At 48.2% G+C, this 72,089-nt stretch overlaps 3 gene segments (V, D, J or C); all 3 read left to right on the plus strand.

Moving 5' to 3' along the window:
* The first annotated feature begins 5,451 nt into the window (after positions 1–5,451).
* LOC124974727 (immunoglobulin heavy variable 3-23-like) lies at positions 5,452–33,369 on the plus strand. The segment is given in 4 exon segments: positions 5,452–5,557; positions 30,811–31,121; positions 32,990–33,079; positions 33,340–33,369. Coding segments are annotated over 4 exon segments (477 nt in total).
* Positions 33,370–45,450: 12,081 nt separating this feature from the next.
* Positions 45,451–45,895, plus strand: LOC124974748 (immunoglobulin heavy variable 4-39-like). The segment is given in 2 exon segments: positions 45,451–45,542; positions 45,627–45,895. Coding segments are annotated over 2 exon segments (315 nt in total).
* Positions 45,896–52,984: 7,089 nt separating this feature from the next.
* On the plus strand, positions 52,985–53,383 carry LOC124974728 (immunoglobulin heavy variable 4-39-like). The segment is given in 2 exon segments: positions 52,985–53,030; positions 53,115–53,383. Coding segments are annotated over 2 exon segments (315 nt in total).
* Positions 53,384–72,089: the final 18,706 nt, after the last annotated feature.

Here is a 72,089-nt window from a genome sequence, read left to right on the forward strand (position 1 = left end):
AGAAATGCTGAGAGAGCTTTTAACTTTCCTTTTGTGTGGCGAAGTGGCAAAATGTTTTTGTTTAACCTTTAAACAAATCAGGCTCTCAATAACCTTCAGAAATACATTTAACAAATTTTACATATACCCTATTGATGACAGTTCCTATAATACAACATTAAATGATAGGAATAAATCCCCAATAAAATTTACTCTTTATAAGTTTAAAATTACCATTACAGACAAGTTTAGTTTGGAGAATAGCACCTTGATAAATTCCCTGCTTTAAAAACTTATATACCTGTAAAATATGAACACATTCAACATACAAAGAGTGACCATTTCACAATTGCCTTGACACTTTTATATTACCAAATTAAGTTTTTAACGAAAAACTTAGACTGTAATGTAGTACAATACTCTAACAGTTGCTTAACCATAATTGTATACCCCAATTTTTAAGACTAAATGTTCTAAAGAATGAAACTTAATAGACGCAAAGTTAAGAGTAAATTAGTGTTTCTAAGAAATCCTTGTTATTTTACCATGTCATTTTACCATATAGATTAAACTTTGGTTTATATTAGAACTTTAGTATTTCACCTTAGGAAAAACCTTAAATAGCTTTAACTGTTTCACATACATACAACCAACTTAGTTACATGCAAACTTGTTGAAATTTGCCCTTTACTTACATAGACGTTCTTAGCACTTACTTAGACCCTCATTTATTTCATCACACAAGCACTTTCTTACCCAGAAACATTTCCTTTTCCCTTTTACTAAATATATTTCCATACCCAGAACCTTTTATTTTCTCTTTCCTGTTGACCCCTTTTTGTTCACATTCTGAAACAACTCTCATGAAATTTCTGAATTTAGATAAATTACTCTATTTTAACAAGATTAAATATTTTTGTTATTTATAGTACTCTAATTGAAACACAGTTGAAACTTTTAGAAACCTTTGTGTATAGAATTGTACCTGTTAGGACATAACTCTTAGTAACCTTGTTTTTAGTTTAGTGATGACACAAAACAATTTTCTGTACAAACACATTTGAGTAATCCCATGCATGTCAACTCTAATTCACTTATTTTGTAAAAACCAAGATATCAGAAAAGTGTCCTGAACAGTATTTGCGAGCTTTTTCTTGTTGGAGGAAAGTCCTAGAAAAATTGATGTTAAACATTTTATTAACATCAACATTTTATTAGTTTGACCACCTAGAGACTTGCGAGTTACTTTCAAGACATTTTACTTCTATTAGTTTACCCAATTTAAATTGCACCTTTTAAAATCACGTGAATTAAAAGTATTTGGATCCATTTTTAAATTTTAATTTAGGAGCGCTCAGTTTTGATACGGACAAAACAGGTCATTAGACAGCACGACATACACATAACACAAAATCAAAGGCATTGTAACTTTATAGGTGAATCTCTATTGCAATGTAAAAGATGTTCAAAAACTCTAATTGAATAAAAAAAAATAGAACTGATCAAAAAAGTCATGAGCTCAAAAAAAATGCAGAATTCAAGAAAAAACAAGAGTCCTGGAAAAATGATATGGCCATTAAGTACTTTAGTAAAGCACCAAAAAATTTACTTTTGCTGGAATTCAGGTAAGACTTTTTGCTCTTTTTTTTCTTTTTTTTTTTTCTTGTGTTTCAGACAGGTCTCCTACTGAGCCTTCAGGTTTTCTTTATTTACATTTCAATGTAAGCCTTGACTGAGATCTGGATCTGAAAGGGGCTAAAATGTTCCAGCAGAAACTTCATGCCTAGGGCATTTTAACACTTATTCCTGGTTAGTAATCAATTCAGGTTTGGATGCATAAAATTGTGAAACAATTATCTCCCACTACTTGTGGGGACTGGGGCTGCTATATCATACTCCTTACTAGGACATGCCACTGATGGTTGGGCTGGTTACTCCCTCCATACCGGCATATGTGGGACCTCATGGCAGGAGGACTAGGTGGGCTGGGTGGGGGAATGGAAGTAGAAACAGCTGAGTCAAAGTTGGAGGAGGAGGAGGGATTAAGAGGGGGAGAAGAAGGAGGCGTTCGAGTTTGCAGGAAGAGCAGGGAAGCGCAAGAAAAAGAGACTTGAAGATAAGGAATCCCTTTCCATCTGCCCACTCGCTTGCAGAAGCAGTGTGCCAAGATCTTTGGTAACCACAATCCACCTTCCCATGGAGTGATCTTTCATCCCTGCATGGGCCAATTTGTGATTGGTAGTCATTCCTTCCCAAACTAACATTTTAACATTTACCGGGAAGGCCCTACAGGGAGGGGAGAGGTTAGAGTCTGTGAATTCTTGCCCAGTATCATAAAATGGCCACCGGGAAGATTTCCCGTCATCCGGAAGGAGGAGGGTGAGGGCTTTCATTGGAGTCTGATGTGGCCCCAGAATACAAGATGGCAGCAATGAGCCTCCCCGGGGCAGTAGTGGGCCGTCCCTACGTGTAGAGGCTGGCGGCCCTCGTGGTTCCTCAACCTTGGGAGGAGCGGATGGAGATGGATTGGGCTCCTCATTAAAGGTCTCCCAACATTGTTTGCTATGTGGCAAGTTTCTGGAAGGAGATGCAACGGGAGGAGCCGGCGGTTCTTTAGGCGGCGGCTCTTTGGGGGAAACTTGGAGCCCCCTTTTGGAGGTCCTGGAGAGAAGCAGGCCTTAAGGGTGGATAATGTAGGGCAGACTCCCAATGGGGACCCTCCCCTAAATTGATTTCCCTCTTCCTAACAAGTTGTTCTACACGATCCCATGTGGACCACTCAAAAAGATTAGCGGTGGGAAGCCAAGGGGCCACCCAAGTAAAGGTGTCCCAGGCTTTTTCCGCCTGTGTATCAGACCACTCAAGGCCCCTACTCTTCAGCATGAGTCTAAGAGCTGAGAGTGCAGGGTCACCTGTGTGGTGTGTGTTTGCCCCATCTTTTCAGGGATGCCTTCCCTCGGAACTCGCTTGGCCCTATCTGCCGGTACTTTCAGTTTGTTTCGAAACTGCCTCTTCACTTTGACTGCGGTTCAGCCTTGAGGGGCCCCACGTTGGGCACCAGATGTCGGGGTCTTAAGCCCCCTTGCTCTTCTCGACCAGCGGCAAGGGAAGGGGACACTCCCCAACAAGGTCAGATCAGGATAGGTAGGGCCGACTGACCGCCCACTCCCAGCCCTCCCGGCAGAGGACAATCAGATGCGTCAGGGAGACCCGTCACAGCAGGAACTCGTTTATTGAGGAAGTCACACAGCTTTTATGTAGGGTGGTGGCTAGGCGGGAACCAATCAGCTTAAAGGTCGGCAAGGCAGGGGGGTTCACACAGGCGAGAGTCCCATTGGACTATATGGCAGGCACGAGCTGATCACATTCGCAGAACTGTTGTTAACCAATCCCTGACAGTGGTCCGGTTTATCATCATGAACCTGTGAAACCGCCTTTGAGGCCTTGATCTTGCTCACCCGCCAGGGAGTAAGGAGTCAGCCTGAGTTAGTTAACCTGTCATTAGTCCCAACAATCCTGCAGCAGGTTCTGGAGACCAGGATGCAGACCTCAAGGTGCTGCTCCTGCCCAGGGCTTCCTGAGGTTGCTCCACCACATGGCAGGAAGGCAGGAGGCAGAGAGGGGCAGCTGGGCTGGATGCCCAGAGTGGGGCTGGGGTCACACTAGGGGCTTAGGAAGCAAGAAGTCCCTCTTCCAGCACTAGAGGAATCCAGGTGGCCAGGCCCAGGTTGTCAGTTGTTGTCTCCATTCTGGAAAAATGTGGACATGCTGAGAGACACAGGGCAGCAGCGTTGAGGGCAGGTGGCTCTGCTCCCTGGAGGATCTGAGGACAGTTGCTCCAGATAGGAGCCCACCTTCCCCCAGGTCTACAGAGCTCATGAGCATCAGAAAGGCCTAGATCACAGATGTTAGATCAGATGGATGGATGGATGGATGGATGGATGGATGGATGGATAGAGACAGACAGACAGATATTAGATTTATGATAGTTGAGAGACACAGAGAAACATAGAATCCATTAGTGTCACTAGGCCTAAAGCTAGGGGGACACTGGCACCATTTTCTAAGATATTTCTGACCTTGACCACCTCTCCCCTTCCATCAGTCTCCTTCACACACTCCCTAGGCTGGAGGAGGAGGATGCTGGGCGTGGAGAATGGGAACCATGGAGAGGGCTGGATCCTCCAGGGCTGCACCTCCTTCACTCAGCAGTGGCCCCATGACCAGAAGCTGTCCTGCCCCTGACTCACCCTCAGGCACACATGTCCAAACATGGCCAAATCACCATTGGAACACAGCTGGAGCCTGGCACTGTCTGCACTAACAGGGATGTGTCTCTGTCACAGCGTCCAACATGGAAAAGACCATCATGGCCACCAACCTGTGACAATGGCCAGGTGACCCAGGGCTAGGTCTACAGTGCTGGGGCTGAGAGTCACCCCACTGGACATAAGAGCTTCCACCATCTGACCTTGCTGTGAGAGGGTCCAAAGAGCAGGAGGGACGTGGTGACCATGTGGAGAGCAATGAGGGCCAGGTGCTGTGGTGGGAATTAAGCCTGACCTGGGCACAGCACCAGGTCCATGGGGATGCGGGCGGGTCCTGCCCCCAACCCCTCATAAGAGGGAAGTACACATGGCCCCGTGTGCACTCAGATCATGGCAATTAAAAGTGAGGACAGAGGCTGGATTTCTCCCTGCCCACACCTGGACCCTGTGCCCATCACATATGGTGGCAGCATCTGGACCTGATGGTTGTGTGCAAGCTGGATTCTGCTGAGCTGAAGGAGGCCTCACAGGGAGGCACAGCCTCCCCACTGCAGGTGCCTCTGAGGCCCACAGCTGGATGCATCCCTGGGGAGCAGGTAGCAGCAGAGTGCAGAAGATGCACAACCCATTTCCAATGCAGGATGTGTTCTGCAGAGCTTACCTGGTGTGTGCACTTGGGAGTTATAGTAGAGTCAGGTGTGCAGTTCAGTCCCAGGTGAGAGTAAAAGTCAAACACTAGGCCAGTCTTGCCAGATATGAGCTGTTGGATCAGTGAACCAGCTCTCTTGCTTCTATGTGTGACTTTTGTAATTGCTCCTTGGTGTTAACACTGATACCTCCATCATATGATTTTGTTTTCATATTAAATAAATTAAGATATTGGACAATCAGATAGAATTTGAAAAAATTCTACTTTCCTGAATGCTGTTGTGCCCACCATTATGCCCCATGACACACACATCTGATCTCAGTGGTGCTCAACCTAGACCTCCACCAACAGTTCCTAAAGTCCCTTCTACATTGAGGGAACCTGTTGAAGGGAATATGATAGCTGCACCACTTAACCAGAAAGCTCACATCTGCTGGGACTCTACTCTACCTGGGCCTCCACCCAGAGCTGCTATATAGCAGGAGGACATGCAAACAGGGCCTCCCTCTGCTCATGAAAACCAGCCACCCTGACCCTGCAGCTCTGCACAGGAGCCCAGCACTGGACTCCAGCTCATCCCACTCAGTGGTCAGGACTCAACACAGGCTGCTCACCATGGACTGTGTGCTCAGCTGGGTTTTCCTTGTGGCTGTTTTCAAAGGTGATTAATGGAGAACAGAGATCCTGAGTGTGTGAGTGGACAGGAGTGAGAGAAAGAGTGGATGAGAGAGTGTCCTGACCAAGCTGCCTCTGTGTTTGCAGGTGTGCAGTGTGATGTGCAGCTGGTGGAGTCTGGGGGAGGCCTGGTGCAGCCTGGGGGGTCCCTGCGACTCTCCAGTGCAGCCTCTGGATTCACCTTCAGTGACTACTGGATGAGCTGGGTCCGCCAGGCTCCAGGGAAGGGGCTGGAGTGGATCTCAGACATTGAGTATGATAGTGATAGTAAAAACTACGCCGACTCCGTGATGGGCCGATTCACCATCTCCAGAGACAACTCCAAGAACACACTGTACCTGGAAATGAGCAGCCTGAGAGCCGAGGACACGGCCACCTATTACTGTGCCAGAGACACAGTGAGGGGACCTCAGTGTGAGCCCAGACACAAACCTCCCTGCAGGGTGCCCAGGGCCAGCAGGGGGCGCTCAGCACACAGGGAGCTCAGGGTCAGCCAGGAGCAGGTGCAGAGGGGGTTGGGGCTGGTTATCTCTGTCTGGGGTCATCTCCATGTACCAACTTCCCAGGGAATCACTCTGCACTTATTTTCTGTAATAATTTTTGACATCTGCAAAGAGAACAATTTGGTTTTCAATTTAAAATTCCTTTATCATTAGTGCCTCTTTATTTTAAATAATATTCCATTTGACATAATTGCACAGTCGTGGAGTTTGACCTCCTCCACTTTTGTCCCTCTCCCTAAATGAAGCCTGCGTTTGTAGCTTAGGAATGTCTGTAGGCCTTAACAGACTAAAAATTTCTGACTCTGGATGTCCACTTGATAGTTATTAGGCACATTTGCCTAAGAATCTCTTTTGTACCCCCCAGTCTTTATTCTAGTGGGCTAACACATGTGTATTATTTAGGTTACATTTAACTATTATTTCTTTTAAACGCCCAAGAATGGCTTTGTGTTGGTTTTAACTGTTTTGATAGATGTTTAAGATCAAGCTGGTCAAACTGACTTGTTCCTGTCTTGTAAAGAGTCAGCTGAGTTCCCACAGGGGTCACTCGTGGGGAACGTGAGAGCAGCTTCTTAGCTCCTTTAGTGCCCTTTGCTAGGAGGGTTCTCCTTGATGAGGTGGCTTCCCCTGGAAGCATCTGAGTGTCTCCCTTTTCCAATCACCCTCCTTGGCAGCAGGGGCACTGATTGGCTTCTCATCCTCCGGTGGTCTCAGCGATCTCCCTGATAGGGAGGTTGTGTGACCCAGAGTTGCAAAGCTCCTTAGAGAAGTCCTCCTGTTCCCTGGATTCAGTCTGCTGTTGACAGCAAGAGCCAAATACTGGTTTTTCTTGGCCTCTGTATTGAATTTCAATCTCTAAGTTTGATCTTAACCATCTGGCAAGCCAGTCTCACCAGTCATAAAGAAAGAGTGCTGGGCTTTGACTTCAATGTCTGTAACTTTACAGTTATTTACCCTTTTCTTTAAGTGGAGTCTGTCGTAGTACTGGAAGTTTCCATTACATACTATCTGTTCGGAAGCTTATGACGTATTATCACAAATTACCTAGGTTGTGTATTCTTGAAGCAGTACCTCTGTAAACTAACAGGTAACAGTTTTACAAAATGAAATTAACAAGCGAAAAAGTACATTCAGCTTGTGTAATAGCTACCTTGAATTTGGGGTGAGCATTTTGGCTCTATATTATATCCCCTATTTGACATCACAGTAAATCCACAAGAAGAACCAATCCTTTGTCTATAACTTTAAATAAGCTGAAGTCTGGCTTATTTTGGAGCCATTCTAACATGCAGTAAGATGGGAGGCAGAGCCTTATCTGAGGTCAGGCATGGCCCCTCACAAATCTAAAGTGTTCTAAGTCTGATGCTGATCTTTGACTTCCTTAAATATCATTTTAAGATTACATATAGTTTCCCGAATCTATATGAGCATTAGTCAACACAATTTAACATTATATTCAAAACACAAATCAAAGAAAGACTGAGAGAGCCCTTAACTTTCCTTTTGTGTGGCAAAATGTTTTTTGTTTCATGATATTAATCTTTAGACAATCAGACTCTCACTAACCTTTAGAAATATATTTTGTTTAAAACTTTTTATCTCAGTGTAAAAAGTAACAAATTTTACATATAACCTATTGATAACAGATCCTGTAATACTGCATTAAATGATAGAAACTAATCCCCAATAAATGTTACTATTTATAAGTTTAAAATTACAATTACAGACGAGTTTAATTTGGAGAATAACAGCTTGATAAATTTCCGCTTTAAAGACTTGTATACCTGGTAGAAATGAACACATTTAATATACAAATAATGACCATTCCAATTACCTTGATGTTTTTATATTAACCAAGTTTAGTTTTTAAAGAAAACTTTAGACTCTGTAACATAATACAAAGCTCTAACAGTTGTTGTTTAACCATGATTGTAATAACCCCAATTTTTAAAAATCATTCTTTTTGTAAACAAATAGGATACATCTTGTTTCTCTGTTTGTACATGGGGTAACAGCATACCATTTTTGTAATCATACATTTACCTAGGGTAATAATTTTTGATTCATTCTGTTGTTATTTCCCTTTCCCCCACCCTTCCCACCCCTCTTTTCCCTCTGCACAGTACCTCCTTCCTCCGTTCTTGTCCCCCTCCCACCCCACCCCCCATTATGTGTCATCATCTGCTTATCAGTGAGATCATTTGTCCTTTAGTTTTTTGAGATTGGCTTATATCACTTAGCATGATATTCTCCAATTTCATCGTTTGCCTGCAAATGCCATAATTTTATTATTTTTATGGGTGACTAATATTCCATTGCATATATATATATATATATATATATATATATATATATATATATGTATATATATATATACACCACAGTTTCTTTATCCATTCATCCATTGAAGAACATCTAGGTTGGTTCCACACTCTGGCTATTGTGAATTGAGCAGCTATGAACATTGATGTGGCTGTATCTATGTAGTATGCTGATTTTAATTCCTTTGGGTATAGGCCAAGGGGTAGGACAGCTGGGTCAAATGGTGGTTCAATCCAAGCTTTCTGAGAAATATCCACATTGCTTTCCAGAGTGACTGCACTAATTCACAACCACACCAGCCATGTACGAGTGTGCCTTTTTCCCCACACCCTCCCCAACACCTGTTGTTGCTTGTATTCTTGATAATTGCCATTCTAATTGGGGTGAGATGGAATCTTAGTGTAGTTTTGATTTGCATTTCTCTTATTACTAAAGATGGTGAACATTTTTTCATATGTTTGTTGATTGCTTGCAGATCTTCATCTGTGAAGTGTCTGTTCATATCCTTACCCATTTGTTGATTGGGTTATTAGTATTCTTGGTGTAGAGTTTTCTGAGTTGTTTATATATTCTGGAAATTGGTGGCAAAGATTTTCTCCTACTCTGTAAGTTCTCTCTTCACATTGCTGATAGTTTCCTTTGCTGAGAGAAAGCTATTTAGTTTGAATCTGTCCCAGTTATTGATTCGTGCTTTTATTTCTTGTGCTATGGGAGTCCTGTTAAGGAAGTCTGATCCTAACACGTTGAAGATTTGAACCTACTTTTTCTTGTATAAGCTGTAGGGTCTCTGGTCTGATTTCAAGGCCCTTGATCCATTTTGAGTTGATTTTTGTGCAGGGTGAGAGACAGGGGTTTAGTTTCATTCTGTTGCATATGGATTTCCAATTTTCCTAGCACCATTTGTTGAAGAGGCTATCTTTTCTTCATTGCATGTTTTGGTTCATTCATTGGGTTTTGTCTAGTATGAGAAAATTGTGTTTATTTGGGTTTGTGTCCATGTCCTCTATTCTGTACCATTGATCCACCTATGTTGGTGCCAATACCAAGCTGTTTTTGTTACTATTGCTTTGTAGTATAGTTGAAGATCTGGTATTGCAATACCCCCTGTTTTATCCTTCCTGCTAAGGATTGCTTTAGCTATTCTGGGTTTCTTATTCTTCCAGATGAATTTCATGATTGCTTGCTCTATTTCTGTGAGGTACGTCATAGGGATTTTAATTGGAATTGCATTGAATCTGTATAGCACTTTTGGTAGTATGGCCATTTTGACAATATTAGTTCTGCCTATCCAAGAACATGGGACATCTTTCCATCTTCTAATGTCTTCCTCAAATTCTTTCTTCAATGTTTTGTAGTTTTCATTGTAGAGATCTGTTACCTCTTTTGTAAGATTGATTCCCAAGTATTTTATTTTTTTCTAAGCTATTGTGAATGGGGTAGTTTTCCTAACTTCTCTTTCTGAAGATTCATGACTTTTGTATAAAAATGCATTGGATTTATGAGCATTGATGTAGTAACCTGCTACTTTACTGAATTCACTTATGAGTTCTCAACGTTTTCTGGTGGAATTTCCTGGTTCCTCTAAATGTATAATCATGTCATCAGCAAACAGGGATAGTTTGAGTTCTTCTTTTCCTATTCGTATCCCTTTAATTTCTTTGGTTTGTCTAATTGCTCTGGCTAGAGTTTCAAGGACGATATTGAATAGAAGTGGTGAAAGAGGGCATCCCTGCCTTGTTCCAGTTTTTAGAGGGAATGCTTTCAGTTTTTTACCATTTAGAATGATATTAGCCATGGGCTTAGCATAGATGTCCTTTAGAATGTTAAGGAATGTTCCCACTATCCCTATTTTTTCTAGTGTTTTGAGCATGAAGGGATGTTGTATTTTATCAAATGATTTTTCTGCATCTATTGAAATAATCATGTGATTTTTGACTTTAAGTCTGTTGATATGGTGAATTACATTTACTGATTTCCAGATGTTGAACCAACCTTGCATCCCTGGGATGAAACCCACTTGATCATGGTGCACTATCTTTTTAATATGTTTTTGTATGCAATTTGCTAAAATTTTGTTGAGAATTTTTGCGTCGATGTTCATTAAGGATATTGGTCTGAAATTTTCTTTCCTCGATGTGTGTCTGTCTGGTTTAGGTATCAGGGTAATATTGGCTTCATAGAATGAGTTTGGGAGGGTTCCCTCCTCTTCTATTTTCTGGAATACTTTGAGAAATATTGGAATGAGCTCCTCTTTAAAGGTTTTGTAGAACTCGGCTGAGAACCCATCTCGTCCTGGACTTTACTTTGTTGGTAGGCTTTTGATGACTTCTTCTATTTCATTACTTGAAATTGGTCTATTTAAATTGTGTATGTCCTCCTCGTTCAGTTTAGGCAATTCATATGTCTCTAGAAACCTGTTGATGTTTTCGAAATTTTCTATTTTGTTGGAGTATAGGTTTTCAAAATAGCTTCTAATTATGTTTTGTATTTCAGTCGTTTCTGTTGTGATATTTCCTTGTTCATTCCGAGTTTTAGTGATTTGGGTGTTCTCTCGTCTTCTCTTCATTAGTGTGGCTAAAGGTTTATCAATTTTGTTTATTTTTTTGAAGAACCAACTATTTATTTTGTCAATTTTTTGTATTGTTTCTTTCGTTTCAATTTCGTTGATTTCAGCTCTCAGTTTAACTATTTCCTGTCTTCTACTATTTTTGGTGTTGGTCTGTTCTTCTTTTTCTAGGGCTTTGAGCTGTAGTGTTAGGTCGTTTATTTGTTGAGTTTTACTTCTTTTATTAAATGCGCTCCATGAAATAAATCTTCCTCTAAGTACTGCTTTCATAGTGTCCCCGAGATTTTGATATGATGTTTCTTTGTTCTCGTTTACCTCTAAGAATTTTTTAATTTCCTTCCTAATATCTTCTGTTATCCATTCATCATATAATAGCATATTGTTTAATCTCCAGGTGTTGGAGTAGTTTCTGTTTTTTACTCTTTCATTTATTTCTAACTTCAATCCATTATGATCTGATAGAATACAAGGTAGTGTCTCTATTTTCTTGTATTTGCTGACATTAGCTTTGTGGCATAAAATATGGTCTATTTTAGAGAATGATCCATGTGCTGCTGAGAAGAAAGTGTATTCGCTCTTGGTTGGATGGTATATTCTATAAATGTCTGTTAAGTCTAAATTATTGATTGTGTTATTGAGATCTATGGTTTCTTTGTTCAATTTTTGTTTGGAAGATCTGTCCAGTGGTGAGAGATGCGTGTTAAAAGCACCTAGTATTATTGTGTTACGATCTATTTGGTTTCTAAAATTGAGAAGAATTTGTTTGACATTCATGGATGAGCCACTGTTTGCAGCATAGATGTTTATGATTGTTATATCTTGCTGATTTATGCTTCCCTTAAGTAGTATGAAATGTCCTTCTTTATCCCTTCTGACTAACTTTGGCTTGAAGTCCACATTATCTGAAATGAGGAAGGATACTCCAGTTTTTTTTGCTGAGTCCATATGCGTGGTATGTTTTTCCCCATCCTTTCACCTTTAGTCTATGGGTATCTCTTTCTATGAGATGAGTCTTTTGCAGGCAACATATTGTTGAATCTTTCTTTTTAATCCAACCTGCCAGTCTATGTCTTTTGATTGATGAAGTCAGGCTGTTAACATTCAGGGTTACTATTGAGATATGATTTGTATTCCCGGTCATTTGGTTCATTTTTTAAATTTTATTTATTTATTTATTTATTTTTGAAACGACTTGGTTCCTCCTTTATTTGACAGCTCCTTTAGGGTAATTCCTCCCTTTGCTGATTTACTTCTTTATTTTTTATCTCTTCCTCATGGAATATTTTGCTGAGAATGTTCTGTAATGCTGGCTTTCTTTTTGTAAATTCTTTCAGCATTTGTTTATCATGGAATGATTTTATTTCTTCGTCAAATTTGAAGGTAAGTTTTGCTGGGTATAAGATTCTTGGTTGGCATCCATTTTCTTTCAGAGCTTGAAAAATGTTGTTCCAGGTCCTTCTAGCTTTTAGGGTCTGGATTGAAAAATCTGCTGATATCCGTATTGGTTTCCCCCTGAATGTGATTTGGTTCTTTTCTCTCACAGCCTTTAAAATTCTGTCTTTATTTTGTATGGTAGGTATTTTCATTATAATGTGCCTTGGTGTGGGTCTATTGTAATTTTGTGTATTTGGAGTCCTATAAGCCTCTTGAACTTGATTTTCCATTTCATTCTTCAGGTTTGGGAAATTTTCTGATATTATTTCATTGAATAGATTGTTCATTCCTTTGATTTGTTTCTCTAAGCCTTCATCTATCCCAATAATTCTCAAATTTGGCCTTTTCATGATATCCCATAATTCTTGGAGATTCTGTTCATGTTTTCTTACCATCTTCTCTGTTTGTTCAACTTTGTTTTCAAGGTTAAATATTTTGTCTTCAATATCTGAGGTTCTGTCTTCGAGGTGTTCTATCCTATTTGTTATACTTTCTATGAAGTTCTTAATTTGGTTTATTGTTTCCTTCATTTCAAGGATTTCTGTTTGGTTTTTTTTTAATATCTCTAATGCTTTATTGAAATGATCTTTTGCTTCCTGTATTTGCTCTTTTAACTGTTGATTGGTGCTATCATTCAATGCCTGCATGTGCTCTTTCATCTCATCATTCAATGCCTGCATTTGCTCTTTCATCTCATCGTTTGCTTCCCTAACCATTTTAATTATGTACATTCTGAACTCCCTTTCTGTCATTTCTTCTGCCATGCTGTCATTGGATTTTATTGATGTAACATCTAGATTTGTTTGGGGCATTTTCTTCCCTTGTTTTCTCATATTGTTCAGGAATCAGTGGGTCATTAAGATATTGCAGATTTCCTCTATTGACTTATAATGTCCCTGAAGATTGCTAGTATATAGCCTCTTATCCTTCAGTAGCCTGCAGTCTTGGAGGAAGTTGATAATGTGGTGCTCCAAAAGGAAGCTGCCTCTCTAGGGGTGGTGACCCTCAGGTGGGGTATATTCCCTGATAGTGGGCAGAGGTGCCTCCAATTGTTGACCAATGGTCATCCAAAGGGAAACTAGGCTGTGGGCTGAGGCAAGGCCTGTTTGTGCCTGTGTCTATGATTTTACCGACTTTGTGGGAAAATCTCACCCGGCAGGGAAGATTCACCTGGTGGGGAGGTCTTGCTGGTCAATTCCCCTCCTAGAGGTTCCCCTCAATCTACAACTACCACCTGGGCTGGGCTGTCTTCCTGTAAAACGTTCCCAGGGACCCGAACCTACGTCCTGGGCCTGGGAGCCTCACCCTTCGCAGACGAGTCTCCTTAGGCTGCCTCTCCTCAGAGAATCTGCATGCAGTCCTGGAAACTTCGCTCTGCCCCTGGGCGTGTCTCTGTGCAGTTCTTCCACCAAGAAGCTGGGACCCTGCTCTGCACCTAATCGCCTGGCTATGAAGCCCCTCCTCTGAGCCGCCACCTGGAGCCCCGTACAATAGCTTGGAGACCCAGAGACCCACCATACACCTCTTCCTCCACTGCCCGATTTCCGTCGCAGCCACTAGGAGTCCAAGCAACTCACTTTGCCTCTCCTCCTCCCGCCAACCGCCCGTAGCCCTAGGCAGTCACTCCAAGTCCAAGTGACCCGCCCTGTTTCTCCTCCTTCTCGGGGTAGCCCCCCGGGTGTCCAGGAGCAGTCGCTCGGAGACCAAGCGTCCCACCGCGCTCCTCCTCCAGGCAGGCCACCGGTGTTCAGGAGTGGTTGCTTTGAGTCCAAACAACTCACCACTCGCCTCCTCCTCTGGCAACTGCCTGTAGCTCTGATGCAGTCACTCCTACACCAAGCGACCCAACACGCTCCTCCTCTTCCTCCGGGCAGCCCCCCGGTGTTCAGAAGCGATCGCTCTGAGTCCAAACAGCTCGCCACGCAGCTCCTCCTCAGGCAGCCGCCTGGAGAACCAGTGGTTGCTCCGAGTCCTAATTCTTAGATTTCTGATCTGCTTTGCATTGTCCTGTTTTGGGTTAGAGGCAATCATCTATCTTGTTATTTTTCATATGGATATTCAGTTTTCTAGGCACTGTCTGTTGAAAAGGCTCTCTTTTCTTCAACAAGATTTTGGAAACTTTGTTAAGTGTCAGACAATTGCACCTATGTGGATTGGTCTCTGTATCTCCCATTCTATTCCTTTCGTCTCCATGTCTGTCTGGTGCCAGGACCTTGCTGCTTTAGTTGCTGTAGCTCAGTCAAATAACTTAGGTCAGATAGTGTCACGTCTCCAGCATGGCTCTCCCTGGTCAGCCTTTATGTGCTGCACCTGGCCCTTGAGAACAGGAGGCTGACTGCCCAGGTCCTGCCAAAGTCTCCTGGTGTCCCTGAACCTGAATGCCCACAGCAGTCCTTGGAGGGGAGGAGGCAAGACCTGAGGAACATCCATGTTGTCTTCCCAGGAGAGAAAGTGAGAAGACCCTGTGCCTGGAGCTGCCGAGAGGGTGACACAGAAGTCTTTCCATCACTGCGCCACCTGGGCTCTGGCCAGGATGCGGCCCCCACTGTGCCAATCCAGCCACCAGCCCTCTGCTGTGGAAGCACTCGTCAGAATAATCAGGCACAGTCTGGAAGACTCCAGACCCCGGGGCCGTCAGTGTCAGTCCTCTCCTTGGCCCTGTGGCCACAGGCTCTCCTGATCAACCCTCCCGTGCCACTTTGCTGCTGATATCTCTGCAGCTGCCAGGGACATTAACAGGACCTATCTGCTCTACACCCAAGTGGAGGGACAGACATAGGACGCACACAGCCCATCCGTATCAATACATCAGAAGAATGAAGGTTAACAGGTCCCCCAGCCAGAGCCAGCAGGGTCTTCCATTGCTTCTCCCTGTTGGGAGGTTCTGCCTCCTTCCTCACTCATCCTGGGCACCTGGAAGTGCCTCAGGTCCTCACTGTGACTTCTGAGTCATGGGTGCATGTTCAGTGTTGCTGACTCCTATCACTGTGAGTGAGTCCTCAGACTTTCTTCTATATATTCATAATTCTTAATGACTGATAGTAGAAAGCACCCAGAAAATGTTTCCAGATGCCAGAACTCACATAAGATATTTTATTAAGTGAATGAGCAGAGTGTCTGCCCATAAGGGCAAAAGAGATAGAAAGAGAGAGAGAAAATGGTCAGGGAGCTATTCTTCAGTAGTGGAAGTTTGCAGACTAATAACAATCTGACCAATGACTGATCAGGAAGTTCATGGGCTAACAATCTACGTTGTAAATTGGGGGGCGGGGCAGAATAATGGTGACAGCAAATGGCAGGGGAGAAATGGCTGCGGCCTTGTTAACCCGTTGTCCCTTCATTCCCCCATTTTTGTGTTTATAAGAGGATCCCAGGGGGCTGGGTTGTGGCTCAATGGTACAGTGCTTGCCTAGCACGTGTGAGGCACTGGGTTCGATTCTCAGCACCACATAAAAATAAGTAAAATAAAGATATTGTGTCCAACTACAACTACAAATATGTTTAAAAAAAAAAAAAAAAAAAAAAGAGGATCCCTTTTTGGTGTATGGGCAAGGGTCCACCTTCCGTAACTGCTTACTGCTGGATGAGGGCATAGAACTTATTCAGGGGAGGGAGATGTCATTGCAGTAGGCGGAGTAGAGACTGGAGTGTTCCCCTAGGGAGTGCACTTGTTGCCAGGCTCCAATTCCTCCTTTATGAGGTCCAGATAGTCCCATAATACAAGCTCATTACTAGTCTGATTTTTAAAAAATTTTGGAATCTGATTTTGTGCAGATTTCAATGTGCAGGGGGCAAAGGCCTGTATGATGGTAATTATAAGGAGAGGGGGACATAAATGGGAGAATAAGTTTCCAAATCGGCCTGAAATGGGTCACAAGGATCCTTGGGTAAGTTTGTTCCTTCTCCTCTCCAAGTCCTCCTTCAGCTGTTTGATCTCTCCCTAACAATACCTGACTGGTTGACATAGAAGCAGCACTCTTCCTGCATGCACTTCCCATTTCCAGTGAGCCCACAGGATGGCTTCCATTGGAAGGTTGCACCTGGAAGCAAACTGGCAGAGAGTCACTCCTGATAATTCTGGGGTGATCTCTGCCTGCTCCAAGGGGTTGCTGTGAAAGTCAAAGAGCTGCAAGAGTCTAGGGTGCTAGCCAGGAGATGGGAGAACCCAGCTCTCAGGCACACCCGACATCCCTGTGCCACGAGAGGGTCCGTCACATTGAGTACATGTGTGGTGGTGCCTATGTGTGTTAAGAGTCGGTCCTCTGAGCGCCAGCTGTGTACATGTGTAACAGGGGTGGAACATCCCTAGGGACAGTAGGAGTCAGTCTTCCAGCAGTCCTGCAGGCCATTCAGAAGGGAGGAAATGACTGGATAGATCTATGGCGGGAAAATCTGACAGTTAGGAAAATGGCAGACAGGGTGAATGGCAGGTGCAAGAATGTAGCTGTCAGTCCAGTTCTCATTGTTGGGTGTGGCTTTCTGGTTCCGTGGTGTTCTGGTCCTCAGCCTCCAGAATGGGAAGAAGGGTGGAGGGCTTGATGACCTTCAGCCTGAGGTGGAGAGGTCCCGCTGGGGTGACTGAGAATGACTGGAAGAAGCCTGAGTGTTGGATGCTGGAGAGGAGTGGACTGAGAGTAGAACTTAACCCTAGAAGTGGGCAGCCATCCTGGTGAACCTCACACCTTGACAGCCTTTGGTGTATCCAGGACCACCATATGGCATCCCTGCCATGTGGGAGGTAGAGGGACTGAGGTAGTCCTCCTGAGGTGGAGAGATAAGAACTCGGTCTCCTATTTGAAGAGACTCAGCCAGGAAGCCAGACAAAATTCTAGGCATGGAGGAGGCAGCATAACCCTTAAGAACGCCCAAATGTGGCTTAGGAAATGAATGAATATATGTGAAGGAAGAGGAAAAGGAAGGGGCGTTATCCCGGGGGAAGGAAGGGACCACCATACATCAGCTGAAAAGGGTAGATATTTGTAGGGGTGCCAGGTTAGCTCAGGCGCAGGTAAGAGCCATGGAGTCAGAACCCAGACCCCGGGAGTTGGGTAAAAGCAAGCTTGTAGTGAGCAACCTGCAAACTCATTTATTGCAGGAAAAACCATACATTTTATAGACTTTTTGCCCAATCACAGTGTGCCATGGGGGATCAGACCACCAGGCCCATATACAGGTTCCCTTGGTAACACTAGGTCAATTTGTTTACTTTCCTAAGTGGTCAGAGCAGAATGCTCCTCCCTGCAAGTTTACACACTTGAGACATTAACTGCTGTAGCCAAGAACTAGGATTTCTCCCAACAGATATTGGCAGATTACTTTGGAAATAAGCAAAGACTCAGAAGATCAAAAGGCAGGAGTTTGACCCACTCAAGGCAAAATTCTAAAGAAAGTTTGGTTAAGACATTTTTAAGAGTTCAGTTTGGTCATTCTACTTTACCCAGTGACTTTGGGTGAAAAGGAATGTGGAAATGCCGGGGGACTCCAAGAGCCTTGGCAAGTTGTTGGGAAACTCAGGAGATGAATGCAGGCCCATCATCTGACTGGGGACAGAGGAAAGCAAAGTGTAAGGACTGGGCACAGTGGGGAAGAAGTGGACAACTGCCGTTGATGATGGGGAGAGCTTGCACCAAGCAGTAAGAACCATTAGGCTTCTATCAGCTGGGATGGGAGTGTTACAAGGTGAGTTGGCAGGGCAAGGAAGCCTTCCTGCCTTAAGTCCTGGGACTGCTGGAAGCCCTAAGGGGCTCCTTTGAGGGAGGGGACCTTGGGCCTGGGCTGGGTGGAATGATGGTCCTTCAGGTGAATGAGTACAGGCGAGCGTGTGTGGGTGTCCCAGACCTGGGGGTCAACGAGGGAGGGAGGAAGAGGAGATGAAGATAGGAGGAAGGGGATATGAAGGCTCAGGTTGGGTTGCATATTCTAGTAAGGCCGTGAAGATAGGAACAGCAGAGGAGTCTCGGTGGAGGTGCATAGTGGGTGAGAAGGAAATAGAGGCATCCTGTTTGGCTAGGATGTCCCTTCCCAGGAGGGAAATGGGACACACAGGAATTATCAAAAAGGAAGAAGTGAAGCAGATTTGTCTGATATGCCAACTTATTGGAGGAGTTTGTAGGGACTGGTATGGTTTCCCTCTACCCTAACAGTAGAGGATTTGACAGGGGAAGTGGTTCCCCAAAACTCCTGCAGCACTGAGAAGGTGGCTCCAGTGTCTCTGAGGAAAGGGAGCCACCTGCCTGCCACCGTGAGGGTCACGTGGGCTCCTAAGTGGTGATAGTCGCCAGGTGTGGAAGTCCTGGGCCCCTTTGGTCATCCATCGCCAATCCCAGTAAGTCACTGGGGGAAGGGGTGAGGGTGGCCTGGCACTTCTCTGAGCACCAGGGCAATTGTGCCCAGTGTTCCACTTGGTGGCATTTTGGACAAGGACCTGGGGGCTGCTGGGGGTTGGGACAGGCTTGTGTCCAGCGACCCTCTTCTCCACATTTGAAGCATGGGCCTGGAGGTCTGGGAGCGAGGGTGCCCCTAGTAGTGGCCAGCTAGGCAGGTCAGGGTGCTGAAAGGCTTTGGCCAGCATTTGATGTTCAGTTTTTGGTTTTGGGGGTTTTTTCTTCCCTTCCATTATACACCCTGAATGCCACTGCTAGAACCTCTGGCTGAGGAGTAGGGGGCCCCCTGTCCAAGTGCCCCAATTTAGCCTTAATATTCGGGTAGTTTGGGGAAAAGTAATAAGTCATGAGTTGTCCCTTTGGAGTTTCAGGGTCCCGGTTAGTATATTTGAGCATGGCCTCTGTGAGGTACTCAGAAAGGCAGATGGATTTCAGTTTTGTCCTGTATTACTTACAGAAGTTTATCATAATGGGTTTAACGGCAGCTTTTCAGAGACCTGCAAGGATGTGGAGTTGGAACTCGTCCCACCACAGAAGCCTGGTCCCTGTGTTGTAGACCCACTGGGGCTCCCGCTCTGGTACTGCTTCAGCCCTAAGGAGGTTGATTGGTGATCCTCAGCTGCGCAATTGCACGCCTGTTCCCAGACTCTCCTGCTCTCCTCAGGGTCAAGGTGTTGGACATGATCGTATAAATATCATGCCAGGTAAGGTCATAAGACTGGGTAAGATACTGAAATTCCTTAATGAAGTTTGTGGAGTTGGGGGTGAAGGAGCTTAGCCGCTTCTCTATCTGAGAAGATGGAAGAGTGAGAAAGGAACATGGACTCTGATCACTCCCTCCACACGGGCCACCTCCCACAGGGCGTAGAACCTGTGTGTGGGACTGTGTGCTGGGAGGACTGGGTAGGCTGGGTGGCAGCAGGGAAAGCAGAAACAGAGCAGGGCAAAGGAGATGGAGGAGCAGGGGCCAGATGGGCCTCTGCCGCAGAGACCGGTCTGGGGGTGGTTCATGAACCAGGTCGAAGTCAGAAGGAGGATGGATTAGGAGGGGGAGAAGAAGTGGGGGAGTGAGGTTTCATTCCCCAAAGGAGGTGTTCGAGTTTGCAGGAAGAGCAAACATCAGGTGTGGTGCACAAAACAGTTAAAACTTGAAGGTAAGAAACCCCTTTGCACTTGCCTGCTCACTCACAGGAGTTGTGTAAGTCCCAGGGGACACTGGGGTGCAGGGCACCAGTAACTGGCCCTGGATGGATTATCTAAAGGATACTGTGGCCAAATATCCTTACACAGGTGAAAAAGTTTTGGAGGCTTTAGGCTGGGGGTCAGGCAAAGGGGTTTAATATCATCTAGTGGACACCCCAGGGGTGAATCTGCCAGAATGGAGGACCCAGATGCCATGGTGGAGGTTGATAATCAGCCCAGTCGGTGTCCAAGACGTCCAAGGTTGGCGGAGACCAGGAGGCAGCACCAAGATGGGACTCATCCACCCGTCAGTGTGTCCCAGGCAAAAGCCAAGAGTCTGATCACCTGGGACCAGGAATTTTGAGAGGAAAAGTGAAGAGGAGCCTCAACCCAGAGAGGGAATCGCCACCACAAAGATCAGGGACCCACTCATCAGATAAGGCCCACTAAGGGGGCCACCATGACTGTGAAAGCCATGGCTGGGGGAGCCCACTCCTCGACTGCCTCGAGTGGCCACACCTCAGGTCAGCAGAGGACAGTTTGGGTCTTCCAAGGGGAAGACTCACCAATCTCAGCCGTGGTGGATGTGGAACCAGGCATCCAGGTGAATGGAAGGTGAGGCCCGGGTCTGGGGGTTTGGGGTGTCAGATGGGATTCCACTCACCAAGTGGTGGGAGAGGAGCTCATCCAAGTGACGGAACCAATGAAAGCACCCAGGAAACCACTCCAGGTGCAGAACTCGCACAGGAGCTTTTATTAAACAGATAAGGAGAGTGTCTGCCCTTAAGGTGGGGGAGAGAGAGAGAGAGAGAGAGAGAGAGAGAGAGAGAGAGAGAGAGAGAGAGAGGGAGAATGGTGGGGAGCCACTCTTCAGTAGTGGAAGACCAACGACTCTGACCAACGACTGACGAGGAAGTTCGTGGGCTGACAATCCAGGTTGTAAACTTGTGGGGGTGGGAAGGCTAATGGCGGCAGGAAAATGGCAGGGGAGAAATGGCTGCAGCCTCGTAAACCCATTGTCCCTTCAATAACAAGGTCAGCCTCAGCGGAAGCAGGTACAGGTCTCCCTCAGTCGTGGCTGGGGAGCCAGTGAGCACCTTGCTGGATGAACGGGGAAAACCAGCACCCCAGGGCTCTCTCCCTCATGCCCTGCACTGGGGCCTTTCTCATTTTCATCTCCGCCTCTGAGCTGGTGCAGCTGGGCCCTGCTGGTGCCTGGCAATCTGAACCACCTTCCATCCTCTGGGTGCAAAGCCCTGGGCTGCCCTCTGTGGAGCTGCTGGCCACACCCTCCTGGCTACAGCTCCTGGGCAGCACCACAAACGTGCTGCTCTCCTGGACAAACTGCAGAGCCCCAGCTCTCTGCACTGCTCTTTCTGCCCCTCCCTGTCCTGCACATGGCTGACGTCAGTCAGGAGTTCACAGGCCAGGGCATCCCTGTGCCCTTGAGAGAGTCCCCACCCACAGTCTGCTCCAGCGTGAGGGAGCCCAGTTCCCACCAAGTGTGGGGTACTGCACAAAGTTGTGCGCGTTCTTTGCCACAGTGAGCAGGGTGGGGTTCAGGCCAGGTTCCAGAGGATTCCAATATCCAACTACAAAACACTAGCCTCATCCGCAAGTGGCCACAGACACAGTGTCTTTGACATATGTTGACCATTTATCAAAAAGGTTATTTGATTTTGGGTGTTAAGTTTGTTCTGTTCTTTCTGTGTCTAGATGCTAATCTCATCTTGGGGGAGTAACTGGCGAATGTTTTCTTCATTCTGTAGATGTTCTGTTCACAGTCTTAATCGATCCCTTTGCTAAACAGAGACTTTTAAACTCAATGTGCATTCATTGATTCTTGGTTTTATTTCTAGCGTAGTAGGGAACTTGTTTAGGAATTTTTTGCCTGGGCAAATATGTTGGACTTTGGAGCCAACTTTTTATTCTAGAAGTTAAAGATATTCTGTTCTAATTCCAGCTCTTGGATGCTCTTGGAGTCGAATATTTTGCAGGATAAAAAGAGCATCTTCTTTGCTTTCATTGCAACCAACTCTAAGGAAAGACCACCATGGTCACCACCTCTGACAATGACACGGTGCTCATGGGCAGGTGGCTGATTCCAAGACACTTGTTCCACACAGAGAGTCCCTGCTTCTCCCAAATCCTGCAGAGCCCAAAGCAGAAATGGAGGATTACATCACAGATGATGATGATGATGATAATGAAGAAGGAGAAGAAGAAGAAGAGGAGGAGGAGGAGGAGGAGGAGGAGGAAGAAGAAGAAGAAGAAGAAGAAGGAGAAGGAGAAGGAGAAGAAGAAGGAGAAGGAGAAGAAGAAGGGGAAAAAGAAGAAGAAGATAGATGGACACAGAGATGCCTGGTGAACAGGATCCAGAAAAATGGATGAATAGATTACAAATAGATGATAAAATAGAGTTAATAGATATAGACAGATGAGCAAATGATGGAAAATATGTGTTAGAAATATAATAAAATGATGGTAGACAATATATATATGATAGGTGATGTGTTGAAGACTGACAGAGATATGTGGATGGCAGATGATAAATGACAGATGACAGATCATAGATAGATGATCCGCTGATGATAGACAGATAGATACATACATGCATAGACAGCAACAATTTGTCACTACTTGCCTGAGGCTAGGGAAGCAGTAACCCAATTTCAAGCCCTCCTGACCTAGGCTGCTTGGCACTCTCAGTCAGGCTCCTTCACAACTTTCCCTGGACCACAGGAAGGGGATCTGGGTCTGCAGAATGGAAACCAAGGACAGGGCTGAATTCTCCCAGGGCTGCAGCCTCCTTCACTCAGCAGAAGCCCATGGTCCAGCCCCCATCTCACCCTTAGGTACGTATGTCCCGACCATGGCCAAGTAACCATGGTAGCACAGGTGGAGCCTGGCACTGTCTGCACTAGCCGTCGCTGTGAATCCCCACTGCATCCCACGTGGGAGACATCATCACGGCAAACACCTGAAAATGGCCAGGTGACCAAAGGCCAGGTCTACAGTACTTGGCCTGAGGGCCACTCCATAGGCCATGAGAGCTTAGATTGCCTGACTGGGTTGCAGAGAATCCCAAGGGCAGGTGTGGCCTGGTGACCATGTGGAGACCATGGAGGCCCAGGTGCAGTGGAGGGAATGAAGTCTGACCCTCAACTCAGCACCAGGTCCACAGGGACGCTGGCTGATCCTCTCCCAGGCCCCTCACAAGAAGGGGCTACACGTGGCCCCATGTGCACTCAGCTCATGACAATTGAAAGTGAAGACAGAGGTTGGATTACTCCCTGCTCACACCTGACCCTTGTGCCCACCACACATGGCAGCAGCATGTGTACCTGATGGTTCTGTGCAAAGTGGATACTCTGAGCTGAAGGAGGCCCTCACAGGGAGGCACAGCCTCCCCACTGCAGGTGCCTCTGAGGCCCACAGCTGGATGCATCCCTGGAGAGAAGGGAACAGCAGAGTGGAGAAGACACATGATGTATTTCCAGTGCAGGACGGGTCTGAGGACCTCGCCAGGTATGTGCACCTGGGAGCTACAGGAGGCTCAGGTAAGCAGTCACGTTCAGGGTTAGAGAAAAAGCCCAGATACTCCGTCAATCTTGCCAGACATGAGCTCATGGAAACAGTGAACCAGCACTCATGTTTCTGGGTGTGGTTTTACATTTGCACCATGGAGTTAACACTGATAACTCCATCATGTGAATTTGTGTTTATATTAAATAATATAAGATAGTGGACAATAAGATCAAAGAAGAAGAAATTCACAGAAGAAGATATACAAGCGGACAGCACATATATAAAAATGTTCAACATCATTAGTAATTAGAGGAATGCCAATAAAACTAAGATTTCACCTCACTCTACTCAGAATAGCAGTTATCAAGAATACAAGCAATAATAGATATTGGCAAGGATGTGGGGGAAAGGTTCGCTCATACATTGCAGGTAGGATTGCAAATTGGTGCAGCCACCCTGGAATGCAGGATGGAGACTTCTCAGAAAACTTAGATGGACTCACATTTTTACCCAGTTATCTCACTCCTTGGTTTATACCCAAAGGACTTAAAATCAGCATACTACAGTAATGCAGCCACATCAACGTTCATAGCAGCTCAACTCACAAAAGCTAGATTGTGGAACCAAACAAGATGCCCTTCAACATATGAATGGATAAAGAAACTGTGGCATATATACACAATGGAATATTACTCAGCCATAAAGAAGAATAATATTATGGCATTTGCAGATAAATGGATGCAATTGGAGAATGTCAAGCTAAGTGAAAAAAGTCAAACCCTAAAAACCAAAGGCTGAATGTTTTCCCTGATTAGTGGATGATGATACATAATGGAGGTGGGGAGTGGGGGGTGAGAGAAGCATGGAGGAACTTCAGATTACAGGAAAATGAGAGAGAGGAGGGGGCATGGGTATGAAAAATGGTGGGGCGAGACAGACGATATTACACTATGTACATGTGTGCACGTGATTACACGAATGGTATGAATCTACATCGTGCACAACCATAGAAATGAAAATTTGTACTCCATTTGTATACAATGAATCAAAATGTGTTTGTAAAATTAAAATAATAATAATAAAGTGCATTAAAATAAAAGCAATTTACAAGTATCCAATATATAAAGGTACAGAGTAAAGTACATTTTCTTTCAGAAAAATAGGGTCATGGAAAGAAGGGCTGGGACCAAAGGTGGACTGAAATCCACCTGGGCAAACAAGTCCTGTAGCTCCATGTCCAGCACCTGGGACACGAGACACGGAAATGTTCTCCTCAAGTGTGGCTGAAACCTTGGTTCTTGTCCCCAATGCCAATCCAATAACAAGGACACGGTTTTGAGAAAAAGGAGAAAAGCAGGTTTTGAGGTTTCCTAGTGAAGCAGAAGACAGGGACTCCTGCCCCAATGGCTGTGATTCTGCCCCTCAACAGGAGCAGGGGCTTTCAAGGAGGAGCCTCACAGGATGCTTTCCACGTGTTCTCTTTGGAGTTTTAATTCGCTTGTTGATTTGGGAGACAGTCGTCTCTGAGATCTTCTGGTGCCATCCCCAAAATCTGGAAGCCTGCCTTCCTGTGGTGGGTGTGTGCTCAGACAGAGCAATCTGCCTAGGATGGGGAAGGGGTGATCCTGTTCCCCTGAGGGTAGGGACGGGGAGAGGGCAGGGAGGAGCAGGGAGAGAGGAAGAAACATGTCCATTTGAAAGAACAGTGGCAGTGACAGACCTTCAAGGCTTCGTTCAAAGCATAAAGTGGACCCTGAACTAACGTTCAGTTCCGCCAACACTTAATGAGTGTACCTTTTCCCCCAAATACTCACCAGCATTTATTATCATTTGTGTTTTTGGTAATGACCATTCTGCCTGCAGTGAGATGAAATCAGGTAGTAAAGGCAATATATTCCAAAACCACGTCCAAGGTCATGCGTATGAACAACTGAAAACATCTCTCCAGATATAAGGAGAGGTCATAGATGTCCCCTCTCACCACTCCTACCAAACAGAGTCCCAGTGGTGTAGGTTTTGACACAGGTAAATCTTCACAAGGTGCATTTTCACATGAACACGGAGCATCATTATTGAGGTGAAGTGACGTCCCTGGGTCACCAGGATCTGATGCTAAGGAAGCTCAGAGGACCCTGGTGAGTCTTTTCCCACCAACTCAGGGGAGGCACTTCTGTAGGATTCCCTGACTAGGACTTTCCTTGGACTTCTCTGTACAGCAAACAGAGAGCTCGTCCTGGCTGGCGACCTGGGACTCCTGATGGACCTCAGGCTCATGGTCCTCTTTCTCCCAAGGAAGGCCTGAGATTCAGCACTGGTCCTCTGGCACTTTGCTGCTATTTAATGGAAGGTGTGGGGCTGAGGACAGGGTCCAGGTTCCTGCCGTGGGACAGCTGTGTCATCACAGCCGCTGAGCCCTGGTGAGGGCAGGAGGCCACTCAGGAGCCCTGTCTGGCCAACCTCTTCCCACCCAGACCTGCAACGTAGAACAGCAGCCTGACTGCCCGGATCCTGCCTGGGACTCCAGGTGGTCCTGCAGCCGGTTGTCCACTGCGGACCTGGGAGGAGGTGAAGGGAGTCTTGAGAGACACCCAGGGACACTTCTTCCCACGGGAGTGGGTCTGCTGACCTGTGTGCCTGGAGCAGCTGCCAGGTGACTCAGCAGTTCGTGCAGCGCCACACCAGCTGAGCTCTGGCTCAGGACGCAGCCGCCACTGTGCCCAATCCAGCCACCAGCCCTGCGTGGAAGCCCCCACCAGGCCATCTGGACAGTCTGGGAGACCCAGACCCCAGGCCACGAGAGCCAGGGTCAGTTCTCTCCTGGGCCCTTGGCCACAGTCTCTCTTCTTAACCCTCCTGAACCACTTCGCTGCTGCTGTTTCCACAGCTGCCAGGGACGACAGTTTGGTAAATGCAACGAGGGACACAAGAACGAGTGGACAAAATAGGTTTATTACTTTTATTTGGAGTTGTACCAATTTTTTTTTTGTTCCTAAGACCAATGGCTTTCTTCTATCCTGTAAACCTGAGAAAGCTGTGAGTGTCCGCGCTGGGGGGAGAATTGGCAGTTCTTGCATTCTTTCTCAGAAAATAAGAGGGCGTGAGTCTCCGTCATGAGATCCACAATCTCATGTTTTGTTTAAACTGTATTTACAGTGCAATTGGCCTAAAATAATTTCATGGTCAATCGATTATAGAATAAGTGGAAAATATGTGTAGACGTCACGGTGTTTTTTCAGGTAAAGGATGGGGTGATGTAGGATATGTGCTAAGTGAGTTTACCACGTGGGGTGGTGATTATGTATACAGTGGGTATAGGGCTGTAATTAGTGATTTACTCCTATTAGAATAACTGTCATATTTGACCATGAGGAAGGTGACAAGATAATAAAAGTTCCCCAATTAAATTGATTTCAGCTGGAAGAGCTGAACTCCTTAGGCTAGCCAAGACTCAAGCTGCGGTCACAGGGAGGATGGACTGTCACCTCCGGCCAGAACTAGAGCTCGACTGTGAATTCCATCATAATTGTTACTGGCAAGGCAAATAGTGTAGGTGATGCTCATCGGTGGGCAGTTACTAATGCTGTGGCCCTTGGAGCCTCATGGGGTTTGAATCATAAAGTCTACGATTACCCGAGCCAGTGGCTGACTGATGACTGAGCAATGGGCTATTTAAGGCAGAGTGTCGTAAGCATCTAGAGCTCGTTAGAGTCATTCCTCCCAGGGGGCAGTATAATGGAGGGGCACACTATAACCCTTGTCATAGGGTGAGGATGGTTGTAACCAGATTTATGCCACATCCTCTGAGTTTAAGCCAAATAGCCGCTTAAACTACAGACCTGGCAACAGGGCCTTCCACGTGTGTGTTAGGAAGTCAAAGGAGGAGTTCATAAAGAGGTCCTTAGCATAAAGGCTCTAACGCATGCTAGTCATGAAGTGTCATTAGTTAGGGATGAGGGGAGGTTATTTGTCTGATACAAGGAAATCATATAAGTTAATGATCCTGTTGATGTTTGGATGAACTTTAATGTCTCGAGTACAGGTAGGGATTCGATGAGTGTTTAAAATAGGAAACATAATCCTGCCTCTAGACATTGTTTGATTTCCTCACTGGGTAATAATAATTAGGGGAGGGATTAGTATGGCTTCAAATAGAATAGAAATATAATTAAGTCTGAGGCAGAGAAAGTTATAATCAGGAAAATTTAAGATAAGTATAAGAATTTAAAGTATAAGAATATAGTTTCTTTTGGATTAAGGGCTCTTTATCCAGGCTATTTCGACCAGGTATAGTTATTATCAAGGGAAGCAATCATGCTCTTAGGATCAGGAGGAGTGTGCATAGCCAGTCTGAAAAGAAAGTCAATGAAAAATAGGCTGCTGTCATCTGTATGATAAAGTGAGAATAAGAAGATCAAACTAATAACTAAACTATGAACTGAAGAGTTAATTCAAGTTAGGAGCTCCTAGAATGTCGCATGAGGGGCAAGGAGAACAGCAGGGAGGAGAATTTTTAACACTGGAGAACGTCGAGGTTTGGATGACCCAGACCACAGTAGTCGATAGCTTCACAGGTGATACGGATGATAACAAGAAGTCAGTGTCTAGAATGATCAATGTCAGAGCCAGCAGGACTCCCATGACTGGTCACTGTTAGAAGGGCCTGTCTCCTTCCTTGGTCCTCCTGGGCACTTGGAAGTGGCCCCAGGCCCTCACCCGTGACCTCTTCCTCAAGCACTAAGAGCAGGGCTGCTGGCCCTGCAGCTGTGGGTGGGTCCTCAGACTTTCTTCTCTAGTGGTTACAGTTTTTATGCTTTACAGGAAAACATGATATTAGCTTTGTTTTCACCTAACTATTCAAATCTGGAATGTAACTTGCTCCATTTCTGTGGGCAGCTCTCTCCTCCTGCTCCTTCTCCCTCCCCTCTTCTCTCTCCCACACTCCAGGGCTCTACCTTCTGTTTGCTTGTGCAGGTTTGAACTAGTGTCTCCTGGTGTTGATGAAGGTGCACTCACTGTGCTGTGCTCACATAAGCAGGTAGCACAGTTTACGGGGTTCACGCTGCTCTCCCTCCTCACCCACCTCCCACCCCCTGTCCCCTTCAGGACCCACTGATCTCCCTCTATATTCAGTTTACCCTCCTGCCCTCTGACTTTTCTGCAGGTTCCAACTTGACTCTGAGTCTGGCCTGTTCAAGCAGCTTGATGGCCTCCAGTTCCACCCTCTTCCAGCACAAGCTGTGAGGTCACTTTTCTTCATGGCTGAATCGTCCCCACTGTGTGTTCATGCCAAGCTTTCTTCATCTAAAGCAGCTGCTCTAGGGACGCAGCCTCGTCAATGCTTCTTCTGCAACGCCGACACTTTCATCTTTTTCAGGAAGAGTCCGTGTTGCTTCTATTCTTATAAATTCCTTCACGACCTTGTATTCTCATAAAATCTGGGGCACAGGATTTGTCAGGCCTGGCAACTGCCCACAGACCTTCCCTGGACACGGGCATCAGCTCTCCATCCTTGCTGGGACAGCCCAGTGGATTCCTAGGACAACCACCCAATCCCTGCAGTGAAAGTTACACCCTCCCAATATTGAACTTGTCACTATGGATAACATGTGACCTGTAACCTCATCCCACGCTGCCCTGTCCCCAGTGGATAACATGTGACCTGTAACTGCATCCCACGCTGCCCTGTCCCCAGTGGATAACATGTGACCTGTAACTGCATCCCACGCTGCCCTGTCCCCAGTGGATAACATGTGACCTGTAACTGCATCCCACGCTGCCCTGTCCCCAGTGGATAACATGTGACCTGTAACTGCATCCCACGCTGCCCTGTCCCCAGTGGATAACATGTGACCTGTAACTGCATCCCACGCTGCCCTGTCCCCAGTGGATAACATGTGACCTGTAACTGCATCCCACGCTGCCCTGTCCCCAGTGGATAACATGTGACCTGTAACTGCATCCCATGCTGCCGTGTCCCCAGTGGACAATATGTGACCTGTAACTGCATCCCACGCTGCCCTGTCCCCAGTGGATAACATGTGACCTGTAACTGCATCCCATGCTGCCCTGTCCCCAGTGGACAATATGTGACCTGTAACTGCATCCCACACTGCCCTGTCCCCCGTGGATATACAATATATCAACAAATATATGAAAATGTTCAACATCTGAATTATGTAGAGGAACCCAAATCAAAACTAAGATTTCATCTCACTCTAGGCAAAAGGGCAGTTATGAAGAATGCAAGTAATCATAGGTATTGGCAAGGGTGTGGGCAAAAATGTTCACTCATACCTGCTGGTAGATCTGCAAATTGGTGCCACCATCCTGAAAAGCAGTATGGAGCGTCCTTAGAAAACTTGGAAAGGAACCACCATTTGACCCAGTTGTCCCACTCCTAGTTCTAAATCCAGAGGACTTATAATCAGCCATATCAAGGTCTATAGCAGCTCAGTTCACAACAGCTAAACTGTGGAACCAACCTAGATGCCCTTTGATAGCCGAATGTATAAAGAAACTGTGCTATATATACACAATGGAATATTATTCATCCTTGAAGGAGAATCAGATGACCACAGCTGCAAGTAAATGGATGGAGTTGGAGAATGTCATGCTAAGGGAGGTGGGCCAATCCCCAAAACACCAAAGGACGAATATTTCTCTGATATGTGGATGCTGATCCACAATGAGGAGTGCAAGTGAAGAATGGAGAAATGTTGGCTTGGGTAGAGGGGAGTGTCGGGAGGGTGCGGCATGGAGGTGGGGAGATGGTGGACTGAGAGGGATATTCACCACATGCAAATGTATGACTGCATGAATTGTGTGACTACGTTGTGTACAGAGAAAGGAAATCTGGGCTGAATACATGTAAAATAAATCAAAAGGCATTCTCCTCTCAGATACAACTAATTAGAAGAAATAAAAAAGTAGAAGACATTCTACCTTCCTGAGTGTTGTTCAGCCTATGATCCTGCCCCTGACACTCCCACCTGCTCTCAGGGCTGCTCTACCTGGGCCTCCACCCAGAGCTGCTATAGAGCAGGAGGACATGCAAATAGGGCCTCCCTCTGCTCATGAAAACCAGCCACCCTGACCCTGCAGCTCTGCACAGGAGCCCAGCCCTGGACTCCAGCTCATCCCACTCAGTGCTCAGGACTCAACACAGGCTGCTCACCATGGAGAGTGTACTCAGCAGGGTTTTCCTTGTGGCTGTTTTCAAAGGTGATTATGGAGAACAGAGATCCTGAGTGTGTGAGTGGACAGGAGTGAGAGAAAGAGTGGATGAGTGAGTGTCCTGACCAGGTTTCCTCTGTGTTTGCAGGTGTGCAGTGTGAGGTGCAGCTGGTAGAGTCTGGGGGAGGCCTGGTGCAGCCTGGGGGGTCCCTACGACTCTCCTGTGCAGCCTCTGGTTTCACCTTCAGTAGCTACGACATGAGCTGGGTCCGCCAGGCTCCAGGGAAGGGGCTGGAGTGGATCTCACGCATTAGTGGTAGTAGTGCTACCATTAACTACGCGGACTCAGTGAAGGGCCGGTTCACCATCTCCAGAGACAACTCCAAGAACACGCTGTACCTGCAAATGAGCAGCCTGAGAGCCGAGGACACGGCCACCTATTACTGTACTACAGACACAGTGAGGGGACCTCAGTGTGAGCCCTGTCACAAACCTCCCTGCAGGGAGCCCAGGGCCAGCAGGGGGCGCTCAGCACACAGGGAGCTCAGGGTCAGCCAGGAGCAGGTGCAGAGGGGATTGGGGGCTGGTTTCCTGTGGAGTTTGAAGCTTCCTCTGGAGCTTCCATTCTTAGGTAGGAAATCGGTCTGACTTAGAATTCCGTTGTATGTCTGACATTTCTGAGCAAAGTTTTTGCTCCTTTTTTCCCCCAGGACAGCACAGTATCCAGGGCACGAGGCACTAAGCACTGACTCCATTCACTCCAGAAGAAGGAGCATGTCATCCTCTGAGAGTCTGGTGCTTCCTGGCTTTCACCGTTTGCCACAGAAAACCTTTACACATCTAAAATTTATTTCTAAAAATAAAAGTCACAACTATGAAGGTTGAGGACTCACCATGCACAGACACAGGTCATGGCCACCCTGCCTCTGTGAGTCACCTACAGTGGGTCACATGGTCTCCCTAACCTCTGCAGAGGGAGGGACAGCACATGCTGAGCCACACGACCAGCCACAGGGTCGACTTGCTCCTCTGGACTCAGAAGCAGATGAAATGGGCAGTGGGGTCAGGACACAGGTCACTCTAGGACACACCCTGGTCATTGCTCAGTGAAGGTCACCCAGGGCCACGAGGGAGGGCCCTATGCCCTGTGCTGTCCATGAGGCCGACAGTCACCAGAATCTCTGACTTCATCGGGTCCCAGAGCCTCAGGAGAGCTCCCCCGTCCAGCACAGGGCAGCATGGCCCCCGGCACAAGTGTGCACACCAGAGCTTGGACCCTGCTCCCTCCAGAGAGGACAGCCCTTCAGCAGCCAGAGGAAGAGGAGAGGTGTCCAGGGGTGGGGGCTCCTGGGCACTGTCCTGCTCTCTGCCCTGTGTGAGGACCTTCCTACAGAACCAGGATGGACTCCATGACAGGCCACTGGGACATCAAGGCGGGGGACTTTCCCAGACCCAGAGAATTGGGGACCTGTCAAGTCCCCCAGAGCAACACCCAGGGAGAACTGGGCTGGTGTGGCAGAACTCAATTTGTCTGGGGGCAGGGGAGAGAGCCGAGCCCCACAGTTCAGGGGTCAGCAGGGAAAGTTCCACCTGGGGTGTTTAGGGTCAACCAGCACCAGAGGAAGAGGAGCCCAGGGGCTTTCTCAGCACTGTGCCCAGAAGTGGGGCCAGAGGGGACAGGGAGGGAGGGCTCAGGAAGAAGTCCCCCATCATACAAGTTGAGGTGAGGACTGTTGTGTGAAATTCACACAAATTAATTTGGGACATGTGGCCTTGGCTGTCCTCTAATAATTGGTACAATCCTCTGTGAAGCATCTGCCCTTGGCCTTGACTCTCCTGTGCTGTGACACACGATGTGACCTTAGTGTCTGTCACTGCTCTGCTCAGGCTGTCCTCTGCTCCCAGGCTCAGCTTGGCAGGTTGCACAGAACTGGAAATTCATGCCTCTGCTCCTGCAGGTCCCACTGTGGTCAGGGAATCGTGTGCAGGTGACCTCATGACCACTGTGCTCCTAAGGCCTCAGAAAGACCAGGTGGAGCAGGTGTTGTGTCTTTTCATTCTGCTCCTCCTCCCGTCACCCACAATGTAAAGAGTTCTTGCTCAGCGGTGTCTGGGGATCCCGTAGGCTCCTTGTTCTCCTATCTAGGAGTGGACGCACAGCACCTTCGGTGAGGTCTTCCTGCAGCAGCTGGGCCTCACAGGGCTGTGGGCTGCATGGTGCTGGGGCCACCCTGGCAGCCTGGGCAGGTGAGGAGCTTGTGGCAGGGCAGCAGAGGAGCAGTGCCCATCCACTCCCAAGGGCTGCCTGGGGTGGGCCCCTCCAGCAGGCCCAGGTCAGCAGTGCAGCAGGCTCCATGACAGGAGAGGTGGCTGTCAGCATTGAGGATGGCACGGGGCAGGCGCACCTGGGGACAAGGGTGAGATGCCATCAGGAATATAGGGCGGTCTTGCACCTCCACACGGGCTCTGTGCAGGGCTGCTCAGGGCCTGACAGCTGCCCTGGGAATCTCGTTTGGGTTACAGGCTCCTGCCATGCTACCTGGGGTCCTGGGAAAGGCCTGTGGCCCTGTACAGCTTGCTCAGCCCTCAGCATGCCCTGTCCTCATGGAGAGCCTAAGGCTGTTCCCCCACTTTGTACAAGTGTGGACTTATGGACAGCTGCTTCCTGTGTCTGCAGGTTGATGGACAGTCCTCCCTGAAAGAATGAAGGGCTGGATAGGGAGACTGAAGTGAGCAGCCAGCCAGCCGCCTCACAGCACCCGTGGGGGGGTCTCTGCCTGGCTCTGTGCAGCAGGAGCCTGGGTGAGGAGGGACCCTGCTGGCTCTGCTCTGTCCCCAGGAAATGCTGTGTCCTGGTTCCCAGAAGGTCCCACATGTGCTTAGGGCTGTGGCTCAGTTACTCCAGAGCTCCTGAGCCACCTGTCAGGGTGAAGGGTGATGGACAGCTGCTTGTGTGCTGGGGCAGTGGAGCACCTGCACAGGAGCCCCCTGAGGGAGGCTGCAGCAGAGGTCCTGCTGTCACCCAGGTGCTCTGTCTGGTGGGGCAGGAAGAGCCCTCCCTCCCTCCACCTGCTCTGTCCTGAACCACTGGCCATAGCCTGACCCAGGGCATGGCAGGGGGAAGAGAAGGGCCTCTGCAGCCTCCTGGTGCACTGAGGCCGCCTCCCCGGGACCTGGTCGTATGGAGGACACTGCATCTCACATGTGCTGAAGGACGTGGAGGGTTTACTCCAAAAACAAAACTAGAATGAAAAAAAAAAAAAAACCCAATCTTTGTAGCAGTTTTTGATGTAATAGGACTACAGATTTCCTTCTGAAAAACAAGACTATAATTTTCCGAAGAAAAGGGGATAAGCTTTAGAATGATGCAGTCTGATAGTGAATTTTCAGTTACAAGCCAAGAATCCAATACTAAAATGCAAATTTAACCCACAGAAACTTGAACCCCTCCAAGGCAAGGGAGAACACAGGGGACCCTGGGTTCCTGGTGGGCCTGAGTGATCCAAGTCACATGACCTTTCAATAGCTCTGTGTGTCTGCAGGACACGGCTGACCAGCCTATGAGCCTGCCTTCTTCCCTGGGGCTTCGTTCCCTCATCCTGGCCCTCGGGGAAACTTTTCCACCAGTCCTCAGCTGTGGACTTGGCTATGCTCTCCTGCAGACTTGGATGTTCATCTCACAGGGCTGTTTGGTGGACGGGGTGTGCACGGCACCATCCACTGTGCGTGGGAGACCATCACCTACCACAGGACCTTGGCTTTGGTTCTTTCTTACCACAGATGAGCAATTTTATTACTTAGTCACAGCAGCTATGGCTCAGTGTGTCCAGGAGCAGCGTGGGCCTCAGTGCCTGCCCTTGCAGATGGCCTGGCGTATGCATACTGAGGGTGTCCATGTGCTGCTCACAGTGACAGCACAGGTCCAGGAACTGTGGGGCATGGCAGGGTCACATAGTCCTCAAAGGAAACCCAGTAAGTTTCCAGCACAGGCAGAGCCCTGCAGAAGACTTGTCTGCACAGGGAGCCCGCACGGGGTCATGCTCACAGGACTGAGGCCCTAGGGACACTGAGTGTCCCCAAGGAGGAGTGCAGAGTACAGTGTGAGGGGACAGTTCCCCACCCTCAAGACCTGCAGAGCCACCAGCAGGCAGAGCCAGCCTGAGGCACCTGAAGGCACAGCCTCACAGGCAGGAGGGACCCCACCTTGACTGACCCCAGAAAGGCACATGGTGGGGCTGCTGGAGTCTGAACCCAGCACCTGCCCAGTGAGGAGGGGTGGCCAGGGTCACATCAGCAGATTCTTCTGGGGCCCTGAGGTTGATACTAGTCCATCTGGCATTGGACTGTGGTCGCATGTCAATGCTGGGAATGGAGGGTTGACCCTATGCTGTTGCCAGCACTGAGTCTGGAGCACATGGTGTGTTCGATTCACAGCTTCAACCTGAGGGGCACGACCCCGGGTCACACCCACAACTGACCCAGATGATGGCTGGATTGGACCCAGACTCCAAATCAGTGCTGCAGTGAGTGACCATGCTGTGGCCTGGGGAAGGAAGTTGTGCATTTGGCGCATCAGGACGGCTGCTGATGGAATCATGGGGCTGGAAGGCAGGGACCCTTCTCCTTCATGTGCTGGCACTGAAACCCCACCTGCACCACTAAGAGGACATGCCGGGTAGGAACCACTCAGGAGGTTAAAAGCCAGGAGAGTGAACCCTGTGCCTTCGTCACCAACCTACCCTGAGTCCACGTGAGCCACTCTGCTGCTCTGCACCTCTGCGACTCTGCCTTCCATTTCTAGAAATGCACGGAATGAGCAGTGTTGGCCGCAGTGCATTCCACCAGGCTGTGCCCTGCTTTCCATTTCTACCTCAGTCCATCGCTGCATGGAAATCCACCTGGGGGACCCTCCCTCTCCTCAGCAGCCCACCACCACAGCCTCCTGCTCTGCCCAGGATGGCAGGTGACTCTCACCTTGTTCATCACTGGAACTCTCCAGGTCTCTCCCCTGAACTTTTACTCAGTACATTATGCGTAGAAAGCTGTGTGCTTAGTTGCTGTTCTTCTTCCACCAGCACTGCATCATGACCCAGGGCCCAGGCAGTGGATTTCATTACTGAGACCCTCATGACAAGCTCTTTTCTGTCCCTGGTGCCCACATGCTACCTGTCTTTCAGGATCCAGCAGAACTGTGGCCAGCTCCACACCTCCCAACACGCACTCCTGCTGGGTTTCATTCTCTGTCAGCGAGCGGCCATGAGGCTCTTCCAGATGTCCATCATCTCCCTGATTTTCAGCTGATCTATTCTGTCAACCTCACAAGGTTCATGTGAAGCTCTTTCATGAAATGATAGGAAGGAAGGGGATTTCTAGAGGTTGCTGGACCTATATCAGTAGATACATGTGTGAGGGCACTGGGCTGAGGTTCTGTCACCTGCACAAAGTATGTGTGTGGCATGTAGGGTGACAGCAGAGCAGGTGACCTATGGACTCCTGTATGAGAGATTATATGTGAAATCTTAGTGTCCACCACGGAACCATGTCATTAGAGTAGAAGATGATATCGTATTCCTCAGGCTCCCTGCTACCAAGGACACACATAGAATTCCAGCTACAATCCCCAATTTCTGCTTTTTATGATAGGAAGTCATATGTGCTGTCCACATCCTGGGGGATTTGTGGTGAGGAAGGATGGGCTTGGCTCTGCTAATCACCACCATGCTCAGGAGATCTCTCCACAATGACCCATGGTCATGGAGGGCACATCACAGAATGAGGTTTACACCAAGGGGGCGTCCCCAAGACCAGATTCTGCTGCAGCACCTGGTCTTTCCACAGGAAGAAGGAACCTGTCATCTCTTTCAACAGTGCTAGAAATGAACACCATATGAGAAAATCTCTGCAATACTCTAAATCTCAGTGTGTGTAGTTTGTGGACAAACCCTCCCCAGGTAGTCACTGACACTACAAGATTCATGGGCAATTTACATGAAGAAACATGAATCTCAGTCCATGAGTCACCCATGGACTGCCATCACATGATAAACCTTGAGTCTAAGGAAGTTACTCTGGATTACATAGATTGCAATATTTATATGCTGCCTCAAATTCTGGAAACCCAAAATTTAACATGCGTACATGTGCTTATGGTGCCTGGAAAAGTAATTGAATCATAATTCCCTACTGTAGACTTAGATATACGTATGCATAGCATGACCTCCCCGTGTCAGCTACACACACACACAGTCGTTAACCATTAGCCCCATAATCTCTAGGAGGTGATGCTGATCACCATGTTCCCAATGAGTCTTTCAGGTGTGAACACATCCTGCTCCCTGAAAAGTCCTACCACATGTCCTGGAATAAAGGCTCCCTGGCCCTTTGGAAGTGCACTGCAAGCAGAGGAGGAAACTTCCAGAGTGCACACTCATCTATTTCCAGCAGAGAAATGTGTCTGCCCCTCCCCCTTACATCCAGAGCATCAGGACCACGATAGGAAACTCAAGATCAGCATGGACCTCAGGCCCCACAGGTGGAGCTCAGGGTCAATAGAACACTCAGGACAAGGAGAGGGGTCAGAACCAGCAGCAGAAGATCAAGAACAACAGGTAGAGTTCAGGACCAGGAGGTGAAATTCAAGACAAGCAGGGATCCTGGGGAGCCATGAGCAACAGGATGGGACCACACATCAGATATAATGAGAAACTGGGCAGAGAGGAACTTCTTGTAAGCTGGTAGGGGTTCCTCTTTCTCAAGCTTAGGTAACCTCAGGAGTCACTATAATATGTCTATATGTATGTATATAGAGGACCTGGAAAATGTCCCAGTGCCAGGTAAAACAGAGCCTTTGTTGAATTTACTGCAAGCGTAACTACTTATTTTACTTAATCTCATTCTTACGAATTTCCCTGGAAATGCAAACACACCTTGAGTAAAACTGAAAGGAAGCTCAATTTACCACAACTGAAGTGTCCCTGGAGAAGGGAGGCATCAGCACCATTATTGTTATCCAAAAGTCACTCTGGTGATTTTGTCATTCAGAGGGATGGCTGCATGCAGGACTAAGTGCCTCTGATTAAGAATGAAGGAGTCATGTCCCTGTCCTCATGGTCTGAGAACTTCCAACCTTCTGCTGGACCACCCAACAGTCCTGCTCCCCTGGCTCAGCCCACCACCATGTACAGCCCTCTACCTGGAGGAAGCGGGGGACAGGAGCCTGACTGGACTCAGGTCCAATTTCCTGAAGGAGCCCATTGCTCAAGGGAGGGGTGGTCAGCCACGTCCCTCTCCTCAGCTCTCCTCTCCTGGACTTCTGAAGTTTCCTCTTTGAATTCATTCAGGTAACTTCCAGGGATATGGTCACTGACTGACTCTTGGTGACTGTGTGAGAACTGCACAACACACACATGCACACACACACAATGACCTCCCAGGAACCTCAGACACACACACACACACACACACACACACACACACACACAAACAAACACATTTGGACCTCCCAGAGACTTCACATGCACACACACACAATGTAGGACCTCTCTGTAACCTCACACACACAATTTAGGACCTCCCAGGAAAGTCAGATACACATACACACACGCATGCATTAGAACCTCCCAGGTTCCTCAGATATACCTACACACACACACACACACACAGAGTCGAAGTTACTGTAGGAGCCCATGGCTTAGGGGAGGCAGGGCAGCCATGTCCCGCTCCTCAGCTCTCCTCTACTGGACTTCTGAAATTTCCTCTTTGAATTTGTTCAGGTAACTTCCAGGGATATGGTCACTGAGTGACTCTTGGTGACTGTGTGGGAACTGCACAACACACACACGCACACACACACAATGACCTCCCAGGAACCTCAGACACACACACACACACACACACACAAACACACACACACACACACAAACACATTTGGACCTCCCAGAGACTTCACATGCACACACACACAATGTAGGACCTCTCAGTAACCTCACACACACAATTTATTACCTCCCAGGAAAGTCAGATACACACACACACACACATACACACACACACACGCATGCATTAGAACCTCCCAGGTACCTCAGATATACATACACACACACACACACAGAGTCGAAGTTACTGTAGGAGCCCATGGCTTAGGGGAGGCAGGGCAGCCATGTCCCGCTCCTCAGCTCTCCTCTACTGGACTTCTGAAGTTTCCTCTTTGAATTTGTTCAGGTAACTTCCAGGAACCTGGTCACTGACTGATTCTTGGTGGCTGTGTGGAAACAGCTCAGCACCTGCTTCAAGTCATGGTGAACTCTGATGTTTCCTGTGCCCCTGGTTCGTTCCTTTCCTGCAGTTCTGCTGGCATCTCTCTCTCTCTCTCTCAGGTTCCATCTCCAACTTCAGTTAACTTCTGGATCCTGGGTCTGTGAGCATTCTCCTTGTGGATTTCAATGTGGCAATCAAGACTTTATGAACCTGGGTGGACCCCAGGCACTGTGAATGATGGAGCCCGTTCTACCAAAGTCCAACACCCCTGGGCTGTCATTTTAGGTTTGGAAAACAAGCTGCAAATCTTGGGGAGGCAGGAGCAGTGGCCTGGATGCCTGAACATGGCCTGTTGTTCAGGTGGGAACATGGAGTTCACCCACCACCCAACACTCCTTCCTGGGAGGAGACCCTTCTGGATGCCTCCTGTGTGCTCTGTTGGGTGTGCAGGTGAGTATGCTGCCCATCACCACCCTCTGGGTGAGAACAGACCAGCTCCTCCTGCATCAGTCATGTCCCGTGCCTCTTCACTCAGCCCCTCCACCCTCCTAAACCTCCCTCTCCCTCCACAGTCACAGTGCAGCTCTGCTCCTGTGAGACCAGCTTTTTACATGGACAGTGGAGTGAGGTCAGGAGGAGCCTGTCCATCAGGTTCTGCCTTCTCTCCTGGATTGTAACCTAAAATTAGCTCATGAGCTTTGCATCCCTGAAGGCAAATAACATACACATAGAGGAAGATGAAATTTGGCTCATGATAGCGAAAGCTCCTGTTCATGAGCAGAGGAGTCCATTGCATACATGCCTTTCCTGGGTGTTCCACATGCAACACAGAGAACCCACTGTGGGAAACCACTCACATTTTACTAGGAATCAAATGGAGGGAGGAAGTGACTGTGGTCTGGCCATCCCTTTGCTTGGCATGTCCATAGTGATTAACCTAAATTCCAGGAGTTCCCATGTCCTAAGGGATCCACCATTCCCCAAAAGTTGCAGGGACTACAGAATGTACTTACCAAGTGGAATTTTGGCAGACAATTATGCAGTCATAATCCTTCTATCACTGAACACAAAGATCTCACTCCCTCTCATGATGCAGATCACATTCAGTCCTAATCTTTCAGTGCCTAAAGGAAATGCTCCAGCAGAGTTCAGAAGTCCAGTCCAAGGACTCCAAAAAATTGAGGGAAAACTGCCCTGTGTGCCTTAAAAATCAAACAGGACTTCCTTACCCTATTGTTATAGAGCAGGAGCAAATATTCCCATGTGAGAAGAAAAGACACAGACCAGTTGAAAAGGACTAGAGCCCAGCAGGACATACACTGAACACCTGTGTCCATGTCTGTCCTCAGGGTCACTGCAGTGAGGGATGGGTGAGGGTCAGAGCAGCCCCTCCACACAGCCCCAGTGGACACAGCCCCTGGCCTCCTTCATAGAGAGCTTGGTCTGAGGCCTGCAGCTTCCTGCACCAGCCCTACTCACTGCTGGCTCCTCTGCTCCTGGGTCTCCACAGCAGCCCTGCTTCATCTCTCAGCTCCAGGCATCACCCTGCCAGGGCTGCCAGCAGGACTCTGACCCATCTGGCCTCCCTGAACTTCCTTCAAGTCTTGGTGGAACCTGTGTGACCCTGACCCGCTTGCCCTCTGCCTGCAGAGCCAGGGTGGGGAGGCTGATGACAAGGTGGCCTCAGCAGGGAGCAGGTCCTGGCCTCCCTTGAGCCATGACTGGGGACCTCTGAGCACCTTGCTGGGTGAAAAGGGGAAACCATGCCCTGGGAAGTCCAGGGCCAGGCACCCCAGGGCTCTCTCCCACTTGCCCTGTCCTGGGTGACTTTCATACTTTCATCTCTGCCTCTGAACTGGTGAAGCTGGGCCCTTGCTGATTCCTGGAATACCAAGACCACATTCCATCCTCTGGGTGCCAAGCCCTGGGCTTCCCTCAATGGAGCTGCTTGCCACACCCTCCTGGCTACAGTTCCTGGGCAGCACCACAACATGTGCTGCTCTCCTGGACAAACTGCAGAGCACCAGCTCTCCTGCACTGCTCTTTCTGCCCCTCCCTGTCCTGCACATGGACTGACGTCAGTCAGGAGTTCACAGGCCAGGGCATCCCTGTGCCCTTGAGAGAGTCCCCACCCACAGTCTGCTCCAGCATGAGGGAGCCCAGCTCCACCAAGTTTCAGGTCATGCACACTATGGTCCCTGGGATGTGGAGGAGAGTCAGTGAGCAGTATGTCCATGGTGATTGCTGAAGCCCAATACTCATCTGCCACTTGCTAGATATGAACTTTTGCAAACTGATCCACCACTACTCCTTCTGTGTGATTTTACAATCACATCTTGAAGGGACCGTGATCACTCTATCATAATTTTTTTTCATAAGTAAAACAATTTGTTGGATGACATATGCAAGAAAAAAATATGCAAATGAAATTTCAGTTTTCTGAGTCCTACTATGTAACAGTTCAGCCCCATGACACTCCCATCTGCTCTCAGTGCTGCACTGCCTGGGCCTCCACCCAGAGCTGCTATAGAGCAGGAGGACATGCAAATAGGGCCTCCCTCTGCTCATGAAAACCAGCCACCCTGACCCTGCAGCTCTGCAGAGAGGCCCGGTCCTTGATGCCCAGCTCATCTCACTCAGTTGTTAGAAATGAGTACAGGCAAATGACCAGCACTATGCAGTGAGTCACTTGATCCACAGTGGACAGGAGCAACACACTTGCCCTCCACAGTAATGAATAGCAGCCAGGTTCTCACAGCAACAGGCTGAGCAGAGCACAGCTGCCCTGCATGCTTGTCCACCACACAGCAATGTGCTCCTGGCTCAGGGCCTTCAGCAGGCTCTGCAGGGGCCTCACCTGATACTTTGAGGAAGTACCTGTGACTTAAGGTGGCAGGAGCCATGCACAGCAGCTTCCTCAGAACAGGGGAAGTGAGCGAGGATAAGCAGGTGAGGAAAGCCATCACCTGCCCAGGTGGCCACAGGATCTAGGAGAAGACCCAGGAGGACTGACTCCTGTGAGGACAGACAGGGCACAGGGAGCCACCTGAAGGTGTGGAGGCAGCAGAGGCCGCGCTCAGCAGGCACCTCTGCAGCAGCAGTGCTGACAGTGAGGGACCCACTTCAATGGGCCACAGCTGCAGTCCAAGCTAGAAGCACAGGAGGACAGCCAGGTCCACCTCCCCTACACACACACCCTCAAGGGCTCTGGGTGCAGGAGTTTTCACCCAGCAGCCTCTATATCTGGGCCATCTGGTGGACTCCCACCTGCTCAAGAACTCCTACATGCACAGTTCAGGACCTGGTGATTACCCGATGGGGATCAACCTGCACAGGACTATGGAGTTCCCAGGAGCCTCATCTCTCCTACTCCTACCTGTCTGTGGGGAACCCTGGTTTTCAGGAAGACTGTGGCTGTAGGAGAATGTTTGCCTTCATCCTTGTGACTGTGCCCTTAGCTGAGGCTTTGCCAACAACTGCTCCAGCTTCTCATTCTGAGTTCATTTAAGACATCCTCATATGGATAGTCCTCACTGTCTGTAGTGAAGCATCTCACCATGTTCACAATTCCTCTGTGTTGGCTCAAGATTACAGCAAAAATCACACCCTGCATTTCTAAATGTGTTAACACAGCACCCTGAGAAAGCACAGAGAAAACACCACTCACATCCCCTCACATAGGGTCTCATCCTGCCTTGAATTCCTGACAGGGAGCATATGACATTGTGCTGGGTGAGGACAGGGAGCTGGGCTGCTTCATCCTCTGGACCAGTGCAGTTCCCAGAGCTGAGCATGGGCCAGAGAGTGGGGTCATCACAGGGACTGCAGGTCTGCAGGGCAGGGTCTCCTCTCTCAGCACATGTGATTTCCACAGGAGGCCAGGGGAAGTGGACATGGACTGCCCCAGCACCCACAGGCTCTGCACCTGTCCTCATGGTCCTGCTCCTGGTCTCAGCTCAGTCATGATTGACACACGCAGGCTACAGAGCTGGAAGGGAATCTCCAGTGCAGACTGCAGACACCTTTTGCATTATGAGTCACTGAGTTTGCTGTGAAAAGCGGGGAGGAATCTCAGAGCCTCCATTTCACCCAGCACTGACCCACTCTTCACAGAGGGCTAAGCTAAACCCTGATGTGACTTAACCTGGGACACAATGAGACTGAATCAATAGGAACCAGATAAATTTCACGAACCCAGATAGATGCTTTGAGACCTGGAGACAGCAAGGCCTGGAGGTCTAGGAGCACCACAGACAAGGGTGAATTCAAGGCTAGGAAGATACTCAAGGTAGGAGGCCAACAGCTGCCTGAGTGGGAGCAGGCTGTCCCTTGAACTTGCCTCTCCATCCCCAGCAAGGCCCATGGCACCCTCTGCCCTTCCCCAGGACAAACCCTCCCCTGGAGTTCACAGAGCAGAGCAAAGGCCCTGAGGGGGCCACCTGCTGTCTCCTCCCTCTGCATGGCTGTGCCCTCCTACAGGAAACACCCCTAAGTGTGGTGCTGCCAACCCCTGAACATTGGCCTGCCCATTCCTGATGGCTGCAGGAGGAGGACCAGGCAGGAAGCAGGGAAGATCCTAAGGTTCCCTCCTAGTGCCTCTGACCAGCACAAGGTTAGCACACTTCCTGTGCAGGATGGTGTCCCTGCCTTCTGCTCCCCACTTGTGTCCTAGGCTTCCCCCAAGCAAAGCAGCTGCAGCCTCAGGCTGAAAGTCCAGCCCTGACTGAGCAGCCCTGGGTCCTTCTCATGGGGAGTTCATTGCAGAATGGAGGTCCTGGGGCTGCCCTCCTCACTGCCATGTGTGAGAGTCCAGGGATTTCATGAGATGGACGGAGCATCCAGCTACTGGTGTGACTGACTGGAGGTGATGCTCTTGTACTCCAGTGTCCTGTCCATGGTGCAGCTGCAGGAGTCAGAACCTGGCCATCTTCAGCCCTCATAGTCCCTGTCCCTCACCTGTACTGTGTTTGGATTCTCTTTACCCAGCTGTGGTGTGAGCTGGATCTGCAGCCTCCAGGGAAGGGCCTGGAGTGGGTAAAAGACAGATAGTGGTGGAAGCAGATACCATTACACAACTGGTCCTAAGTCCCTGTCAGTCTTCAGTATTCCTTGATGTTCCTGAAAAACTGCTAGTACTTTTTCCCAGGTGCCCTTTATCAATTGAACCTACAGAAGTTGTGACCTGTATTGGTCCAGAGTCAGCATCAACAGGGACACTTCCAAGAGCCAAATTTCATTAACACTGAACGCACCAGCAAGAAACCTGAGCATACAGCTGTGTTCAAGTGGAGACAGTGAGGGAACTCAGTGTGAAACCAGTCACTCACCACCCTGCAGGTGGAGCTGAGGACCTGCAGTGACCTGAAACATGCAGGGGGATATTCAGATGGCAGGGAGAGCTGAGGTTCAACAACACATTTGAAGACCAGCATTGAGTCCTGGATCAACAGGTGAGGTCAAGACTTGCAGGTGTAACTCAGGAGCAGAAGTAGATTCAGGACCAATTACAGAACCTAAGAACCAGTTAGGGTATGTAGAATTAACACAGAGATCTAAACTTATGGAGAGAACTTAGGGTCAACAGAGGGAGCTCAGGACAAACAAGAGGCTCAGGAGTAGTAGCAATCCCTCAGGTCCACCAAGGGATTAAGACAAGAAGGAAGAACCCAGGACCAGCAGGAAGAGTTCAAGATCAGCAGCAACTTCAGATCCAGGAGTGGGATCCTCAAGGGGAGGAGGGAACAGGCAAAAGTAGTAGAGGATCCTCAGTTCAAGCAGGGTACATAGACCAGCAGGGCACATAGGACCAGCAGCAAGTTGCTCCCCAGACTCTCAACCTGTCCCAGACCCACCCATGCTGTCCTCTCATGGTGGAGACCATAGGGCAGGAGAGATGGGTGGAAGAGCTCAGGGCAGATTCCAGCCACTCCTGTCCACAGGAATTGGCTGAAGGGTCAGGAGGACAAATGGGTCACAGGGCGGAGGACAGGGCAATGGACACACAGCAGGGAGCCCCTCCTCTAATGAGTCCCTTCTCCCTCCTCTCCTGCACAGTGTGTAACCCCCAAATTTCACAGAAATTAAAGAAGAACAACTCATGAGAAAAAAAGGGAAGATTCTTTTCCTGGAAAGGGGAACAACATCCTCAACCCTGTTCTTTTGATCAGTCACCATTGAGGGCTCTTCCTTCAGGGCTGGCAGTTGAACCTGGGGCCTCTTGCATGATAGGGAAGTTGTTATCATTCTGCGATCCCTCGAAGGTCCAGGAAGGAAGTAGTGGAGGAGGCAGTGCTGAGCTCAGGAAAGTGGGCTCCTCCTCTGACAGCCTTCCAGCACCCCTAAACCAACTGCTCTCCTGTCACAGGTAAAGCTCCACTTGAGTTCAAGAGAGGGACCCATCTCAGGAGCACTAATGATCTGGGCACCCTTGTCTCAGCCTCTCCAGATATAAGAAGAGCCTCACCCACATGCAAATTCCTCCTCCTGCTCTGGGTTCAAATGCCCTCTGGGCTGTGGGAGCTCACAGCTCTCTGCTCACACAGGGTGAGCTCTCTGGGAAGGCAGGTGTGGTCTAGAAGATGAGGCTGCTGGGTCTTCTCCTGTTCCTGGTCACAGCTCTCCAAGGTGAGTGTCCCCAGTGTCAGAGCTGGGTCCAGGGGGAGGTTGTGACTGAGGTGACTGACAGGGTCTCCCTCTCCTTGTCCCCAGGTGTCCTGTGCCAGGTGCAGCTGCAGGAGTCAGGACCTGGCCTGGTGAAGCCCTCAGAGACACTGTCCCTCACCTGTGCTGGGTCTGGATTCTCCATCACAACCAGCTATTACTACTGGCAGTTGATTCATCAGTCCCCAGGGAAGGGGCTGGAGTGGACGGGGCTCATATGTTATGGTGGTAGCACTTACTACAGCCCATCCCTCAAGAACCGAGTGTCCATCTCCAGAGACACGTCCAAGAACAAGTTCTCCCTGCAGCTGAGTTGACCACCCAGGACACGGCCACCTATTACTGTGCCAGAGAGACAGTGAGGGGACCTCAGTTTGAGCCAGACACAAACCTCCCTGCAGGGTGCCCAGGGCCAGCAGGGGGCGCTCAGCACACAGGGAGCTCAGGGTCACCCAGGAGCAGGTGCAGAGGGAGGAGAGAGCAGTTCACCTGGTTCCTGAGGTTCCTCCCCAGCCAGCACCTGTCCTGACACCACCTTCCATGGAGATATTGGAGTTCTCTCCTCTCTCAGACCCTCAGAAAGGTTCTTCCTGTCTAGTTCAGGCTGGTCTGCAATTCTGTCACCACAGACCACACAATTTCATTTGTGAAGGTTTGATTTTGTTTTTCAATGACATTTCCTGACAGTGCCTTTAAAGTGGACTTTACCAACATTTGTTTTCTCAGTTAGATTGAGTCCAGGTGCTCCTCCACTGAGCCCCATCCCAGCCCTGATTGCATCTCATTTTGACACAGCTTCTCCCCAGATTCCCAGGCTGGTCTTGAAAAGCTGTCCTCCTGCCTCAGCCTCCTGTGTACCTGGGCTCCAGGTGAGCTCTCCATGCTCAGGGGAACTTTATGAACTTCTGATGCCAGGTCTTACCCTCCATGCTCAGGGGATCCCTGTCCCCTTCCAAGACTCCTTCCCATTCCCAGTCCACTCAGTGTATTTCCAGATATTGTCAGGTCACTGACACTTCTTCATGGATCCTACACATGCCAGAGGCTTCTTCCTGGGGCCTTTGACAAGGTCTGCAGGCAGGGTGTTTTCCCCATGTTAAGGAGGGATAGCCCTGGGTTGCACTAGTTAGCGACCATTGAGGCTGCCAAACCTCCTGCCATCACAGCACAGCACCTTCAGACTGGAAATATCTCATCCAAATGTCCAAAGACTGAGCTAAGAAATGTTGACAGCAAAATCCAAACCTGGTGAAATAAACAGACATGTGTATGCTCAGAGTGAGCTTTGGTGTGTGTGAGTGTCCACCCCTCATGATGAGGCTCTGAACACCCACAACCGACACCTAGGACTCCAAAGGGTGGAGACTCCCACTCCTCCTGTAGCTGGGCATGGCCTGTGGACAGGGGTGACCTGAGCAAGGTCTTGGAGAGAAAGGGCTCCCTGTGTAAAGTCCCAGGAGGAAGGGTGTTCAGCCCTGCATGGACTGTGGGAGCTGCAGGTCAGCTCTGCCACTGGCCTCAAGACCCTGACCACACACTGTGCACAGGACCACTCTTATCCCCCTGTGGCTGCAAAGTGACCCAAAGTCTGAGAAGCCCAGGTCCCCTGGCTGCTGGCCAGAGGCAGCTTCAACCTGACTCACTTTCCAGCCCTGTGTCTGGATTGCAGGGTCACAGAGAGGGAAACCCTGGGCTCTGTTCCTGCTCATGTCAGTGCCCAGCTGTCCTGAGAGTCCAGCTCCAGTCTGGGTGAGGATGGGCTTCAGCAATCTGTATACCCCAGAGTGTCCTAAGCTGGTCCTGGTCATGCCGTTCAATTAAATCACTCCATGTGTTTTCACAACCTGTGTTGAGACCTGCAGCACTGAGTCCATGTAAACTTCCATGTTACCAAGTGAGAGTGCAGTTTCATATTCTTTTATTATTTTAATTATCTATTTGTGACATAATTATGTAAGTTTGTGTTGTTCACTTTGACGTGTTCACAGTCGCATAAACATAACTTTATAGCAGAGAAGTTGCTTCCTGCCTCTCTTGTCTTCCTGAAATTTCTCTAGATGGTATCATTTCTTCTATTCATTTTCTAATTTTATTCATATTAAATGAATAAAAAAGCTGTTTTTCCTGTGTTGTACTCCTCTGATGGCCTGAGAAGTACCTGAATAACAATCAAACATGGACAGCTTGTGGTATTTTAGTGAACAACATGGATATTGCACCTGAACAAAGACAGAATTTTCCCAGGGGCTCACTTTCCCCAGTGGTTCAGTTCCTGCCTCCTCTGCCTCTTCTCATGTTCAGAGGTGGATGGACAGACGCAAGGCACAGAAGTCGCTTCCTGTCTGGTTCTTCTGAATTCCTGTACCTACCATCATCTTCTCAACTTATATTCTGATTTTCTTCCGAAAAAGTAAAAATGCATTGATTTCCTCTGCTGAATATCTTGGAAGTCTTAAGTTTAAGAGCCTAATAAGAGTACCTTCTACAAAATTTTGTGTGGTTTTAATTGAACAAAATGCATGTTGCATCAGATTTCAAAACGCCTTTTCCCACGGGCTCCTTTTCCCCAGTGGTTTGGTTTCTGTTCCCTTTGCCTCAATGAAACCTCAGGACGTGCTCTGGGGGCTCACTCAGCCCCTTCCTGATCCCTGGTGGATGCTGGGATGATGCTCCCTGAACACAGTGTCCCTCATTGTCAGGGAGTCTGTATGGGATTGTTTAATGTGCTCTTCTGAGGACAGTATCTGCACATAGTTAAGTAGGTTAGATTAAGGATTGTAGAGTTGAATGTATTTGAAGGAACCAAGTAAACAAAGATATACTGTGTATTGTCTTTCACATGAGATGGTGTGTGATCATCAACGTCACTAAGAACATCAGCCTCTCTCTCCATCAGACACAGCTGGTGATTCCAGCTGTATCTTCATAGTCACACTGAAACCCAGTCCTTGTGAGGCAGAGGACAGCACCCTGACACATGGGGGAGGGGGCCAAGATGGACCAGGCTGTGCACACCAGCTGTCCATCACCTGTCCTTCCCTGGTGTTGGGATCCCCCAGCTGCTGGGCTGCAGTCACTGTGAAGCACAGCCTGGCTGTGGCCACAGGTACATGTGAGCTTCAGGGCACCAGGACAAGGCCCTCTCTGCACCTGGTCCTCACCACCCACCCCACCCACAACTCCCTGCACCTTCCCATCTCCAGGGGCCACTGGTCCTCTCTCTCTCCAGGAGGCTGATGCAGTAGCTTCCTCACATGATGCTGGTGTGGTGATGGCCTCCCTCTTCCTGACTTAGGTCAGCTAGGTCCATGTGCTCCAGGTCCACGCCCATGGTCAGGAGGGATAGGACGCCATTCTCCTAGGCTAAGGTGCAACTCCTCTGTGGACAGCATATTTTCCACATCACCAGGTGCAGTGTGATGTGCAGCTGATGGAGTCTGGGGGAGGCCTGGTGCAGCCTGGGGGGTCCCTGCGACTCTCCTGTGCAGCCTCTGGATTCACCTTCAGTAGCTACTGGATGAGCTGGGTCCGCCAGGCTCCAGGGAAGGGGCTGGAGTGGGTCTCCAACATTAGTGGTAGTTTTTGTACCATTAACTGTGCTGACTCAATGAAACGCTGATTCATCATCTCCAGGGAGAAAGTCAAGGACATGGTGTACCTGCAGAGGAGTAGCCTGAGACCCAAGGACACTGACACCTAATAGTATGTCAGCGACACAGTTAGGGGACCTCAGTGTGAGCCCATTGCATTCACTCACTTCCTGGGTGTGCCAGGTGTCAATAAAGAAAGCCCACTATAGGGGAAACCTCTCACTTCATTGCTAGGAATCAAAAGGAAGGGAGGAAGAGCCTGGGGTCTGACAATACCCTTGCATGTCATGTCCATTTGATTGGCATAAATTCCATGAGTCTCCGTGTTCTAAGGGATCCACTGGCCCCGAACAGCCAAAGGCCCTTCAGAATCACCAAACCTCTCTGCAGGAAGCCCAGGCCAGCAGGGGGCGCTCAGGACAAAGGACTTGCTGATTGACTTCCTGGAACTGTTTCCTGATAGATTTTGATTTTTTCTGTATAAGTTACACACATTCTTTAGAAATGTTCTCTACAATTACAATTCTGGGCCAACCATATTTGTTTCTAATTTCAAAGAATAATACGTAACTGAATGTGGTTGAAAGGAGTTCATGACATAGTATGAATTCCATGGTTCCAAAATAAATTTCCAAACATTATCATCATGTCTAATGTTCACAAAGTTAAAATCCTAAAGTTCCACTAACTTATAGTGAAATTCCTCAAGCAGCACCTTAGAATCATTAAAAGTTCAACTTTTACCTTTCTAGCTGGAAGTGAATGAGAAAACTCACAAAGACCAAGAGCATTTCAGGGACACATTGCACAATAACACACAAACCCGCACACTCATGTGCAAGCACACACTCTCAGCTCTGCACACGACATTCACAACTGCAAGTCCCTGAGGAGCAGATGGGAACACTCATCAAGAGAGAGGGCAAAAGCTCGCTGCATAAACTCCAGAACTTTGCTTTCTCTGTGTCCCACCTCCACAGCTCTGCTCCTCGAAATTCCTGCCAGGAACCTGGTCTATGCTGAGACCCCCATTACTGCAGGGTGACCACGCTGACCCTGCACAGGGCAGGGAGAATTGTAAGGAGCATGGAAATTCAGATGTGGGGAGGACACAGAGGGGAGGACACAGACCCCCCACCATCAGAGCCCAGGGCTTGTCTGCAGGTTGCACAGACTCAGGAGCTGGTGCAGGAGACCTGGCTGCTGTGGCTGCTGCTGGCTCTGTTCTGCAGTGAGTGTCCATGGGGAGCACTGCTGCTTTTCTCTCAGGCCTGGCATTCCCTGCAGGACACGTCCATGCTCACTTTCCACAGTCCTCATGCTCATTTCTAATTCTCCTCTCATCCAACACATCAGCAGGGTCCTGCCATGACAGCTTCCCATCCTCTGTGCCCTCTGTGTGGAAATGTGAAGTGCCTTCTGCAGGCTCCACATGCAGACCCCAGGCTTGGCATAGCAGTGCTGCTGAGGGACAGCAGCAGCCTGGACCAGCCTCTCCCCTGCCATGCAAGGACCCTTTTCACACCTGTGGGCTGTGCCCCTGGATTCATTCTTCATGTCAATATGAAACGAGGGGATTGAACCCCCTCAAAACTGATCTGGTCAATGGAGTATTACTCTGCCATAAAGAACGATAAAATTATGGCATTTGCAGGCAAATGGATGAAACTGGAGAATATCATGCTAAGTGAGATAAGCCAATCCCAAAAAACCAAAGGAAGAATGAGATCGCTAATAAGTGGATGATGACATATAATGGGGGGTGGGAGGGGTTAGTGTTAGAGTTAGAGTTAGGCTTAGGGAGGGGGGCAAGAGGGAAAAGAGGAGTGGGAGGGGTGGGGGGGAAGGGAAAAAAATAACAGAATGAATCAAACATTACCCTATGTAAATTTATGATTACACAAATGGTATGCCTTTACTCCATGTACAAACAGAGAAACAACAAGTATCCCATTTGTTTACAATAATAAAAAAAATTAAAATAAAAAAAAGTCAAGAAAAAAAGAAAAAAAAACTGATCTGGTGAAGGATTATCAGAAACAAGAATTGATTGTAATCGTTCACATAGGAGGTGCCCCAAAATCTCATTGTAAGATAGTGCAAGAAGGTTCAGAGTTCAGATCACTAGATTATGAGAGCTCTAACCCAAAGTGGATTAATCCACAGACATGGATTGACTTGCAGCAACTGTAGGCAGGTGTGGTGAGGCAGGAGGTAGTGGGTCACTAGGATGTGCCTTTGGGTTCACACTTTGTCCCCTGCTTCCTGGTGACCATGTCCTGAGCTGCTATCCTCTCCCCAGCCTTCTGCCATCATGTCCTCCTCACCTGGATCAGGGCTGAGGACTAGGCCACCAAGCCCTCCAACCTCTGAAATCCTGAACCAGAGGAACCTTCCCTCTTCCAGGTGGTACTTCTCCAGACCTTGGTCACAGAGGCCAAGAGCTGTCTAAGCACGGACACATTTTTATGAGGTTTACTCATGACCACACCATGAGTCCAGTACCTTCTTATGAGTCTTACCAACAAACTGTGGTGAATGGTGAGAGCAAGGTGAAGCCCTGGCTGCTGGAGCCCACTGGGTCTCACCTGGCACAGGTGAGGTGGGGAAGACTGCCACAGAGTGGGACCCAGGATTCTCAGGGCAGGAGGTGGGGTCATCTGAAAATGTCTTCCCTTTTGTATCCTGAAGAACAGCTAAATCATTTAGTTTGCTGGGACTTGGAAACCTCACCCACAGGTCACACATGGATTTGCAGTTGGTGGAAACATGGAGACCAGCAAGACCTTCCCTGAGCCTCCCCAGGACCAGGAGGAGGGTGTCTGCAGGTTCAGGGTTTGCAGTGAGGTCATGGTCAACACCACAGTGAATAAGGACAGGTGCCTACACGTCTCATTAGTAGGTTGTGTTCACTCAGTTAGGCAGGAGATCAGTTCCTGAATCCTCATCAGGAGGTCAGCACCCACACTTGTCCTCTCAGTGAATACCCTGACCTAGGAGAGTGTCCACTGTGTCCTCCAAATGATGGTGCTGTGGGCAGGGCAGTTCTCACTGCAGTGATGCTGCTCAAGGAAGGAGCCCTGGGCCTCCCTCCTCACCCAGCCTGCCCTGCATGTCCTCCCTGTCTGCTGTCAGCCTGGCTCTGCTGCTCTTGGTGGACCCTGTGGCTCTCAGCCTCAGGCTGCAGGTGAGAGCTGCCTCTGCTCCCAGGACCCTCACCCTGGCCCTGATTCACCCATGCTGCACTCTCATGGTGGAGACCAGAGGGCAGGACAGATGAGTGGAGAGCTCAGGGCAGATTCCAGCCACTCCTGTCCACAGGCATTGACAGAATACTCAGGAGGACAGGCAGGTCAGAGGGTGGAGGGCAGGGCAGTGGACACACAGCAGGAACCCCCTCCCACTCTAAGAAACTGCTCCCTCCTCTCCTCAGTCGTAAGCACAAAAATCTTGCTTGCATGATAGACAAGTTTCCTGCCTCTTTGAGAACTCTCCCAGATCCAGGAAGCCAGGACTGGAGGAGGCTGTGCTGGGTCAGGAAGGTGGGCTCCTCCTCTGACAGCCTTCCAGCCCCCCTAAACCAACTGCTCTCCTGTCACAGGTAAAGCTCCACATGGGATCAAGAGAGGGACACATCACATGAGCACTAAGGACCTGGGCACCCTGGCCTCAGCCTCGCCAGATATAAGAAGAGCCTCACCCACATGCAAATTCCTCCTCCTGCTCTGGGTTCAAATGCCCTCTGGGCTGTGGGAGCTCACAGCTCTCTGCTCACACAGAGCTGAGCTCTCTGGGAAGGCAGGTGTGGTCTAGAAGATGAGGCTGCTGGGTCTTCTCCTGTTCCTGGTCACAGCTCTCCAAAGTGAGTGTCCCCAGTGTCAGAGCTGGGTCCAGGGGGAGGTTGTGACTGAGGTGACTGACAGGGTCTCCCTCTCCTTGTCCCCAGGTGTCCTGTGCCAGGTGCAGCTGCAGGAGTCAGGACCTGGCCTGGTGAAGCCCTCAGAGACACAGTCCCTCACCTGTGCTGTGTCTGGATTCTCCATCACAACCAGCTATTACTACTGGCAGTTGATTCATCAGTCCCCAGGGAAGGGGCTGGAGTGGATGGGGCTCATATGTTATGATGGTAGCACTTACTACAGCCCATCCCTCAAGAGCCGAGTGTCCATCTCCAGAGACACGTCCAAGAACCAGTTCTCCCTGCAGCTGAGCTGACCACCCAGGACACGGCCACCTATTACTGTGCCAGAGACACAGTGAGGGGACCTCAGTGTGAGCCAGACACAAACCTCCCTGCAGGGAGTCCACGGCCAGCAGGGGCCGCTCAGCACACAGGGAGCTCAGGGTCTCCCTGGAGCAGGGCAGAGGGAGGAGAGAAGAGTTCAGCTCTGCCCCTGAGGTTCTTTCCAGCCAGCCCCTGCCTGAAACCAGCTCCATGGAGGATGCGGAGCTCTCCTGTGCAGACCCTCAGAAGCTTCCCTTTCCCTGGCTCAGTCATGTCGGGATGTCCCTCTCTGAGCACAGGCCACTCACAATATTTGCTGATGAAGATTATTTTCTTCAATGTTGTTTCCTGCAGAGTGAGTTTAGTGTGAACTTCATAAACTGCTTCATAAACCCGGAGGATCTACCTCTGTGCTGCATCATGGCCCTGTTTCCATCTTACTGCGAGACAAGTATCCCCAAGAGGCCCAGGCTGGCCTTGGACCTGTGATCCTCCTGCCTCAGCCTCCTGAGGACCTGGGTGAGAGGCAAGTCACACCACGCCCAGCTGAACTTTGTGAACTTTGATGCCAGGTGGGCACCCTGTCTCCTCCCATGACTCCTCTCCATTTCCACGCTGTGTCTGTGTGGGAGATCAGGTCATAGCACACACTTCATGCTGGAGCCCACAGGGTGCCAGAACCCTCCACCCATGGCAACTTTGGCAAAATCTGGAGGCAGCTGTTGTTCTCATATGTTACGGCATTTGTTTTTTAGAGAGCATTGAGGCTGCCAAACCTCCAGCCATCACAGCACAGCACACACAGCAGAAAATAATCTCACCCACATGTCCATGCTGAGAAATGCTGACAGAAACCTCTAATAACAGGAAAAATCTACAGAAAGTGTATATTCAGAGTGAACTTTGATGTATTCAAGTTATGTATCCCTCAGAGTGAGGCTCTGTGACACCCCACTCCCCAAACCCAGGGCTCCAAAGGGTGGAGACACCCACTCCTCCTGCAGCTGTGCAGGGCGGCTCCCTTGGCAAAGTCGCAAGAGGGAGGGTGGTCAGCTCTGCATGGACTGTGGGAGCTGCAGGTTGGTTCTGCCCCTGGCCTCAGGATCCTCAAGACACACTGTGTCCAGGACCACTATGACCCCCATCTTGCTGTAAGGGACCCCTGAGTCTGAGAGCCCAGGACCCCTGGCTGCTGGGAGAGGCAGCTTCAACCTGCCTGGGATTCCAGTCGTTTGGCTGGACTGCAGGGTCACAGAGATGGACAACCTGGGCTCTGTTCCTGCTCATGTCAATGTCCACCTGTCCTGAGAGTCCAGCTCCTGACTGGGTGAGAAAGAGCATGGAAATTTGTATATCCCGGATTGCCCTAAGCTACTCTTGGTTTGTGCCATAAAATTAAGGCATTTGTGTATTTTCACAATACGTGTAGAGAGCTACATCGGGGATTTGTATGAAATATTTGTAAGCCGCTGTCTTTGTCAGCTTTTCTCTGCTGTGACTGAGTGATCTGACCAACACGATTACAGAGGAGGAAGGGTTTACTTGGGGTCACAGTTTCAGAGGTCCTAGTCCACAGAAGGCCGGCTCCATTCCTCAGGGCTCCAGGTGAGGCTGGACATCATGGTGGGAGAGGGTGGCCCAGGGAAGCGGCTCCCAGGGTGATCAGGAAGCAGAGCGAGGGAGAGACTCCACTCTCCAGAAACAAAATATATACCCAAATCCACACCCCAAGGCAGCACTCCTGTGAGCCATGGCCACCTGCCCCCAGTTACCACTCAGCCAGTCCCTCAGGGGTTCACTCACTGATGGGTTCAGACTCTTCACCCCACCACCCTTCCTCGAATCTCCCTGCAGTGTCTCACGAGAGCTTTGGGGGATGCTCACATCCCAGCCCTGACACTCTCACATCCCCATACTGGGGACCGAGCTTTCAACACATGCACCTTTGTGGGCAAAGCACACCCAGACCCAGCACCTTCTCTTGGGGCAGTTGGAGAAGAGTGGGTGTTGGCTGCTCCTTCAGGGTCCTGGAGCCTTCTGCAGTGACCGCTCGGGCCCGTGGCTTCTCCTGGCTGGGAGTCTGCTGCTGGCCATGGCTTGGCTCCCTTCCCAGGTCTCTGAGACTTGACAGTGGTGGATGTGAGCCTAGGTTTGTCCACTGCTTCTCGGTTTCCAGCTTGCTGATGTACAGTTGTTTCTCATGGTCTCTGTGGTCCTTTGCATTTCTGAGGGATCATTCCTCATTTCTCCTTTGTCATATCCTACTTCATTTATTTGTGTCTTCCCATCACCTGTGCCCTGTGTGTGGCAGAAGCCTGGGGAGCAGAAAAGCAGCTCAGGCATGGTCACCAGGAAGCAGGGGAGATCTGCTCAACAGATACAAAGTATGAACCCAAAGTCTCACCCCAGGACAGAGCAGCCTCATACAGAGGCTGTGAACCTTGTGACCAGTGTGGCCATGGCCACAGCTCCAACCCTGTGCAGTAAGCATGATGCAACTCCTGCTGGTGCTGCTCGGGCAGATGCAGGACAAGGGTGGCCTGTTGGACTTCAGTCCTGACTTTTTCCCTTCCTGTTCCTTCCCCAGCAGATGTTGCACATTACTGGTTTCTCTTAATTCCAGCATTTCCACTGCTGTGTTGTTTTCTTTCCACAGATTCACACATCTCCCTCTCAGGCAGCCTGCAGAAAACTAGTGCTACTCTGCATTACCTGGCCACCCAGGTAAGATGTGGTAACCCCTGATTCCAGCATCCTGCTTTTCTGCAAAGCCAGCACCACATTCTCTACACTAATAACTGCCCTATAATCAAGCAATAAACATCTCCCTTCAGCCATGACTGCAGTGGACTATCACGGGCTTTTTAGTGGTAGTGAGAACAGCAAAAATAATATTTAGGGAAAATTTTCCCAGGAACCCATGTGTGAAGAGGGTGCCCCCATGTCTCCTAAATAACTTTTCTCTTCTAGATGCTTGATTCTGCAATGAGTGTCCTCTTGCTGATTACTGAGATGCAAAGAATTTAATTTCTCTTGAGTAGTGGTGATCACTTCAACAATCACAAATCGCTCCTAACTTGACTCACTTTTCCATGTTTGCTCTGTCCAGTTTCTGCCTTTTATGATAGGAAGTCATATGTGTGGTTTATAGAGACCTGATTCTTGGCACAGCCAGCACCCTAGGTCCACATGAGCTTGAGGTGAGCAATTTACAGAGACCTAACAGGACATCAATAGCTGCCTGGTTCCAGATGAACTTGTTTCCTCTGAGAATCTTTAACTGTGCAGATGGACTGAACCACCATGAAGTTCCATAGTGGAAATGGTTCCCTAAAAGAGAAAGACAGATATAGAGAAAAAGATGTGCACAACCTGAGACAACTGGGAAGGAACCTGCAGGAAACTATCCCCATCCTTGAGCTGAATGTCCTTCAACAGATGACTGCTTCCATCTCTGAGAAGGACCTTGCTCCTCAAGGATTTCCACCAAGGGGGCGTCCCCAAGACCAGATTCTGCTGCAGCACCTGGTCTTTCCGCAGGAAAAAGGAACCTGTCATCTCTTTCAACAGTGCTAGAAATGAACACCATATGAGAAACATTCTGCAATACTCTCAATCACAGTGTGTGTAGTTTCTGGAAAAACCCTCCCCAGGTAGTCATTGACACTACAAGATTCATGGGCAATTTACATGAAGAAACATGAATCTCAGTCCATGAGTCACCCATGGACTGCCATCACATGACAAACCTTGAGTCTAAGGAAGTTACTCTGGATTATATAGATTGCAATGTTTATATGCTGCCTCAAACTCTGGAAACCCAAAATGTAATATGCACACATGTGCTTATGGTGCCTGGAAAAGTAATTGAATCATAATTCCCTACTTTAGACTTAGATATACGTATGCATAGCATGACCTCCCGTGCCAGCTACACACACACACAGCCATTAACCATTAGCCCCACAAACTCGAAGAGGTGATGCTGATCACCATGTTCCCAATGAGTCTTTCAGGTGTGAACACATCCTGCTCCCTGAAAAGTCCTACCACATGTCCTGTAATAAGGGCTCCATGACCCTTTGGAAGTGGACCGGAAGCAGAGGAGGAAACTTCCAAAGGGCACACTAATCTGTTTCCAGCAGAGAAATGTGTCTGCCACTCCCCCTTACATCCTTCTGTATAAGGTTCATCCCACAAGCAAATTCCTCCTCCTGCTCTGGGTTCAAATGCCCTCTGGGCTGTGGGAGCTCACAGCTCTCTGCTCACACAGGGCTGAGCTCTCTGGGAAGGCAGGTGTGGTCTAGAAGATGAGGCTGCTGGGTCTTCTCCTGTGCCTGGTCACAGCTCCGCACGGTGAGTGTCCCCAGTGTCAGAACTGGGTCCATGGGGAGATTCTGACTGCAGATAACTGACAGAGTCTGCCTGTCCTTGTCCCCAGGTGTCCTGTGCCAGGTGCAGCTGCAGGAGCTGGGACTTTGCCTGGTGAAGCCCTCACAGACCCTGTCCTTCAGCTGTGTAGATTCATAGCCAGTGTTTACCATTAGAGCTGAATCTGTCACCCTTGGGGAGGGTGCTGCAGGGGATGGGGCCCATTGATAGTAATGGAGGTACAACTTGTAACCCCTTCCTGAAGAGTTAAATCATCTTCTCCACAGACATGTCTGAGAACCAGTTCTCACTACAACTGGTCTCTGTGACCGTTGAGAAGGCCAATGTGCATTTCTATGCTGAACTTAAAGTGAGGGGACTTCAGACTGATCCCAGACACAAACCTCCTTGCAGAACAGCTAAGGATAAACAGAGCATCAGCACCACCATAGGAAACTCAAGATCAGCATGGACCTCAGGCCCCATGGGTGGAGCTCAGGGTCAATAGAACACTCAGGATAAGGAGAGGGGTAAGAACCAGCAGTAGAAGATCAAGACGAACAGGTAGAGTTCAGGACCAGGAGGTGAAATTAAGGACAAGCAGGGATACTGGGGAGCCATGAGCAACAGGATGGGACCACACATCAGATATAAATGAGAAAATGGGCAGAGAGGGACTTCTTGTAAGCTGGTAGGGGTTCCTCTTTCTCAAGCTTAGGTAATCTCAGGAGTCACTATAATAGGTCTATATGTATGTATATAGAGGACCTGGAAAATGTCCCAGTGCCAGGTAAAACAGAGCCTTTGTTAAATTTACTGCATGTGTAACTACTTATTTTCTTAATCTCATTCTTACGAATTTCCCTGGAAATGCAAACACATGTAAAACTTGTGTAAAACTAAAAGGAAACTCAATTTACCACAACTGAAGTGTCCTTGGAGAAGGGAGGCATCAGCACCATTATTGTTATCCAAAAGTCAGTCTGGTGATTTTGTCGTTCAGAGGGACTGCTGCATGCAGGACTAAGTGCCTCTGATTAAGAATGAAGGAGTCATGTCCCTGTCCTCGTGGTCTGAGAACTTCCAACCCTTCTGCTGGACCACCCAACAGTCCTGCTCCCCTGGCTCAGCCCACCACCATGTACAGCCCTCTACCTGGAGAAAGCGGGGGACGGGAGCCTGACTGGACTCAGGTCCATTGCTCAGGGGAGGGGTGGTCAGCCACATCCCTCTCCTCAGCTCTCCTCTCCTGGACTTCTGAAATTTCCTCTTTGAATTTGTTCAGGTAACTTCCAGGGACATGGTCACTGACTGACTCTTGGTGACTGTGTGGGAACTGCACAACACACACACGCACACACACACAATGACCTCCCAGGAACCTCAGACACACACACACACACACACACACACACACACACACACACAAACAAACACATTTGGACCTCCCAGAGACTTCACATGCACACACACACAATGTAGGACCTCTCTGTAACCTCACACACACAATTTAAGACCTCCCAGGTATCTCAGATACACACACAAACACAAACACACATACACACACACACACAGATACACACACAAACATGGACCTCTTTTAGTTTCTGTGTTGTCCATTCCAGTTTCAGGCTCACATTCTCAGGTTCAAGTATCATCTTCCTCCTGCTTACCACAGGGATTCTGGCCACTCTACTCATTGCTGGCCTCCCAGAATTCTTTGAAGGACCGATGGAGTCCTCCATGAACAACTAACTCCAGCATTCTGCATTCTGAAAGAACCAACACTGTCATGATACAAAGGTATGCTGGAAGCTGAAGCAGGAACTCAGCCCACTGGGGTCATGGCTGCTCTGGTCTCATAGTTCCCAGAAGAGAGCATGGAGGAGCCACTTCCTAGTTCCCTGAAGTGAGCAGGGGCCCGACTATCTCTTCTCGTGGGATCTCCCTTCTACATTCCTGATCCTGCTATGAGTGAGAGCTTGCAAATTCCTGAGAGGTCCTTGAGGCATCTGTCCTATTGTCTGGGTAGAGTACTTAGCATCCCATTTTGTCTGTAATCTCTTCCAAAACCCCAACTTCCTTATCTCCTGATTTATATGTACAATTCTGACTCATCTCCAAGTTTTCAAATCCTTCTGCTCTGTATTCTGCTCCTGATGATCACCATAGTCCTGGCGCATATCAAAGAGCAGTACCTATGCCACCTCCTGCAGCTATGCTGCCTTGAATCTTCCACCACCAGATTAGCTAGTTCCTTACCTTTAATTCAGCCTTCCAGGGCTCCTCAGGCATGGGAACGTGTTGTCATGCTCTTTGCCGGAATATACCATGAATTGCCTCCATTCCACCTCCCCAGGGAGTCCTGATATCACTTGGAATCTTCATGAGCACAGTTTTTATTCCTATCAGCCTTCTGCCCCTCTGAGCTCCCACAATAATAGCCCACAAGCCTTGCTTGCACCTTGTAAGTCTTCTCCATCCTGCATACTCAGGCTTTTCCACTTTCTTTCCTAAAACCAGTTCTAAAGGCTTGAATCTCATAGATAAGCTTGTCATAGATGGACCCCACTCCTGGTACTAATTTCTGTGGCAGTCATCTTTCCTTCCCTGTGGGAAAACACCTGACAAGACCAATGTAGAGCATCTAAACTTTGTTCTGGATACAGGTTGTAGAAGATACTCCACTGCTATGGACCTGAGGGAGGCAGAGCCTCCTTGTGGAAGGGCAGCAATGGAAAGAAGGTGCTCACCTCATGGTGAACACGAAGCACAGGGGAAATCATGGGGACTACAGGGAAGAAGGAACTCTCCAGAACACACCCAGTGACTCCCCTCCTTAGAAACTCCTCACCTGCTTAAATCGCCACCCATCTGTTCCATCAAACTTGGTCACTTACAAGCTGTAGAGCTCATGCCATAATCTTCCCACAATCTGACTCTCTGAACAAACAGGAGCTTGGGGACAGTCCATCTCCAACCTGCAACAGGGATATGAGCAGAGCAGAGGAGCAGGCCAAGAGAAGGAAGGAGCGAAGAGAATGGGAATGAATGGGAGCAAATCAGAGTCCAAGCTGCATGATTTCATCAAAGTGAGTGCAATCCTATAGAGATCTGTGATGAATTAAAAATCTGCTTTGAATATTCAGGGTCTTTGTACACATCAAATATGTTGTACATATTTTTTCTGTTCTATAAAAAAAAATTCCACTGTGGTTATAATAGGAAGTGATCTAAAACCATAGCTCTATTTGAGAATTAAAACAGGGTAGTAATTAAATATTTCTACATGAGGGACCCTGGGTTTCCTTTCATTGCCTTGTTATAGTTTTTCTCATATATTTTATAATAGTCAATATCTCACTTTAAACATTAGCTTTACACCTATTATTTACAGATTTATATGTTTTTATTCACAAATAATGTTGTTTCTCCTGTTCTTTGTCATGCTATACCTCATGGCAGGGAGGCCCCTGGAGGGTAACAGGCTCACCTGGCTCTGCAGGTTGGTTCTGCTCCTCCCTCCCTGTCCCACAGCAGCCTCCCTCCTGTCAGGTCCTCACACGATGGAGCATGTTCATGTGCCATTCTGTGTCATTCTACTGCTTCTCCTTCTACCATGTCCTGTAGGAAGGCAGCCTGGTTACTATTTAAATTGCTCTTTAAGTGACATTGGAGAAGGTCTTAGTCACTGTTTTCATTGCTATGACTGGTATATATGTCATGGTCCATGTGAAGAGGACACAGTTATTTCTCCTTACATTTTCAGAGGTCTCAGTCCACAGGCAGTGAACGCCATAGCTCTAGTCCATAGGTGAGGTGGCCGATCATGGCAGAGCAGTGTGGTGGAAGAACGTGGCTCATCTAGACTAATCGCTGATGGAGGGGCGTAGAAAGAGAGAGCTCTGCTCACCAGAAACATAATAAAACTCAAAAGCACGCCCCAGTGACCTGCCTCCAACAAACACACCATCCTACATTTGGTTTCCACCCATATATGTTGGGAGAAATCCTAGTTCCTGGCTGGCCACAGTGAACTTCTCAAGTGTGTACACTTGCAGGGAGGAGCGTTCTGCTTCTACCTAGGAAAGGATACAACTGCCCACGTTGACCTAGCGTTACCAAGAGAACCCGTATAGGAGCCTGGTGGTCAGATCCCCCGTGGCACATTGTGATTGGGCAAGAAACTTATAAAATGTATAACTCTTCCCACAATAAACGAGTTTGCAGGCTGCTGGCCACAAGCCTGCTCCCACCCAACTCCCGAGACTGGGGGTCTGGACTCCATGGCCTTACCTGCACCTGAGCTAGCCTGATACCTCTACATTTTACACCCACGTGCCTCCTCTACTCATGCACCTCGGGATTGGCGAGTCCCCCCTGATTCGGTAAGGGCCCCTTCATGTTTGGTGTGCTGAAGGTCCTGTGAGGGCGAGCAGAGGAACCCTCACCCCCTTTTCTTCCCTGTTCATCCCGATTGTCCTAATCTCCTAGGAAAGGCCCTCATTACCTCTGGCTCCTTTTACATGCCCAACCGCAGCAGCTCTACTTTCACTTTCAATTTTCCTGGTGAATTCACATAAGGGATTGATTCCCCTGAATTCAAAACCACATCTCCCTCTGTGGAGATTTTTGCTGCAGACACTGTGCAGACATACGGCCGTGATGTAATGACTCGCGGAAGTTCCCCACTAAGCCTGAGACATATCGGACCTCAGCACTTCTCTGCATGAGGGAAGAGAGGCTCCTGTGTCCTCCCACAGGTCCCCTATCTTAGGCATAGGGACACTCCCTGCAGGTAACTTCACAGTCCTCCTCTTTGCTCTTGAGAGATTTGTTTACTCCAATCTCCCCCCTATGCAGAGATCTCCACAGCTCACCACTTTAAAGGCACTTCTCTCACAGTGCAGCGCGGGCTTAAAGTGAAACCAAAAAAAAGAAAATGACCCTTGAGGCCTCCACTTCCAGCTTTGTGACTTCTAAAGAGGAGGCACAGACACCGGTAATAACAAAGGCCTCCCGCCATCTGCTCCTCCCTCTCTATACCCTTGGAATGAATTGCCCTCTCTCGCTTGCTCCAGAGTTCCCTCCAGGAAGAACAGAGATTTAAAAGGGTCTAACTTTTCTTCCAAGAATTTATTTGCAACCTACCTGTTCAATTTTGGCAATGATGGTGGTGGAAAGCTTTGGATTTCCACCCCAATCCCAGACCTGGCCCCCTTAGGAAGGCAGAAGTGAAAGAATGTTTAGTCCCACCAGCACCATTTTATCCTATGATAACAATGACTTATGCCTGTTTAAAGGGAGCTCCAACAGAAAATGTAGATGCAAACCATTTTGTTAGGTTGGAATTTGGGCGACAGTAGGAGAGAGAGAGCAGAGCAACTGAGACAAAGGGCAGTGTGCCAAATGGTGATAAATCAAACAGACAAGAAAACTCCACTGACCCTTAACTCCACCTGTTGACCCTTAATTCCACTGACCCTTAACTCCACCTGTTGAACCTTAACTCCACTGACCTTTAACTCCACCTGCTCACCCTTAACTCCCTTAACTCCACCTGTCACTCAGCAGGACCCCTGCCCATTTCATCCTATAAAGCCCTGGGCAGCCAGGGCCACACACAATTTTCTCCAGCTCCCTACCTGACCTGTAACCCAGGGGTCTGGGAATTTCACCAGAAAGCCAAATTCCAATAAAGCTTGCTTAGGCCGCTTTCTGCCTGATTTTATTTGGCCGCTAACCATGTCCCTGAACTAATATTTGCTGACAAATCCGAGAAGTGTTTTCAGGCTTCCTAAAATCGGGGTTGAGGACCACCCCCTCTTCAGAAGAACCAGGAGATTCCATTCCATTCCTCTCAGCTCTGCTCCATTCTGCTCCATCCCATTTCTCTTTATCCAGCATCAAATGGGTAAGTTCCCTAAGGTTTTTCCATTTGCTGTCCCAATTTTTACCCTTCATTCTGCAAGGAATATGTCCGTGAATGCACCTCAGACACCCTCACCCATTCTGTTTGGGCTCTGGTGGCCACGGAGACATCCCGGCCTCCAGTTGACCCCCAGTTTATTCCCTTCTGGACCCCCAAAGGCGAAAGACATTTTGGCTTTTGGCTCGTCCATCTTTTTTCCAGTGTGCACAAGCTGAAATTTTGACACATTTTTTTGCTTCTGCATACCTATCTGGGTGAAGTTGGATGGCTAATGGGAAATACCTGGAGCTCATTGGACCCCAAAACTCCTTTGGGCTATCTCTGCTGTAGTTTAACTAAACTGGGACTTACCCAAAATTTAAGCCCTAAGCAGCTAGTTTTTTATTCAACCGTAGCCTGGCCTCAGTGTGTTTTAGATAATGGCTCAAGATGGCCACCAAAGGCACTCACGACCATTTGCAAGATTTTCATTTTGGAATTTGGCATTCGCCCTGCCCCTTCCTCTACCTGTTCCACCACCCAAGTTCTCCTCTCCTGGCAGGTCCCAAACCCCTCCCGCTCCATGTTCTGGCCAGCATTCCCCCTCCTCTTCCTGTCCTCCTCCTCCTTTGACCCAAAGCTCACCCCTTCCTGCTGTGGACGCAGCTCCTCTTACTTCTCAGAGCCCTCCCACCTCCCCTCCTCCTCCTCCTCCAGAACGTCCCTCCACCCACTGTTCCCTCCTCCCCTGTGAAAACACTCAGGCGATCTCATCAGAGCCCTCCCACGACCTAACCCAGAGCTCTTTCTCCTCCAAAGGTGACTGGTGCAAAAAGCGTTGTGCAAATCCAAGTTTTATTCTCACTCCAGGATCTTTCCCAGATTGAGAAACGTTTAGGACCTTTCTCTGCTGATTTCCCTACTTATATTAACAAATTTAAATATCTTTCCCAAATTTATAGTCTCACCTGGCCTGATACTAATGTTATTCTTTCTTTCACTCTCACTCCAGATGACCGAGCCCACATCCAACAGGAAGCACAGGACCACGCTCACCAAACCCATTTAATGGACATAACTCTACCCACAGGAGCAGCGGCGGTTCCAATAACTAAACCAAACTGGAAGTATCATGAAGGCCAGCAAGGCCACTGTTATTGTGCTCGCATGGTCCAATACCTCATAACAGGCATGCAAGCAGTCTCCAATAAGGTGGTAAACTTTGAGAAACTGAGGGAAGTTACCCAGAATCCAGATGAGAATCCAGCTCTGTTCCTTAACTGCCTTACAGAGGCCCTTACTAGATATACTAACCTGGACCCTGAATCTCCCTCTGGGGCTACAGTGCTAGCAACCTACTTCATTTCTCAATCAGCCCCTGATATAAGGAAAAAGCTCAAACGAGCTGAGGAGGGCCCTCTAACCCCTCTCCCAGATCTGGTGAAAATGGCCTTTAAGGTCTATAGTGCCCAAGAGGAATCAGCCAAATTGGCCAGGCAAGTTCGTTTACAGAAAAAGGTGACACTCCAATCCCAACCCTTGGTAGCTGCCCTGCGGCCTGCGGCTCCAGTGAGAACTCCAAAGGGGGACCAGCAATCCTCTCTGCCAGGTGCTTGCTTCAAGTGTGGACCCGAAGGTCCCTGTCTTGTCAATGTCCAAACCCATGGCCTCCCACCAAGCCATGTCCCACCTGCAAAGAAGAAGGACACTGGAAGAGTGGCTACCCTATGGCCAGTCACTCCCTGGCGCCTCTACACAGGGTTGTGGCCGGCCAGGCGGTCCCTTCCTATGAGCTTTTGGGATTTGCAGAAGACTGAAGGAGCCCAGACTCGAGGACCCCATCACCCTCGCCAAGACCAGGGTAACGCTTCAGGTAGCGGGTACATCCATAACTTTCCTTGTGGACATGGGGGCTACCTATTCTGTCTTGCCTGCCCATGCTGGACCTGTGTTTCCCGCCCAGGTTTCAGTTGTGGGAATGGATGGGAAACCCTCCTTCCCAAGAAGAACAGCTAGATTAGCCTGTGCCCTAGAGGGACATGCTTTTACACACTGTTTCCTAGTTATTCCCTCCTCCAATCCCCCTTCTAGGAAGAGATGTTCTCCTACTCCTAGGATCCACCCTACAGCTCCTTCCCAGGCACACTGCAAGTGCTCACCTTCTTTTACCTCTGCTTTATACATATTCTAGCGCCCCCACACCACCTACCCTACCATTGCCCCCAGACCTGGTCGACCCCCAAGGCTGGGACACTTCCAAGCCAGTCATAGCCTCCCACCACAAGCCAGTCCTTATCCAACTGAAACCTCAAGCTAAGTTTTCTTTCAGTCCCCAGTTTCCAATTTCCTGTACTCACAGGGAAGGACGTAAACCCATTATAGACTGGCTGCTTACTCAGGGACTCCTTATCCCTACTCACTCCCCTTGTAACACCCCCATACTGCCAGTTTATAAACCCTCAGGAACCTATCACTTTGTCCAGGACCTCCATGTAATTAATGGGGCAGTTATTCCCATCCACCCCGTGGTTCCTAACCTTACACCCTTCTTTCCCACATTCTCCCTTTTACCACCCACTTCACAGTCCAGGATCTCAAAGATGCATTCTATACAGTTTCCCTTCACTCAGAATCCTATTACATCCTTGCCTTCACATAGGAGGATCCTACATCCTTAGGTCTCAACAACTGACATGGAAGTTTTACCCCAAGGCTTCTGGGATAGTCCTCACATTTTTGGGCAAACCTTAGCTCAGGATTTGGCTACTTGTGACTTGGGAGGTAGCAACTCCTACAATATGTGGATGACCTCCTCCTATGCAGCCCATTCCTCAAGGCCTCCCAGACTCACACTGCCCAGCTCCTTAACTTCCTGGGGTATTGAGGCTATCGAGTCTCACCAGCCAAAGCCCAGCTCACCACCCCTTCAGTCACATATTTGGGTATACTCCTCACTCCTACCTCTAAGAGACAGAATCCAAGCCCTACATGATTTGCCATCACCAGAAACTGCAGATTACATCCTCTCCTTCCTAGGTTTGGCTGGTTTTTTCAGACACTCGGTCCCTAATTTTGCACTCCTTTTCAAACCTCTGTATCAGGCAGCAAAGGAGACTCCACATGGGCCACTTACCTCCCCCAAGATGATAGCTAACTCTTTTTACAAGCTCAGGGATGCTTTCACGTCCTCCCCTTCTCTCTCTCCCCAAACCTAACCGTCCTTTCCACCTCTTCACGGATGAAAAGCAGGGCGTTGCCACTGGCCTCCTCCTGCAAGCAAATGGACCTTCTCACAGACCAGTGGCATCTCTCCAAGCAGCTTGATTCCACAGTTTGTGGGTGGCTACCATGTCTCTGAACACTGGCAGCAGCAGCTGAATTAACTAAGAAAGCTCTAAAACTTACCCTACTCCAACCAATAACTGTGTTTTCAACTCATTGACTGCAGGACCTCTTAAGCCATAAATCCCTTCAACTCCTGAGCCCATCACAGATTCAAGAATTTCATCTCCTTTTTATAGAAAACCCACTATTACTCTCTGTTCTTCTTCTACTCTCAACCCTGCTACATTTCTTCCACAGTCCCCTCCTCCCTCAACTGTCAGTCTTTCTTGTCCACAGGTGCTGGAAGCCCTATGTTCACCTCATGAAGACCTCTTCAATTACCCACTCCCCTCACCTGACCTAACCATTTTTGTAGATGGCAATTCTGTGCTGGTCACAGATGGACGCCATACAGCAGCTATGGCAGTTGTCACCACCGCCTCAGTTCTGGAAGCCAATTGCCTTCCAGAAGGGACCACTTCCCAAAAGACCAAACTCTTTGTTCTGATCAGGGCTCTAATTATATCCAAAGGTAAACAGGTCAACATCTACATAGATTCCAAATATGCCTTCTTGGCTGCACAATCACATTTGGCTATTTGGGAGGAGCAGGGATTTCTCACCACAAAGGGGTCACCAGTGGTCAACACCTCCATAATTTCTAAACTCTTGGAGGCATGTCAGCTGCCCAGACAAGTTGCCATCATACACTGCAGAGGCCACCAAAGATCTTTAGACCCTATAACCATGGGTAATAACAAGGCAGACTCTGTAGCATGGGAGCTAGCAACAAAATCCTCAACAGCCCCGATTTTATTCCTATCCACTACAATTAAACCTAAATATTCTCCACAGGAACAGGGGGACCTAATGACACGGGGCAGACATTTTAGGGAAGATGGCTGGATTTTTCTGGGGGACCAGATTGCCCTTCCCAAGCAGCAAGCTTACAGCTTTTAGGTGGACATTTATAACTCTCTTCATATTGGCCCCAAGCCTCTTCTGTGGATTCTTCAACCCCTCTTTTACCTTGCAGGAACAAGAACTATTCTGGAACAGATCCACTCCACTTGCCCAGTCTGCTGCACAGTATCCTCACAAGGGGGCATCAAACCCAAACTCCCAACATATCATTTGAGAGGTCATGAGCCAGGTGAAGACTGGCAAATCGACTTCACCCACATGCCCAGACACAAAAATCTACGTTATCTACTTACCCTGGTTGATACTTTTTCAGACTGGATAGAATCCTTCCCCATCCCCAAGGAAACTGAAAATGTCATTGCCTCCATTCTCATTGAGAAGATTATTCCCAGATTTGAACTTCCTGCATCCATCCAGTCAGACATGGGTCCAGCCTTCACCTCTCAGGTTGTTCAACTAATCTCCAAAAGCCTCAACATGTGGAGACTCCACATTCCCTATCAATCCCAATCCTCAGGTAAGATTGAAAGGGCTAACGGAATTCTTAAGGACCATCTCACTAAACTTGTTGTTGAATTTAGACTTCCTTGGCCCAATCTTCTTCCATTGGGTCTTACCTGAATCCAGGCAGCCCCTAGAGCCCCCTCAGGCATCAGCCCCTTTGAGTTACTCTATGGGTGCCCTTTCCTAATTAACCAGAACTTCCCAATCACCTCTCCTCCTTTAGCATCTTATCTACCCTACCTCACACTCTTGCACAAACACCTAAGGGAGCACACAGACCACTACCTTCCAGTGCCATCCACAGCCTCGTCTCCAGCTGGACTGCAAACTGAATCGGCCATCTAGGAGCAGTTTTGCTCCTAGAATTACATCCTCAATCACTACAACCTCGCTGGACTGGACCTGACACAGTTATACTTACCACCCCAACAGTGGCCAAACTTCTGGGCCACTCCCCTTGATACCTTGTTTTACCCTGTTACTAGGGTAAAACAGGCCATTTTTCTACAGGTGGTGGTTGGACTCTCCATAGCCTCCTTACTTGTGGCCTCTGGGTTGTGAGCAGGAGGACTCAGTTATGCAGTCAACGCCACCCAAGAGCTGGAACAGTAACTCCAGGAGGCAGTGGAGGCATCTTCTGCCTCCCTGGCATCCTTACAAAGATGGATAATATCTATTGCTCAAGGCTCTTTACAGAAACGTCGAGCGCTAGATCTTCTGACAGCAGACAAAGGGGAACATGTCTATTCTTAAGGGAAGGATGCTTCTATTACATCAATGAAACTGGACTGGTTCAAAAGAATGTCAAAACTCTCAGGCATCTGAGTGAAAGGCTGAAGCAACATCAATGAAATGACCCCTGGCCAGGATGGCTGAACTCCACTCTTGTCACCTGGCTGACCCCTATCCTTCCTCCCCTATTTGTCATAGGATTTCTGCTAATGATTGCTCCCTGTCTTCTCAGGTTTGCCCAGAACCACATGAGTGAGGTTGCCATGGTGACCAGGGTGACATACAACCAGATCCTCCTACACTCTTGTAGTCGCCTCCCCACTGACCTAGAAGCCAAACCTTTTTCTCCCCAGGACACCCCCTAACATGCAGGAAGAGCCAGACGGACTTTGGTGCCCTCTATCACCAAAAAGGTCGGGATGTTAGGTTGGAATTTGGGCGAAAGTAGGAGAGAGAGCAGAGCAACTGAGACAAAGGGCAGCGTGCCAAATGGTGATCAATCAAACAGACAAGAAAACTCCACTGACCCTTAACTCCACCTGTTGACCCTTAATTCCACTGACCCTTAACTCCACCTGTTGAACCTTAACTCCACTGACTTTAACTCCACCTGCTCACCCTTAACTCCCTTAACTCCACCTGTCATTCAGCAGGACCCCAGCCCATTCCCTCCTATAAGACCCTGGGCAGCCAGGGCCACACACAATTTTCTCCAGCTCCCTACCTGACCTGTAACCCAGGGGTCTGGGAATTTCACCCAAATTCCAATAAAGCTTTCTTTGGCCGCTTTCTGCCCGATTTGATTTGGCTGCTAACTGTGCCCCCAAGCTCACAAGTTTACTCTCTTACTATTGAAGAAAGTGAAATAAAACCTGTAGTTCCCCCTACCACCTGAGGGAAAATGGCAAAGAAAACACAGCACAGATAGAAAAATATAACCCCTCTCCAGCTACTCCTCTTTGTTCTCCATAAGTAACTGGATAACAGGACATTCCTAAGCAATCACTATAGGCAGAGAAATCTGTCTGGTCGCATTCCTCATGCCCCCCCACCCTATCCCAATCAAATGAGTGAACCAACAGCCCACCTACTGGAAAAGGAAAATCCCCATGGGAGGAGGCTGGTGTGGAGAAAATAGCCCTAACCAGCCCAACAGCCTTAGGCATGTCACAGTAAGGAGTATGATATACAAGCCCCATTCCGCAAAAGTAGTGGGTTAGGGTTAGGTTTAGGGTTACATTGCAATGGAGATAAACATTACAAGGCCTTTGCGTTTGTGTTATGTGTATATCATTTTGTCTGATGTCATGTTGTCTATGTGCAACTAAATATCACATACATGATATTTAAATTAAGCAAGGATAAAGTTAAAATTTAAGAAATGAATCCAAATACTTTTAGTTCACGTGATTTATAAAGGTTCAACTTAAACTGAGTAAATTAATGAAAGTATAGTGTCTTTAAAACTTCAAGCCTCTAGGTGGTCAAACTAATAAAATGTTGATGATTATAAATGTCTAATATCAATTGTTTCTAGGACTTTTCTTCAACAGGAAAGAGCCAGCAAATACTGTTCAATACTCTTGTCTGATAACTTGGTTTTACAGTAAAATAAATAAATTAGACTTAACATACATAAGATAACTCAAATTTGTTTCTTACAGACATCTGATTAATTTGCAAAGTTGAAATGCTAATTATCAAACAACATCCAGTACTCTTAACTCCTTAAATTCCAGGGGGTAACATAATGAAACGTTAGTGGTGTTTTCATAGATTGGTGAATAAAAAAAGGGTTAAAATTGCTTTGTTTTATCACTAAAAACAAGGTAACTGAGAGATAAATCTTAACAGGTCCAATTCTATATACAAAGGACTTCAAAAGTTTCAATTAGAGTACTCTAAACAACAAAGTATTTAGTCTTTTTAAATGCAGTTATTTAGCTAAATTCATAAATTTCATAAGGGTTGTATTAGGATGCAAACAACAAGGAGTCAATCAGATAGGAAAGAAAAAATGAAATGTTCTAAATATGGAAATACATTTAGTGAAAAAAATATGTTTCTGGGTAAGAGAATGATTATGTGGTAAACATGAGGGTCTAAGTTCTAAAACAGTCTGTGTGTAGTAAAGGGTAAATGTCAACAAGTTTTTGTGTAACTAGGTTGGTTATATGTATGTGAGAAAATCAGTTAAAGCTATTTAAGGTTTTTCATAAGGTCAAATACTAATGTACTGATATAAACCAAAATTTAATCTATATGTTAAAATGACAAGGATTTCTAAGAATCACTAATTCACTGTTAACATCATGTCTGTTAAGTTTTCTTCTTTAGAACAATTACTCTTAAAATTTGGGGTTCATACAATCATGGTTAAAACAACAACTGTCAGAGTGTTATACTACATTACAGAGTCTAAAGTTCTCATTAAAAATTAAATTTGGTTAATATAAAGACATCAAGGTAATTGGAAGGGTCATTATTTGTATATTAAATGTGTTCATTTGTTCCAGGTAAACAACTCAATAAAGCAGAAATTTATCAAGCTGCTATTCTCCAAATTAAATTTGTGTGTAATGGTAATTTTAAACTTAAAAATAGTAATATTTTAAAAAAGTTTTAAATGAAATATATTTCTAAAGGTTAGTGAGAGTCTGATTTCTCTAAAGGTTAATACCATCAAACAAAAAACATTTTGCCACGTTGTCACACAAAAGGAAAGTTAAAATCTCTCTCAGACTTTCTTTGATTCATGTTTTGGATATAATGTTAGATTGTGTTGACTAATGCTTATATAGACTCAGGGAACAATATATGTAAAGATAAAATATTCAAGGAAGTCAAAGATCAGCATCAGGATTAGAACCCTTAAGATTTGTCGGGGGCCATGCCTTACCTCAGAAAAGACTCTGCCTCTCACCTTACTG

Source organism: Sciurus carolinensis, unplaced genomic scaffold (assembly GCF_902686445.1).
Source record: "Sciurus carolinensis unplaced genomic scaffold, mSciCar1.2, whole genome shotgun sequence".
Classification (NCBI taxonomy): domain Eukaryota; kingdom Metazoa; phylum Chordata; class Mammalia; order Rodentia; family Sciuridae; genus Sciurus; species Sciurus carolinensis.